The sequence below is a fragment of the Carassius carassius genome, chromosome 1 (assembly GCF_963082965.1).
Source record: "Carassius carassius chromosome 1, fCarCar2.1, whole genome shotgun sequence".
Classification (NCBI taxonomy): Eukaryota; Metazoa; Chordata; class Actinopteri; order Cypriniformes; family Cyprinidae; genus Carassius; species Carassius carassius.
This window is the reverse complement of record NC_081755.1, coordinates 52,759,457-52,820,404: the sequence shown is the minus strand read 5'-3', so window position 1 is coordinate 52,820,404 and position 60,948 is coordinate 52,759,457. Positions and strand designations below refer to the sequence as shown.

The 60,948-nt window shown below is 40.9% G+C and overlaps 1 protein-coding gene across 2 annotated transcripts; it reads left to right on the top strand.

The window, feature by feature from the left end:
- The first annotated feature begins 14,367 nt into the window (after positions 1–14,367).
- LOC132160290 (zinc finger protein 271-like) lies at positions 14,368–19,487 on the top strand. Of its 2 annotated transcripts, XM_059570085.1 has the most exons (3): positions 14,368–14,679; positions 15,811–15,849; positions 17,994–19,487. In XM_059570085.1, exons 1-3 carry the CDS (start codon positions 14,517–14,519, stop codon positions 19,388–19,390), a joined length of 1,599 nt encoding a protein of 532 aa, XP_059426068.1. In that variant the 5' UTR covers positions 14,368–14,516; the 3' UTR covers positions 19,391–19,487. The 2 variants fall into 2 exon arrangements, with proteins under 2 accessions (XP_059426068.1, XP_059426087.1); XM_059570104.1 differs by lacking the exon at positions 15,811–15,849.
- The last annotated feature ends 41,461 nt before the right edge of the window (positions 19,488–60,948 follow it).

Here is a 60,948-nt window from a genome sequence, read left to right as displayed (position 1 = left end):
TCTGGATTTTATGTTTCTAAACGAAACATGGCTAGAAGACAGCTGCAATGCAACAGTCCTTAATGAAGCAGCCCCTCCTAACTTCACTTACATGAGTGTTTGCAGGACTGTTAAGAGAGGTGGGGGTGTAGCTGCTCTATTTAAAGATGTCTATCAATGCAAGCAAGTGTCATTTGGTCAGTACTTGTCTTTTGAATATCTAGGGATTGTGCTGAAAGGTGCTCTACGCATTCTGTTTATTATTATTTACAGGCCTCCAAAATACTCTCCAGCCTTTGTTGAAGAGGTCACAGAAATGTTATCAATGATTTCCTCAGAGTTTGACTGTTTTGCTATTGCAGGGGATTTTAATATTCACATAGATAATTCAGAAAACAAAACTACAAAAGAAATTAAAGCAGCAAACAGCGATGAACGGGCCCTCGCACCCGGGCTCACCGGCAGCGAGTGGCTTTAGTAAATAGGTGAACGGTGAGAAATATGCATTTAAACTCATAAATATAAGTAGAATATATCAATGTTTATTCCATATATGTTCCAAACTTCCTGTTGCCAGCAGGTGGCGCTATCATTATAATGGAATATTGGCCTTCAGATGTGTTCAGGGCTGCACTCTTATCGAACATGTGAAGTTTGGGGAAGATCAAACATTTTATGCCTGAGTTACAACAACTTCTCTTGCTGTGGCGAGACATCAAATTTTGTCATTTTTGCCATGGACACGCTCCTTAACAAAAACTCAAGATTGCCACAATTTAACATTACACAGGACTTTAGATTAGACTGACCACAAAAATACATTAATAATTTAATAATACATACGTTTGTCTCAGCGTAAATTATGTCACTTCCTGTTGCCAGCAGGTGGCGCTATGACTATAATTGAATATGGTCATGTAGATCTGTTAAGGGCAGAAGTCTTATCTAACATGCAAAGTTTGGGGCATATTGGACATTGTATGTCTGAGTTACAGCAACTTCCTTTTCCATGGCGAAACATCGAAATTTGTCAGGCCGCCATGGACACTCCCTTTAACGAAATCTCAAGATCTTCCCAATTTAACATCGCAAAGGCCTTTAGATTTAACTGACCAAGTTTGATGCTGATCTGAATAAATCTCTAGGAGGAATTTTGTTAAAGTACAACCCCTGAAAATGCCAAAAACAACACCAATTTTGCAGAGAACATTCTAAATAACTGACTTCCTGTTTGGATTCGGATTTCATACCAAGAGACTTTTTCGTAGATATTGGTGTGTTACATGTGTGTACCGATTTTTGTACATGTACGTGAAACATAGCTTGAGGCGCACTCCATTGAAAGTGTATATGCACTCAGTTGAAAGTGTATAGGTGGCGCTATCGAGCCATTTTGCCACACCCAATGGAATATTGGCCTTCAGATCTGTTCAGGCCAGGACCCTTATCACACATGTGAAGTTTGGGCAAGATCGGACATTTTATGCCTGAGTTATAACATCTTTTATTCCCATGGCGAGACTTTGAATTTTGTCACGGCGCCATGGACACGCCCCTTAACGAAAACTCAAGATCTTCACAATTTAACAGTGCACAGGCCTTTAGATTATACTGACCATAAAAAAGACATTGATGTCAAAAAATTTCTAGGAGTAGTCTGTCGAAGTGTAAAATATGTCACTTCCTGTTGCCTATAGGTGGCGCTATGACTATAACTGAATATGGGCATGTAAATATGTTCAGGTCAGGAGTATTATTAAACATGTGAAGTTTTGGGCACATTGGACATTGTATGTCTGAGTTATAGCAACTTCATTTTTCATGGCGAATCATCGAAATTCGCCAGGCCGCCACGGACACGCCCTTTAACGAAAACTCAAAATCTTCGCAATTTAACATCGCAAAGGCCTTTAGATTAGGCATACCAAGTTTGGTGTTGATCTGAATAAGTTTCTAGGAGGAGTTCGTTAAAATACAACTCATGGAAATGGCAAAAATGACACAAAATTTGCTCATAATATAAAAAATAACCGACTTCCTGTTGGGTTTAGAATTTTGCTCTAAGAGACTTTTTTGTAGGTATTGGAGAGTTACATGTGTGTACCGATTTTCATACATGTACGTGAAACATAGCTCGAGGCGCACACCGTTGAACATGTATAGGTGGCGCTGTCGAGCCATTTTGCCACACCCACTTCTGAAACCCATATCAGATGTACATTTTCTCCGGTTCTGAGGTGTGTGCAGAGTTTCATGACTTTTTGAGTATGTTTAGGCCCTCAAAAATGCGATTCATTTTGGAGAAGAATAATAATAATAATAATAATAATAATTAAAGCTGCAAGCAGCGATGAACGGGCCCTCGCACCCGGGCTCACCGCCAGCGAGTGGCTTTAGTTAATAGGTGAACGGTGAGAAATATGCATTTAAACTCATAAATATAAGTGGAATATATCAATGATTATTCCATATATGTGCCAATCTTTCTGTTGCCAGCAGGTGGCGCTATCATTATAATGTAATATTGGCCTTCAGATGTGTTCAGGCCAGGACTCTTATCGAACATGCGGAGTCTGGGGAAGATCGAACATTTTATGCCTGAGTTACAACAACTTCTCTTGCTGTGGCGAGACATCAAATTTTGTCATGGCGCCATGGACACGCCCTTTAACAAAAATGGAATATCTCCGCAATTTAACATTGCACAGGCCTTTAGATTAGACTGACCACAAAAAAATACATTAATGTCAAAAGATTTCTAGGAGTAGTTTGTCGCAGCGTAAAACATGTCACTTCCTGTTGCCAGCAGGTGGCACTATGACTATAACTGAATATGGGCATGTAGATCTGTTAAGGGCAGAAGTCTTATCTAACATGTGAAGTTTGGGGCAGATTGGACATTGTATGTCTGAGTTACAGCAACTTCCTTTTTCATGGCGAAACATCGAAATTTGCCAGGCCGCCATGGACACGCCCTTTAACAAAACCTCAAGATCTTTGCAATTTAACATCGCAAAGGCCTTTAGATTTAACTGACCAAGTTTGGTGTTGATCTGAATAAATCTCTAGGAGGAGTTTCATAAAGTACAACCCCTGAAAATGGCAAAAACAACGCCAATTTTGCAGAGAAAATTCTAAATAACCGACTTCCTGTTTGGATTCGGATTTCATACCAAGAGACTTTTTTGTAGGTATTGGTGTTCTACATGTGTGTACCGATTTTTGTACATGTACGTGAAACATAGCTTGAGGCGCACTCCGTTGAAAGTGTATAGGTGGCGCTATCGAGCCATTTTGCCACACCCAATGGAATATTGGCCTTCAGATCTGTTCAGGCCAGGACCCTTATCACACATGTGAAGTTTGGGCAAGATCGGACATTTTATGCCTGAGTTATAACATCTTTTATTCCCATGGCGACACATCAAACTTCGTCACGGCGCCATGGACACGCCTTTTAACGAAAACTCAAGATCTTCACAACTAAACATCACACAGGTCTTTAGATTAGACTGACCACAAAAATAACATTGATGTCATAAAATTTCTAGGAGTAGTTTGTCGCAGTGTAAAATATTTCACTTCCTGTTGCCAATAGGTGGCGCTATGACTATAACTGAATATTGGCATGTAGATCTGTTCAGGTCAAGAGTCTTATCCAACATGTGAAGTTTGGGGCAGATTGGACATTGTATGTCTGAGTTACAGCAACTTCCTTTTTCATGGCGAAACATCGAAATTTGTCAGGCCGCCATGGACACGCCCTTTAACAAAACCTCAAGTCCTTCGCAATTTAACATCGCAAAGGGCTTTAGATTACACTGACCAAGTTTGGTGTTGATCTGAATAAATCTCTAGGAGGAGTTCGTTAAAGTACAACCCCTGAAAATGGCAAAAACAACACCAATTTTGCAGGGAAAATTCAAAATAATCGACTTCCTGTTGGGATTAGGATTTCGTACCAAGATACTTTTTTGTAGGTATTGGTGTGTTACATGTGTGTACCAATTGTTGTACATGTACGTGAAACATAGATCGAGGCGCACTCCGTTGAAAGTGTATAGGTGGCGCTATCGAGCCATTTTGCCACACCCGATGGAATATTGGCCTTCAGATCTGTTCAGGCCAGGACTTTTATCAAACATGTGAAGTTTGGGGAAGATCGGACATTTTATGCCTGAGTTATAACATCTTTTATTCCCATGGCGAGACTTTGAATTTTGTCACGGCGCCATGGACACGCCCCTTAACGAAAACTCAAGATCTTCACAACTTAACATCGCACAGGCCTTTAGATTAGACTGACCACAAAAAAGACATTGATGTCATAAAATTTCTAGGAGTAGTTAGTCGCAGTGTAAAATATGTCACTTCCTGTTGCCAATAGGTGGCGCTATGACTATAACTGAATATGGGCATGTCAATCTGTTCAGGTTCGGAGTCTCATCAAACATGTGAAGTTTGGGGCAGATTGGACATTGTATGTCTGAGTTATAGCAACTTCATTTTTCATGGCGAATCATCGAAATTCGCCAGGCCGCCACAGAAGCGCCCTTTAATGAAAACTCAAAATCTTCGCAATTTAACATCGCAAAGGCCTTTAGATTAGGCATACCAACTTTGGTGTTGATCTGAATTAATCTCTAGGAGGAGTTCGTTAAAATACAACGCATGGAAATGACAAAAATGACACAAAATTTGCTCATAAAATTAAAAATAGCCGACTTCCTGTTGGGTTTCGGATTTTGCTCCAAGAGACTTTTTTGTAGGTATTGGACAGATACATGTGTATACCAATTTTCATACATGTACGTGAAACGTAGCTCGAGGCGCACACCGTTGAACGTGCATAGGAGGCGCTGTCGAGCCATTTTGCCACACCCACTTCTGAAACCCATATCAGACGTAAATTTTCGCCAGTTCTGAGGTGTGTGCAAAGTTTCATGACTTTTCGAGCATGTTTAGGCTCATCCATTGTTATTAAGGACATAGCACTATCTGATCACTTCTGTATTTTCTTTGATATTTTGATGTCTGCTACAACTGAATCTAGATCGGTCTCTGTCAGAAGGAGATGCATTAACGAGAACACAAGTGTACTGTTTATGGAGGCTATATCTTTAACACCAAGCATTTCTGCAGACTCTGTTGATACTCTCCTTGATTCATTCAACTCAAAAGTTAAGAATGTTATTGATGATATTGCTCCAATAATAATCAGTAAGAAAACAAACAGACAGAAATCAGTTTGGAGAAGATCAACAGCAGTTCAGACTATGAAAAGACAATGCAGAAAAGCAGAGCGGATGTGGCGGAAGACAAAACTTGAAATTCACTATAGCATCTACAAAGACAGCCTTTTCTGAGAAGATCATCAATATCAGGAAGGCGATTAGCACATCCTCAAGTAATGCAGAGGTCAGACAGATTAGGCCACAATATCAAAAAGATACTATGTCTATTTTTGAAGCAATTGATAGCAAAATTCTGGAAGACATAGTGCAGCACCTAAAATCATCAACCTGCTGTCTTGACACACTTCCCACATCTTTTTTCAAAAGTGTGCTTAACTGCTTAGAAGCAGATCTTTTAGAAGTGGTGAACGCCTCACTTCTTTCTGGGAAATTTCCAAACTCCTTAAAAAATGCAATTGTTAAGCCCCTCCTGAAAAAGAGCAATCTTGATAACACAATTTTGAGCAATTTTAGACCAATATCTAATCTTCCTTTTATAGGTAAAATTATAGAAAAGGTCGTTTTTAATCAGCTGAACAAATACTTAAACTCAAATGGATACCTGGACAATTTTCAATCTGGTTTTCGACCGCATCACAGCACAGAGACAGCACTCTTTAAGATAATAAATGATATTCGCTTAAATTGTGACTCTGGCATACTATATCATAACATACTACTAGAGAGACTGGAAAACTGGGTCAGGCTTTCTGGGATGGTACTCAAATGGTTCAGGTCATACTTAGAAGGGAGAGGCTATTATGTGAGTCTAGGAGAGCATAAGTCTAAATGGACGTCCATGACATGCGGAGTCCCACAAGTGTCAATTCTTGCACCGCTCTTGTTTAGCCTGTATATGCTTCCACTAAGTCAAATAATGAGAAAGAACCAAATTGCCTATCACAGCTATGCTTATGATACCCAGATTTACCTAGCCTTATCTCCAAATGACTACAGCCCAATTGACTCCCTCTACCAATGCATTGATGAAATTAATAGTTGGATGTGCCAGAACTTTCTTCAGTTAAACAAGGAAAAAACTGAAGTCATTGCATTTGGAAACAAAGATGAAGTGTTCAAGGTGAATGCATACCTTAACTCTAGGGGTCAAACAACTAATAATCAAGTCAGGAATCTTGGTGTGATTCTGGAGACAGACCTTAGTTTCAATAGTCATGTCAAAGCAGTAACTAAATCAGCATACTATCATTTAAAAAACATTGCAAGAATTAGATCTTTTGTTTCCACCCAAGACTTGGAGAAACTTGTTCATGCCTTCATCACCAGCAGGGTGTCAAGGCGAGACTGGGACTCAGTTGCAGGTGCTCAAAAAGGTCAGTTTATTAGATTGGTTTTAAATTTCAAAGGACAAAAAATAAAAAAGTTAACAAAAAGCTATCCAGGAACAGGGCAGTCTGGAGCAGATCCAAGGAGCCTCCTGGATGAATTCCACTTGGAAATCCACTGATGCAATGCCCGGATAAGCTGACAGGGCGGCGGGGGGCGCTGTTGAGGCGGCGAACTGGTGGCGCGCTGCGGCGCGGCGAAGAAGAAGAGTGACGGCGATCGGTGATCGCTAGCACGGAAGGCTGGAGAGTAGCGCTGCCTGAAAGCAGGGGGAAGAGGAAAAAAAACAACAAACTAGAGAATGAAAACAAACGGGCACGATCTCTGTGCAGGTTAAACAGGAGATGTGGACAAAACTGAGACATGGACAAGAACACGACGACCCGACAACAGACAGCACACATGAGGAGACTAAATAGAGAAGGAGTGATTATCATGATGCAGAGCAGGTGATGGTGACCAATAACAAGATAATAATGAAACAAGAGGGCGGAGACGGGCACCACGGTGACACAGAAGCACATGGTAAGTGTAAACAACCCCACACACTATTGAAAAACAGACAGATCAGCCCGGGGACGTGACATTACCCCCCTCCCCAGGAGCGCCCCCTGGCGCTCCAGGGAAGGAACCACCACGCTGCCGGTTGAAGTCCTCGATCAGCGACCGATCCAGAATATCCCGAGCCCGAGCAACCTCCTGACAGTGAAGGCTGGGGAACCATCCACTAGACGGGGAAGGGGGGGGGGGGGGGTTAGCAGCAGATGGGTTAAGGCGAGAATGAAACACAGGCTTGACCCGAGAAACATGAAAGACTGGGTGTACCTGACCAAGTATGGGAGGTAACTTGAGCTTTACCGCCACCGGACTCAATACCTTGGTGATCTGATATGGCCCCATGAACCTGGGGGCTAACTTGCGAGAAACCACCCGGAGAGGAAGGTCCTTGGTTGACAGCCATACTCTCTGACCACATACGTAACGGGGAGCAGGAGTATGGTGACGGTCAGCCGCTGCTTTGGTTCGTCTGGAAACCCGAGCCAAGGTTTCCTCAGCCCTCCAGGTGCGGCGACACCTGCGGACGAAGGCTAAGGCAGACGGAACAGCAGCATCGGGCTCCTGTGAGGGGAACATAGGAGGTTGAAAACCAATGGAGCACTGAAATGGAGACATACCTGTGGCCGCCGCTGGCAAGGAGTTATGGGCATATTCAATCCAGGATAACTGTTGGCTCCAGGAACTCGGATTATGGGACGTCAGGCAGCGGAGAGCTTGTTCCAGAACCTGGTTTGCCCGCTCGGACTGCCCATTGGTCTGATGGTGAAAACCTGACGACAGACTCGTAGAGGCCCCGATCTGTTGACAGAACTCCTTCCAGAACCGGGAGACAAACTGTGGCCCCCTATCAGAAACCACGTCTACCGGAAGGCCATGAATCCGGAAGATGTGGTCAACCACTACTTGAGCTGTCTCCTTAGCTGAAGGCAGTTTGGGAAGGGGGATGAAATGGGCTGCTTTAGAAAAGCGATCAACCACCGTCAATACTACGGTGTTACCCCTCGATGGTGGAAGACCAGTGACAAAGTCAAGGGCTATGTGTGACCAGGGGCGGGAGGGGATGGGTAATGGGTGTAGCAGACCAACAGGAGGCTGATTCGAACTCTTGTTCTGGGCGCAAATTGGGCAGGCAAACACAAACTGCCTGACGTCCTGGGCCATGGATGGCCACCAAAATCGCTGGCGGATAGCAGCCAGAGATCTCCGAACCCCAGGATGACAGACTAACTTGGATGAATGCCCCCACCGGAGGACTTCAGGGCGTAGCACAGCTGGCACGAAGAGCCTACCCTCCGGGCACCCCCTTGGTACCTCTCTCTCTCGTATGGCTTCCAGCACTCTCCTCTCCACGTCCCAGGAGAGGGACCCCACCACAATTTCTTTAGGGACAATGGTTTCAGTTGATGAACCGGTTCTCTTAATATCACTGTAAAGACGGGAGAGGGCATCAGGTTTTACATTCTTGGAGCCTGGGCGATACGAGAGAGAGAAGTTGAACCGACCAAAGAAGAGTGCCCATCGAGCCTGGCGTGAACTCACCCTCTTGGCCGAACGGACGTATTCCAAATTCTTATGGTCCGTCCAAACCAAGAAGGGCTGCGCTGACCCCTCCAACCAGTGACGCCACTCACCCAAGGCCAGTCTGACCGCCAACAGCTCCCGGTTCCCTACGTCATAATTCCGTTCTGCTGGGCTCAGGCGGTGAGAGTAGTAGGCACAGGGATGTACCTTCCCATCTCTGGGGGATCTCTGAGAAAGGACCGCACCTACTCCAATCTCAGAAGCATCCACCTCCACAATAAACTGACGTTCAGGGTCTGGAAATGAAAGAACAGAAGCAGAAATGAATCGGGACTTCAGGTCATTAAAGGCCTCCTGAGCCTTCAAATTCCACCTAAACGGTACCTTAGTGGAGGTAAGAGCTGTCAAGGTTGCAGCAACCTGACTAAAGTTTCTGATGAAGCGCCTGTAGAAGTTGGCAAATCCCAGAAACCGCTGCAGTGCCTTGCGTGAGTCTGGAGGTGGCCACTCGGTTACGGCCCTTACCTTAGCGGGATCGGCTTTGATTCCCTCCGCCGAAATGATATAGCCCAGGAAGGGAACTGACTTGGAGTGGAAAACGCACTTCTCAGCTTTAACATATAGCTGGTTCTCCAGCAGCCGTTGTAGCACCTGGCGCACGTGTTGGGTGTGTACCTGAAGTGAAGGAGAAAAAATGAGAATGTCATCAAGGTACACAAAGACAAACCTGTTAACCATGTCTCGCAACACGTCATTAACCAGGGCCTGGAAGACAGCTGGGGCATTTGTCAGGCCAAAGGGTAGCACCCGGTACTCATAATGTCCCGAAGGAGTGTTGAATGCTGTCTTCCACTCATCCCCCTCTCGAATCCGAACCAGGTGATAAGCATTACGGAGGTCCAACTTACTGAAGACCTTGGCTCCCTGCAAGAGTTCAAAGGCAGACGACATTAAGGGCAGGGGGTACCTATTCTTAATGGTAATGTCATTCAAACCTCTGTAATCAATACAAGGGCGCAAGGAGCCATCCTTCTTTTTAACAAAGAAAAATCCTGCGCCAGCAGGAGACGAGGAGGGACGGATGAGACCGGCATCAAGGGACTCACGAATATATTTGTCCATAGCCTCTCTTTCTGGACCTGACAGGGAATATAATCGACCCCTGGGCGGAGAAGTGCCTGGGAGGAGGTTGATGGCACAATCATAAGGCCGGTGAGGAGGCAGGGACACAGCCCGGGACTTGCTGAAGACCTGCCGCAGATCGCAGTACTCCTCCGGCACCCCGGACAGATCAGCATCATCCACCTGCACAACAGGAAACACAGCACCAGGAAAAGAGGCAGAACCCAAACAAGACTCAAGACAAGACTGCTTCCAAGACAAAACTGAGTTTCTGGCCCAATCCACATGAGGGCCGTGCTGCACCAACCACGGGTGTCCCAGAACCACGGGAGCACTCGGGGAGTCAAGAAGGTACAGCTCGGTTATCTCATGGTGATTGCCAGAAATGATAAGACTTACAGCAGGGGTGAAGTGAGTGATGGTGGTGATAGGGGAATCATCAAGAGACCAAACAGAGATAGGAGTAGAGAGGGGAATGGCAGGAATTCCCCACTGCTTGGCCAGTGCCGTGTCCATGAAACTGCCACCAGCCCCAGAATCCACCAGGGCCGAACAGGAGTGCGTAGAACCTCCGAACTGGACACCCACGGGAAGTAGTGTGCGGGAAGAGTGGGGGAAATTAAGAGGAGATGTGCCCACCAGGATCCCCCTGGTTACTGATGGGCCCTGGCTTTTAGCGGGCATTTCCCGACGAAGTGTCCGGCCCTCCCACAGTAGAGACATAAGCCCCGGGTGAGTCTCTCTTGCTTCTGCTGGGGAGTGAGACGCAGACGTCCCACCTGCATAGGTTCAGGGTCAGCAAGGGATGGCAGAGGCAGGACCGGGGTGGATTCGCTGGTCATTTCTCCCACCCTCCAAGAAGTACGAGCAGCCAATTGTTGGTGACGAAGGCGAAGGCGGCTCTCAACACGGAGAGCCAAGTCGATCAGATCATCAAAACTACGTGGAAGCTCTTGGGTAGCAATCTTGTCTTGGATCTCCTCGTCAAGACCCGCACGGAACACAGCTCTGCAAGACCCCTCATTCCAGTCACAGGCCGCTGCTAAGGTCTTGAATTCAATGGCAAACTCAGTCACTGAACGGCCTCCTTGCCGTAGCCGTGCCAGCTGGGCTGCCACCTCATCACCCCGAGCAGAACGATCAAATAATTTGACCATCTCCTGTCGAAAGGACTCAAAAGAAGCACAAAAGGGAGCCCGGGCCTCCCATACTGAAGTTCCCCAGTCACGGGCCCTGCCTGTGAGAAGGGTCAAAACATAAGCCACCTTAGTCTCTTCCTGGGCATACCGGCGGGGCTGGAGGGCGAAGACTAGGGAGCACTGAGACAGGAAGGCTCTGCAAGAGTTAGGGTTTCCATCATAGGGAGGTGGGTTGTTGGCATGAGGCTCAGGGTCATGACGGGTAGAGAAAAGGCTAGTGGGGTCCTCCGATCTGGCAGATGTCTGTCTGCGAAGTTCCTGGAGCTGGGCAGTCACCTCCGACAACTTGGCATTAAGGAACTCAACCTCCCGGGACGTGGATGTTAACTGGGAGGCATGCTGGCCCAAGAGAATGCCCTGCTGGGTGACAGCTGATCTGAGGGGATCTGCACCTGCTGAGTCCATGGTGGTTGGGTCGTTCTGTCAAGGCGAGACTGGGACTCTGTTGCAGGTGCTCAAAAAGGTCAGTTTATTAGATTGGTTTTAAATTTCAAAGGACAAAAAATTAAAAATAAAAAAGTTAACAAAAAACTATCCAGGAACAGGGCAGTCTGGAGCAGATCCAAGGAGCCTCCTGGACGAATTCCACTTGGAAATCCACTGATGCAATGCCCGGATAAGCTGACAGGGAGGCGGGGAACTGGTGACACGCTGCGGCGTGGCGAAGAAGAAGAGTGACGGCGATCGGTGATCGCTAGCACGGAAGGCTGGAGAGTAGCGCTGCCTGAAAGCAGGGGGAAGAGGAAAAAAAAAACAACAAACTAGAGAATGAAAACAAACGGGCACGATCTCTGTGCAGGCTAAACAGGAGATGTGGACAAAACTGAGACATGGACGAGAACACGACGACCCGACAACAGACAGCACACATGAGGAGACTAAATAGAGAAGGAGTGATTATCATGATGCAGAGCAGGTGATGGTGACCAATAACAAGATAATAATGAAACAAGAGGGCGGAGACGGGCACCACGGTGACACAGAAGCACATGGTAAGTGTAAACAACCCTACACACTATTGAAAAACAGACAGAACAGCCCGGGGACGTGACACAGGGTGGACTATTGTAATGGGCTCCTCACCGGCCTTCCCAAAAAGACCATTAGACAGCTGCAGCTCATCCAGAACGCTGCTGCCAGGATTCTGACTAGAACCAGAAAATCTGAGCATATCACACCAGTCCTCAGGTCCTTACACTGGCTTCCAGTTACATTTAGGATTGATTTTAAAGTACTTTTACTCGTATATAAGTCACTAAATGACCTAGGACCGAAATATATTGCAGATATGCTCACTGAATATAAACCTAACAGACCACTCAGATCATTAGGATCGAGTCAGTTAGAAATACCAAGGGTACACACAAAACAAGGGGAGTCCTCCTTTAGTTACTATGCCGCCCGCAGTTGGAATCAGCTTCCAGAAGAGATCAGATGTGCTAAAACACTAGTCACATTTAAATCTAGACTTAAAACTCATCTGTTTAGCTGTGCATTTATTGAATGAGCACTGTGCAATGTCCGAACTGATTGCAATATATATTTTCACTGTTTTTTAAATTTCTTTTTATGTAAAATCATTTTCTAACTGTTTTAAACTAATTTTAAATAAGTACAGTTTTAATAATTTTAAAAGTTTTAAAATTGCTTGTTTTATTTTTGTTATTATTTTTCTTCATTATTATTTTACTTTCTTTTATGTAAAGCACTTTGAATTACCATTGTGTATGAAATGTGCTATATAAATAAACTTGCCTTGCCTATATATGTATATACTAGTGTTGGGCGATATGGTCATTTTTCAAATCGTCATATCGTCAGTCCGTGAAATTGACAATACACGATCTTAACGTGCTTGGGTGGAGCAAGAGAGAGACTCTTTTTTTCTGGTGTTTTAAACCACGCAGGTGCGCGCGAGAGAGCCTATGGAATCACCAATAATTTAAAAAATATACTTTAAAACATACTGAAACTAACGTTAAATATAAAAATACTGTATTTAAAACAGCTAAGTTCATATATATAGTCGGACACAACTGTCATATCACTCGTCCTGTGACAAATCTGCCGCATCTGCGCACGGAAGTTAATGTTCGGAAAAATCAATCAACGGTGAAAATCAATAGTAGATTTCATTTAAAGTCCAACAGTTTAACACTAATACCGGGCATAAACGAACACGTTAAATATAAAGTATTTAAAACAGGTAAGTTCATATGTTTGGAGTAAAGTTGAATTGAACTGCTGCATCAGTCATACAGCGCTCTGGACCACGCGCCTCATGACCAGCTCGACGCACCGCCACAGAAACAAGAATGAGATGCGTTCTAACATAACTGTGGCATTAAACTCAGTGAGGGCTCGTTTAAAATAGTGCACATATATAGGCCGTTCAGATTACTTGTTAAAGTGCAATGAAATACCTTATATCTGCAGACGATATACGTCTGTTTGTGGATGGAGACTTTGAAACAGCCAAAACTCTGTATTTTGCATGCATCACATTATAGTGCGGTGTGCATGAAAATAATAAAAAGGCTGCAGAGCGATCTTATGATCCATAGTGGTTCTCACGTAGTCCTTCTAGTGTGTGTTATAATGATCAGTCTTTAAATAGAGGGTCTATGTGAGAACTACTATGGATGCTAAGTTCGCTCTGCCACCTTGTTAGTATTCTGTCTTTACTTTATTTGTAATGCCAAGAAAGAGTTAATCTGTCATGTATGAGAAGAGCACGGTGCCGTGGACCAGCCATTAAATGTGCGGGACACCAACTCCTCGTTTTCTATCTCTTTCATTTCATGGATTTAACGAGTTATCCGAGTCAAAGCAGACAACTTCAGTGACTACAGGCTCTTATCCTCCTGTGCTCGCGCGCTGTGTGTGTGTGTGTGTGTGTGAGAAATGCGGTGCGGAAGTGAAATAGCTGGGCAGTTTTATTTTAATAAGCAGCCTAATAAAAATAATAGTTATTATTATTATAATGTAATACATTAATAGGTAAATGAGCCTAATATCGTCTTATCGACAGAGAAATCTGCTTATGTCGATATCTCTACTATACTATCGTCTATCGGCACAACCCTAGTATATACGTTTTGCTCATTTAGTACTGCCCTTCAGAAGCTATGGAAGATGATTGCATAATTACCCCCCTCCCATCACATCTGGGATCCACTGTGTGTGTGTGTGCACTTCATATAAAACAATGTGTGTGAATTTAAAAAAATGTGCAGAGCAGCACTGTGTTTCTCGTCCAGTTTGTGACCACATTAAGGCTGGAATAGCGTCTTGTTTGAGAGGTGGAATCATCAAAGATGACTTTCAGAAGAAGACACTGTAAGCTAGGCTGGTAGTTTCCACCGATGAGGGTAGAGGGACAGTTCAAGAGCTCACTACTGTAATATAATATAGTAATGTAATGATTTACAAAGAGACAACACTTAATGCCTCTTTGATTTATTGTTTATTTTGGCAAATCTGCTTTTCCACACAGAAATTCATGTTCAGTGAAACTCCTCTGACAACAATCTCACATTCATCAATTCACCAATAAATGCAGGAATATCTCCATCAGTTCTCAAGTGAAGAGGAGCATCAAACCATCCAAGAAGAGATGAAATCTGTAAAGATTGAGTTTATTAAAGAGGAAAGAGAGGAGATGGGAGATCCAGAACCCTGCAGAATCAAACACACTGAAGATACTGAAGAACAAACAGGTTGGTGTTTATTCTTCATTAATGAGGCTGACATTTCTAAAACTTCACACAGATTTATATTTTGTTTGTTGTAATTGGAAAGGCCTTCAGAGCTGCTGAATGATTTTACTGAAACATCAAATAATAAGGGACACTTCCTATAGACTGGCAGGTTTTCCCGCTCCAACAAAATGTATATTAGGTTTAGTCTCAACCATAGACTGTATAAAAACATAGACGTAGTGCCTGTGACCTCACCTGTTGACTCTTGAAGAGCGTTTTGTAGCTCAAAAGCCATAATGGCCACAGAGGAGACACTAACGATCACCCTTCTGAGCGCTAAAATGATAAATGGGACACCCAAAGTTCTTGGGGACTTAAGACCGCAAATGCACATGAAGTGGTCCATTTGAGAAAGACCATCGCCATCTTGGCAGCACGTCACTCCTGGATCATCGAAAATCGCAAAGAGGAGGGAGTTGGTTGCTGAAACCACGTCCACCAAGATCGATGGCAGTGTCAGCAGCGGCAATCCACCTGTCACTCAAGTGGCCACACCCTTACTTTTGCAGAACATTAAGGCTTAATATAATTTAAACTGATGAGTTATAAAAAAAAAAATCACCCCCTCACAGTTGTCATGAAAGGCAAAATTTGCTATATAGACCAAAATTACTATTTTATACTAGGCTGTACACAACTTCTTTGTTGGCTTGGGAGTGGAAGGTTGCAACTTGGTCTCAACACCAAATAGTTAAGATCCAGTCCCGGATGTCAGAAAATATCCAATTTGATTGGTATCTGAACAAATAGTCAGTAGGGTTGTCGATAACCAAAACCCATTAAAAGGGACCTCGAATGAAAATGATGTCATTAATAACTCACTCTCATGTCGTTCCAAACCCGTAAGACCTCCGTTCATCTTTGGAACACAGTTTAAGATATTTTAGATTTAGTCCGAGAGCTCTCAGTCCCTCCATTGAAAATGTGTGTACGGTCTACTGTCCATGTCCAGAAAGGTAAGAAAAACATCATCAAAGTAGTCCATGTGACATCAGAGGGTCAGTTAGAATATTTTGAAGCATCGAAAATACATTTTGGTCCAAAAATAGCAAAAACTACGACTTTATTCATCATTGTCTTCTCTTCCAGGTCTGAACGGAGGTCTCAGGGGTTTGGAACGACATGAGGGTGAGTCATTAATGACATAATTTTGATTTTTGGGTGAACTATCCCTTTAACATCAAGTCTTGTCTCTTGCCATCAACTGTCCTCTTACCATCAAGCCTCCTATCAACCAAGAAGTTGACCGAGTAAAGCCAGAAAAGAGACTAAGCAAGAGAGATAGTGTGACGATGATAAAAAGGACCAGAGTTTATTGAAAAATCTAGAGCTGAAACAACGAATCGATTTAATCGATTAAAATCGATTTTTAAAATAGTTGTCAACTAATTTAGTCATCGATTCGTTGCTAAATAACTTTTATTTGCCGTAAGCGGCTCATTTCGTGCATATTTCAAATCTGCGGTGACCAAAGTGTGGCAGTAATGAGCCACCGGAGGTTTTACTCAGCCAGTACAACAGGAGAAGTAGCGAATAGCCAATAGCTGGCCTTGTTTTATGTCACGTGCTTCCCGAGCAGCGTCTCTGCAGCCATAGACTATGTCTGCAGCATTCAGCGTGATGTGGGAGTACTTTACATTGAGCCTTTAAAAAAGAAGAGTAACCTGTAAACTCTGCACTACTGCACTGTTTAAGGGGACGTTCACATATCGCGTCTTTTGCGCGATCAAGTTCGTTATTTCCAACACCGCACCGCATCGAGTTAAAAACATTTAAACTTTTCAGAATGCCGCAACCGCACCGCGGGTCATGTGACAAGAACTAACCAATCAGCTTCATCCTTTCCCGTAACAACGTTAAAAGCTCAGTCAAGATGAAAGGAACAGCTGATCATAGTTGTATATGGATTTCCATTTTGAAATAAATTTAGTAGCAGAGCTACTGCAAGCGATTTTTTTGAGCTACAAATCCATTTATCCTTTGCTGAAATTTCCGCGTCTTCAAGGAGAGAGCAAGGAGGTTGCTTAGCAAAGGCAGACGCCTCAGGGGCGCTTCTGCGCGAGCGCTTTGGAAAGAAGGAGAAAGCGGTGCGCCTAGCGTTTTCCACGCGTTTTAGGCACGATATGTGAACGGCCCCTAAGACTTTCATTTGTGTAGATTCTCCAGTACAATGTTGTTTGCAAATGTTTAGTCGTAAAAGCTGATAACATTGCTTTTTAACAGTTAACATTTAAAGCTTTACAAACATGTTCTGTGATCAGTTTGTCGTTTACCAGTTCAAAATCCAGTCGTGCAGCCTAATTATGACTGAATGAGAGAGGTAAATGTAGATATTTGAAATGCACTTTTTTTTCTAAGTATTCACTGCTCTTTTTCACACAGCAGGTTTTTTGTGTGTGTCCTATTTTTTTTCTGGACAACCTTCTGATGGATTTTACTTTAAATTGTGAGTTCCATTCAGGTTTCATGCCATTGGCACTTTTTTTGAAGGATTGTTTACAATTTCACAGCAAAAGCTATAAAGCTGTTTCCCAGTAAATAATAAAATACAATGCACTGCAATTTTATTCTGTTTTATCCTTATTCTTCGTGAAAATATGTTCTGAAAGATTCCTTAATAAGCTTTGTTCAGGATGTTAAACTACTTTAGGAGCTCTAAGGACTGCCATGGTGAAATCTCCATTTGAAATCTCCTTGTGAAATTTGCTAGAGTATGGGTCAGTGTTCTGATTGCAGAAGAGTTCAACAAAAGAATTACTAACACAATAAAACAACTCCAGGTATATTTTTGATGAGGATATGACAGTGCAAAATGGTTAAAATCTCTTAAATCTATGCTGAATGATAAAGACCATTTATTAATAATTTACTTGGGGAAAAAATGGAAAAAACTAAAATATAAGTACATAAACCGATTAATCGATTAATCGTAAAAATAATCGACAGATTAATCGATTATCAAAATAATCGTTAGTTGCAGCCCTAGAAAAATCTTAGTTGTGTGTGTTTCAATCCTCACACTTCATCTGACCAGCACACATCCAACTATAAACAACCCATAAACCTTGAGTTTGTGTAAACATTCCATCTTATCTCTTATTCATTCAGACAAAACAGTTAATGAAACCTAATCATAAGATTAAGCAAACAAACTAAACAAATTTTGCAATGCAATGGTCTACTTTTCGCTGTTATAGCAGGGTTTGATTTTATGTCCTGTCACTTTTTTGTAGTTAATGTCAAATGTACAGTTTTTTCTTTTCTTTTTTCAGGGTTGATTGAAGGTAATGAGGAGAGAGAAGTGAGTGAATCTGAGGAGAAGAAACCTTACAAGTGTTCACACTGTGACAAGAGATTCAGTCGGTCATCAAGTCTGAAAAGACATGAGAGGATTCACACTGGAGAGAAACTGCACACATGTGATCAGTGCGGAAAGAGTTTCACGATAAAAGCAAACCTTACATCACACATGAGAGTTCATACTGGAGAGAAACCATTCACTTGTGATCAGTGCGGAAAGAGTTTCTCACACTCATCAACTCTTAAGTTACACAGGAACATCCACACTAGAGAGAAACTGTACACATGTGATCAATGCGGGAAAACATTTTTGAGGGCTAAAGACCTGAAGAGACACCTGAGAGTTCATACAAAGGAGAAACCACATTCATGTCATTTGTGTGGAAAGAGGTTTTCACATCTACAAAATTTGAAAGAACATGAGAAAATACATACTGGTGTGAGAGATTATGTGTGCTTTGAGTGTGAAAAGACCTTTACTACAGCAAACTGTTTAAAACACCATGAGAAGATTCACACTGGAGAGAAACCTCATAAGTGTTCACACTGTGACAAGAGATTCAGTGTGTCAGGAACTCTGAAAACACATGAGATGATCCACACTGGAGAGAAACCTTACAAGTGTTTACACTGTGACAAGAGATTCAGACTGTCATCAAGTCTGAAACTACATGAGAGGATCCACACTGGGGAGAAACCGCACACATGTGATCAGTGCGGGAAGAGTTTTACACTAAAAGGAAGCCTTACATCACACATGAGAGTTCATACTGGAGAGAAACCATTCACTTGTGATCAGTGCGAAAAGAGTTTCTCATGCTCATCAACTCTTAAATCACACATGAACATCCACACTAGAGAGAAACTGTACACATGTGATCAATGCGGGAAAACATTTTTGAGAGCTTCAGAACTGAAGCAGCACCTGAGAGTTCATACAAAGGAGAAGCCACATTCATGTCATTTGTGTGGAAAAAGTTTTTCGTGTCCACAACATTTAAAATTGCATCAGAAAATACATGCTGCTGTGAGAGATTACATGTGCTTTGAATGTGAAAAGACTTTTACTACAGCGGGCCGTTTAAAACTGCATGAGAAGATTCACACTGGAGAGAAACCTTACAAGTGTTCACACTGTGACAAGAGATTCCGTCAGTCAGGAACTCTGAAAACACATGAGAGGATCCACACTGGAGAGAAACCTTACAAGTGTTCACACTGTGACAAGAGATTCAGTGTGTCATCACATCTGAAACTACATGAGAGGATCCACACTGGAGAGAAACCCTATCTCTGCACGACATGTGAGAAGAGTTTCAGTCATTCAGTTTCTCTACACAATCATACAAAAAACTATCATAGTAAGTAGATCATCTTCAGATCTGATGCTGTATCCTCACCAAAAAAAACCTCTTAAATCGATTAACGCGTATACGCATTATGAGTCATTTTCTCCTGATAACCCCAAAAAGTACAGATAAGAGCAATACATAAATCAAATTTGTAAAGGGTCTACTTTTTTTGTATACAGACATAACAACAAAACTTGGTGCATTTATAAAATAAAGATAACAAACAAGGTGTGCTGTCTGCAGCTTTTGTCTGCGCTGATCTTCATTTACAAACAAGTCATTAAAATTGTAAAACTGTAACTCTGTGAATACTCAACGAAGAGAAAGCTTGACATGTCTACTTTTAAGCTGAACAAGTGCTGCCGAAAACAGATATTCTGTGATAAAGTATTCCATATGAAAACAACGCGATGTCCGTTTTTCACGTCTCCCTTTATTATATCTAATGTGACCACGCCCCCCCAGCTGAACGCGCTAGTCAGATTCAAACTGGAGCGCGGCTTGAATACACCCACAACAGAAGACAACGCAACCAGACTGTGCTTCAAGTTTTTTTATTTTACTGTTTGCTTCGCGATGAGAGGGATAAGACATAATTCAACCCAAAAAGATGTGATGTGGTTGAGGATTTGAGATTTGGATTTCCTCAGTAAAAAGGATGAAGTGCTTTATTCAGCAGAGATCATAAACAAGAGTAAGTCTCTTTTTATTCATTTATATACTTGAACTAGTTTTCACATAATGTGTGAAAATTTTACTAGTTAGAGTTTTTCCAAACTATAATTCCTGACTAAATATATAATCAAGTGAAATATTATGAAGTTTCAATAACAATATACAATAGTATACAATTCAAAAGCTTGATGTAATTAATATAAATGTAGCAAATAAATGTAACTGTAACACTTGTAACAAACAATGCTGTTCTTTCAATTCATCCCCCCTAAAAAAACTGAAAAAAATATTCTCAGCTCTTTTCAATATTAATAATAATGATAATAACAACAATACATTTTTTGTAGAAAATCAGATTGTTAAAAGGAGGAGACTGGAGTAATGATGCAAAAGATTCAGTTTGAAAGTCAGCTTTGATTGTTCCTAATAAACTGTTTAACTGCTCCCCCAAGTGGATATTAAATTATGTTGTGGGATAATTAAATATATTCTAAATAAACTACAAACATAAAATTATATAGATTTATTTTGTCCGCACATTCTTTCTTGTAACTCTTCCCTCTCAGTGGCACAAGCTGACTGAATGGCTCATTATGCAGCTCATTATGCAGCTCATTATGCAGCTCATTATGCAGCTCATTATGCAGGTCTTTGTCTTCTCAGGTGTAAATCACAATGATATTCATGATAGTTGACGCCTACTCGCATATGACTTTTACCAACCAAAAGTGTCTTAGAAAATTTTAATCAATATATTGTTTTCTGTAAGTGAGTAAACAAGATGATTTTCACATAATTTAGAAAGAAAAATTCTAGGCTACAAGCTCCAGTTCTCAAAAATCCCGGGAGCCAATGTTCTGTAAGTGTTTTATGGCCTTATTCAAGTGATTTAACATTTTTAGTTTTTCACTAACCATGCAAAACATTTTTTTTCTCAAAAACACAATCATGTACATACATGCTGCTCACATATTATTATAGCCCAGTTTGTGCTGATTACAGCAAGATTAGACTTTAGCCATTTAGATGTGAAAAAGCACAAATGTCAGGGCATGACAAAACTTCTCCAGGCCCCAAAAATACCCTTAGACTCCAGAGGGTTAATCTACATCTTCATAACCATTAGATTAAACTCAGATTCAGACCAACTCAAAGATGCAGTTTCTTTCCAGATAACAAAGTTACAAAGTTTTATTCCTGTATATAATTTAGTTTCATGATATAAATGATATCATTGTACTTGAGGGTTTCATATTATTTTCATTAATTTAATATTATGTTTAATAAGCATGATTGTAAGAATATCAAAACCTTACCGATACTCATCCATACGTGTAAGTCAGAAGGAGAGAGAGAGCGGAGAAAGAAGTTTTCACTTTTGCATAGCTTGTTTCTGTATTTGTTGATAAAATGTAATTGATTAAATGTTACCTTTTTTATGAATACATTATCTTTACTTTTTATATTTCAACTTTTTATTAACAACTGTTATTGTCTGCTGATTGTATTTGAATCAGGGAAAAGTAATTTTATAATTTTAGTTTCAATATTTAAAAGCCACAAAGTATTATAATTGCTTTTGGGGCTTTTACATTTCTCAGTAAAGCTTTCATTTGCCTAATAAACGTTTTACTCCACACATGACTGACATTGAATGAGTTTGTCTACATTAGCAACCCTTCTCCTAGCTTTAGGCAGTTCGATACTAATATCGATGGTATTAATACCTGCAACCAATCACATACAATATAAATACGATACCCTAACCACCACTCAGGGCTGAGTATTGTTAGTGTTTATCACCATGTTAGCGATAGCTACATTATACCTCCCCTAACAGTCTGAAAGTTGCTGTGGTGACGCCATATCTTAAAAAAACTCATCTCGATCCTTCCACTCTTTCTAACTATCGTCCTATTTCTAATCTACCTTTTATTTTGAAGATCCTTGAGAAAGTTGTACTGGTTCAACTACAATCATACTTATCCGCAAATTCTCTCCATGAAACATTTCAATCTGGTTTTAAAGCTATTTTCACTGAAACTGACTCTGGGAAATCAATGGCCTTAGTCTTGTTAGATTTGAGTTCTGCATTTGACTTAGTTGATCATGAGGTCCTGTTGAGACGTCTGGAGACATCCGTGGGTTTTTGAGGCATTGTCTTACAGTGGTTCCGCTCTTATCTGAACAATAGATGTTTTAGTGTCCGTATTGGTCATCAATCCTCCACTAGTGTACCTCTGAACTGCGGAGTCCCACAGGGATCAATCCTCGGCCCCATATTGTTTATTCTGTATATGTTACCTCTGGCTTCCATCTTTAATAAATATGAAGTATCCTTCCATTTGTATGCCGACGATACTCAGATTTATTTTCCTTTAAAACATACACACAGTGAAAACACACCCAAAGCAGTGGGCATCATTTATGCTGCGGCACCCGGGGAGTAGTTGGGGTTTCAGTGCCTTGCTCAAGTAAGTAAGTAAGTAAGTAAAGTTTATTTCTAAAGCGCTTTTCACAGATAAAATCACAAAGTGCTGTACACAAGAAAAGTAGAACAAAACAATAAAAATGTATATACATAAGTCAAATCAAAGTAACACTACTGAAAAAACCCATCAACCAAAAGCTTTCTTAAATAAACAAGTCTTCAAATCTTTTTTAAAAGAGACAAAAGAGTCTGCCAGACGCAGAGACAGAGGCAGGGCACCTAAGTCGTGGTTTTGCTGGCCCGAGACTGGAACCCACAGCCCTAGGGTTAGGAGTCAAACTCTCTAACCACTAGGCCACGACTTCCCCATCCTGAAGAGGTCATGGAGACGGTCATTGAATCTCCTGTCAAAACTATCTCAGCCTTAGAAGCCAATCATGGACTCTCATCCCTGCAGTGGCGCCCCCAGAAAATGTTAACAGGGGTGGCCAAATGAGGCCACAGTAAATTTTGGGGGTGGCACATTAAAATAAAGAAAAAAAATTAAGGGTTTGCAATATAGACAAAAAGTTATATCTCTGTGAGTTCTAGGATTTAATCGATAACGATAATTACACTATTTTGCTGAGTGTTATTATGCTGATATCTTATTTTTAATTGTGCTGACACCTGATTTTTTTTTTTACCTTTACACCATTGTTTCTAAAAGTGTGCACCATATTTTAGGTCAAATACTTGCATTTGGGCTGTTACCAAGCAAATGCAATCAGTATCAACAAAATTGATCTTTGCAATGCAGATAAAACAGAAGCTGCATCTGAAGTGCCATTTAGATGTTTTTACACACTGTTTAATGCAGCTCCGTGGAACATGGAATACTTTAACCTGCAGTTACAGATGAATAAATAATTTTTTGATATTTTAAAGATAAAACATTGAAAACTGATGTTGGAAATTATTTAAAAAATGAAAACGTTCCATAAAATGTGAAATTAAAACTGCCAATAGGTGGCAGCGAGTCACTGTTAATAAGTGAGTCATTGCGATTGAACCGAATCATTTAAACGGTTGATTCATTCAGGAACGAAACACTTTAATGTTGCTCAGTGACGCAAAACTGTGGCTGCAGCAGGTGCTGCACTTTTTTTTCACTTCTTAAACTATTGTGAATATACATTCTGCATTTAAATTAATAGGACCCACTGCAAATAATCCTAGGGGTGGCCGCAGGGGTGGCCAGAGTTTACACGGCCACCCCTGGCCACCCCTTGGGGGCGCCCCTGCAGCCCTGCCCATTACAGTCACAAAGACCACCTTAGAACTCTTAGTCTGTTCTGTTATGGCCACGGAGGCCAATTATGAGCTATTGTCCTGTCCCAACATGGCCGCAAAGGCTGTTTGTGAATATTGTTGTTACTCAGCCAGTGTTTTTGGGTCTGGTTGACCCATTGCAGTTTTGGATTTTTAATTTAAAACAATCAAATATTAAATGTTAAAATACTCAACAAATGTTTAATTCATCCCAATTTCAAGCAATATAAACTGCATATTTGGTTGATATTTGCCCTTTAAATTAATTAGATCACATTTATATATTAAAGTGCTACAACATTGTGCAGGGGCAGAAGCACAAAAATCCCACATAAATAAACATACCCATACTAATAGCAGTCCCAGACAATAGGAGGACAGAGGGAAGGTACATAGGACCGGAACAACTTGTATGTAATATAAATGTGTAGGGTGGGATGTGGGGGGGGGGGTACAGTGAGCGGTCATTGAGCATTTGTTTTTAGAAATGTTCTTCACAGAAAATGAGCCAAGGCCAATGAGTCTGAGTTTGGAAAAATTAATAATAGTATCATTTTTATTTTGATAAAAAAACACTAAACAAGGGTTAAGATCCAAATTCATGATTTAGAATAACATTGGCTGCATAACTTCATTTTCTATATATTTTAGCAATGCTTTCACCACACTCACAAACTGCCGGAGTTATCTTTAGTACTGACTAGTATGAAATGATACTATCCCCTGAGCTTTCTGCATTAGCACACTCACTGAACACTGTTCTGAGTTTTCACATCCAAGTCATTCTTCTTTATTGGATTTTCCTACACTTCTTTTTAATTTCTGTTTTTTTTTTAATATTATTCATTCATAACTCTATTCTATATTATAATATAATATTCTGAAGCTCCCTGCAACTTTAAATCAAAGCTGTAAAATCAAACAAAGCACGAGCCTTGCAACACAAAGCAAGTTTGATTTACTTCTTGTGAGAGACCCCGAGAGATTCAAAACTAATTTTTGAATTTCGCTGTTAACTTTTTTTAAGTTAGTTTATACATCTGAAATTACACTCACCTAAATGATTATTAGGAACACCACACTAATACTGTGTTTGACCCCGTTTCGTCTTCAGAACTGCCTTAAATCTACGTGGCATTGATTCAACGAGGTGCTGAAAGCATTCTTTAGAAATGTTGGCTCATATTGATAGGATAGCATCTTGCAGTTGATGGAGATTTGTGGGATGCACATCCAGGGCACGAAGCTCCCGTTCCACCACATCCCAAAGATGCTCTATTGGGTTGAGATCTGGTGACTGTGGGGGCCATTTTAGTACAGTGAACTCATTGCCATGTTCAAGAAACCAATTTGAAATGATTCGAGCTTTGTGACATAGTGCATTATCCTGCTGGAAGTAGCCATCAGAGGATGGGTACATGGTGGTCATAAAGGGATGGACATGGTCAGAAACAATGCCCAGGTAGGCCGTGGCATTTAAACGATGCCCAATTGGCACTAAGGGGCCTAAAGTGTGCCAAGAAAACATCCCCCACATCATTACACCACCACCAGCAGCCTGCACAGTGGTAACAAGGCATGATAGATCCATGTTCTCATTCTGTTTATGCCAAATTCTGACTCTACCATCTGAATGTCTCAACAGAAATCATCAGAGACTCATCAGACCAGGCAACATTTTTCCAGTCTTCAACAGTCCAATTTTGGTGAGCTCATGCAAACTGTAGCCTCTTTTTCCTATTTGTAGTGGAGATGAGTGGTACCCGGTGGGGTCTTCTGCTGTTGTAGCCCATCCGGCTCAAGGTTGTGCGTGTTGTGGCTTCACAAATGCTTTGCTGCATACCTCGGTTGTAACGAGTGGTTATTTCAGTCAAAGTTGCTCTTCTATCAGCTTGAATCAGTCGGCCCATTCTCCTCTGACCTCTAGCATCAACAAGGCATTTTCACCCACAGGACTGCCGCATACTGGATGTTTTTCCCTTTTCACACCATTCTTTGTAAACCCTAGAAATGGTTGTGCATGAAAATCCCAGTAACTGAGCAGATTGTGAAATACTCAGACCGGCCCGTCTGGCACCAACAACCATGCCACGCTCAAAATAGCTTAAATCACCTTTCTTTCCCATTCTGACATTCAGTTTGGAGTTCAGGAGATTGTCTTGACCAGGACCAGACCCCAAAATGCATTGAAGCAACTGCCATGTGATTGGTTGATTAGATAATTGCATTAATGACAAATTGAACAGGTGTTCCTAATAATTCTTTAGGTGAGTGTATATTAGAGCCCTGCACGGGCCTCAAATCTAGGCCCGAGCCCGGCCCTGGCCCGAGACGCTCAGGCCCTAGCCCGACCCGTGTCCGACAGCTCATCAGAATTATCAGCCCGAGTCCGACACGAGCCCGTGTTTTTATTTATTTATTTATTTATTTTATTACACAGCAGAAGCCTGCCCTATTTGCAACAATTAAAAAGGGGTCAGTTTTGTGTTATGTTTCTTTTCTTTATCAAGTAATTTAGAAAAATGTTTGGAGCATTTTTTTAAAATGAAGATTTACGTTAATCAGCCGAGCCGACAGCGAGTAGCCTAAAACATATTTAATCAATTAAGCCTCTCAAATTAACGCTAATACTTTACTTGGCTACAATAAAATCCATAGATATAAAACACTTCAAGCATATCACACAGACAGTTAGTTTAATATAAGTTTATTTATTAAACCACAGTGAGTAAAATAAAAAAAAAATTGAAATACTCAGGCTTGCAACAGCGCTCGCAAACGAATTGAGAAATAGCCTACAATCTAAACAAATTAAATTAATTAAAAACAAACTTGCCGGTTATCTTACCTCAAAAATGCACCACTTAACATGTCCATTCTTTTTCCATTATTTTCCAACAGTTAAACGAAAATAAAGTCCAGTCAAATGAAAAGTTAGAACAGTCTCTTACAGAGCATCGTGGAGAAAAAGAATAGCATCCAGAGTGGAAGGTTTTAACCCAGTCCTCTCTTCTATCACTCTTCCCGCTGCGCTGAAGACACGTTCGCTGCTGCTGCTGGCGGGACACTAAACACAGAGCGAGCCAGTCTTGACAGTCTCGTCCAGCACCTTCCATGTTGTGATTGAGGCGCATGTATTGCTGTACTTCATCGTCGTCATCCTCGTCCTGCTCCACAATGTTTTCAAACTCGGCCAGCGCTCTCTTCTTTCCTGCGTGGCCCGCAACAACAGGTGCAGACACAGAAATGCTCGCCGCTGCATGAATCATCATTTTATAATTATTAGTTGGAGAACTAGGCTATGATTAATACATTAATTTAGAGGCCTATAATAGCTACTACTACAATAAGTGGATATAAGTGAAGTATAATCGTGGGTCGCGCTGACGGAAAAGCGTGCGTACGTGCGTGAGACTGTCGTGTCAGTATGTCAGTATAATTATAACGGGTTGAATTATCAGATTATGAAAGTTATGAGGTTATTAAATGTCTATGTTTGTTTTTCTATCGTCGACGTCAACTTCTCTTTTTTTTATTTTTTATTAATGTCTAAAAATATAAATAGAAGGATAACCCAAAAAAGGCCCGAGGCCCGTCCCGCATGTGAGCTATAACGTGAAAATGGGCCGAAGCCCGGCCCTAGGGGCATAAATAAGTCGGGGCCCGTCGGGCTCGGGCTGAAATGCAGGGCTTTAGTGTATATAGTGATAGAGACTTGAACATGTAAGGTCAGATTTTTTTTTTTAAATAGTGCTATCTATTGATACCACAGATAATTTATATAACATGAGCTGTATACATTAATATTTATTTAAAATACATGATTTATAATAACTGTTAAACTAAAATTGCTTGTAATAGATAAATAATAATAATAATATGAATCATAATAATTATCTAAACCTAAAATGACTCAGTAACTATCATTAAAGCCAGACCCTTTTTTTAGCATTAGTGATGAATAAATAAACTGGGGGAGTAACTTTGTGTCATGTGTCACTCTTCTTACATCTGATTGGTCCAGCTTCACTTTGAGATCTCTAACCCAGAACATAACCTGCCCTGGAGCAGGTTAGTCATGGAGTGTAAGTTACTATGGCAATGAATGCCGCTAAAAGCCAAGCCACTTACATGGTACCTAAAACCCAGGATTGGTGCAAACTAGGGCTTGAAAACGGAAAAAATTCAATCAGTTCACTCCGAGCAGAATCGATATTCTCTCTCTCTCTCTCTCTCTCTCTATATATATATATATATATATATATATACACGCTGTAAGGATGAAAGAACATGAGATACTTTGATCTCCTGAGAAACAGACAATACAAACATACACGAGCATCTTCGAGACACTCCACAGAGTGGAGGAGCAGGAGACCTCCTTCCCTTCTGTCCATTTGTTTCATTTTAAATCCCTTCACCCATTCTTCCTTCTACTCAATCTGCTCAAAATGATTACATGAAAATGTCAATGCAAGTGAATTAACACTCATATCTAGTATCGTTGGAAATGTCTCAGTGCAACTGGTACAATGGTCTCAATCTAACAAAGGTAGATTAGAAGATAATACAGATCCGAAGAGTCAGGAGATATCTTGATTACTGTGATGGGAGTGTCCTTTCCCAGGGTCTTCCATGTGAATTACCCTCTATTCTCTTTGGGTCGTAAAACCACCCAGGCTTGGGACCTGAGTTAATGCAAATTCCAATGGTTAGTTCCTGTCTCCATCTCGGGGGATGTTTGTCTTGGTCTGAGGTATTTAAACGATTACAGCGAGAGGATCAGGGCGATTCAGGGTGTGTGTGTTCACTGCTCCGGGTGTGTGTTCACAGTGTGTGTGTGTGTGTGTGTGTGTGTGTGTGTTCACTGCTCCGGGTGTGTGTTCACAGTGTGTGTGTGTTCACTGCTCCGGGTGTGTGTTCACAGTGTGTGTGTGTGTGTGTGTGTTCACTGCTCCGGGTGTGTGTTCACAGTGTGTGTGTGTGTGTGTGTGTGTGTGTGTGTGTGTGTGTGTGTGTGTGTGTTCACTGCTTCGGGTGTGTGTTCACAGTGTGTGTGTGTGTGTGTGTGTGTGTGTGTGTGTTCACTGCTCCGGGTGTGTGTTCACAGTGTGTGTGTGTGTGTGTGTGTTCACTGCTTCGGGTGTGTGTTCACAGTGTGTGTGTGTGTGTGTGTTCACTGCTCCGGGTGTGTGTTCACAGTGTGTGTGTGTGTGTGTGTGTGTGTTCACTGCTTCGGGTGTGTGTTCACAGTGTGTGTGTGTGTGTGTGTTCACTGCTCCGGGTGTGTGTTCACAGTGTGTGTGTGTGTGTGTGTGTGTGTTCACTGCTCCGGGTGTGTGTTCACAGTGTGTGTGTGTGTGTGTGTGTGTGTGTTCACTGCTCCGGGTGTGTGTTCACAGTGTGTGTGTGTGTGTGTGTGTGTGTGTGTTCACTGCTCCAGGTGTGTGTTCACAGTGTGTGTTTGTGTGTGTGTGTGTGTTCACTGCTCCGGGTGTGTGTACACAGTGTGTGTGTGTGTGTGTGTGTGTGTGTGTGTGTGTGTGTGTGTGTGTGTTCACTGCTCCGGGTGTGTGTTCACAGTGTGTGTGTGTGTGTGTGTTCACTGCTCCAGGTGTGTGTTCACAGTGTGTGTGTGTGTTTGTGTGTGTGTGTGTGTGTGTGTGTGTGTGTGTGTGTGTGTGTGTGTGTGTGTGTGTGTGTGTGTGTGTGTTCACTGCTCCGGGTGTGTGTGTGTGTTCACTGCTCCATGTGTGTGTTCACAGTGCGTGTGTGTATGTGTGTGTTCACTGCTCCGGGTGTGTGTTCACAGTGTGTGTGTGTGTGTGTTCAATGCTCCGGGTGTGTGTTCACAGTGTGTGTGTGTGTGTGTGTGTGTGTGTTCACTGCTCTGGGTGTGTGTTCACAGTGTGTGTGTGTGTGTGTGTGTGTGTGTTCACAGTGTGTGTGTGTGTGTGTGTGTTCACTGCTCCGGGTGTGTGTTCACAGTGTGTGTTTGTGTGTGTGTGTTCACTGCTCCGGGTGTGTGTTCACAGTGTGTGTGTGTGTGTGAGTGTTCACTGCTCCGGATGTGTGTTCACAGTGTGTATGTGTGTGTGTGTGTGTGTTCACTGCTCCAGGTGTGTGTTCACAGTGTGTGTGTTCACTGCTCCGGGTGTGTGTTCACAGTTTGTGTGTGTGTGTGTGTGTGTTCACTGCTCCGGGTGTGTGTTCACAGTGTGTGTGTGTGTGTGTGTGTGTGTTCAATGCTCCGGGTGTGTGTTCACAGTGTGTGTGTGTGTCTGTGTGTGTGTGTGTGTGTGTGTGTGTTCACAGTGTGTGTGTGTGTGTGTTCACTGCTCCGGGTATGTATTAACAGTGTGTGTGTGTGTGTGTGTGTGTGTTCAATGCTCCGGGTGTGTGTTCACAGTGTGTGTGTGTGTGTGTTCACTGCTCCGGGTGTGTGTTCACAGTGTGTGTGTGTGTGTGTGTGTGTGTGTGTATTCACTGCTCCGGGTGTGTGTTCACAGTGTGTGTGTGTGTGTGTGTGTGTGTGTGTTCACTGCTCCGGGTGTGTGTTCACAGTGTTTGTGTGTGTGTGTGTGTGTGTGTGTGTGTGTGTGTGTGTGTGTTCACTGCTCCGGGTGTGTGTTCAGTGTGTGTGTGTGTGTTCACTGCTCCGGGTGTGTGTTCACAGTGTGTGTGTGTGTCAATGTCAATGTCAATGTCACCTTTATTTATATAGCGCTTTAAACAAAATACATTGCATCAAAGCAACTGAACAACATTCATTAGGAAAACAGTGTCAATAATGCAAAAATGATAGTTAAAGGCAGTTCATCATTGAATTCAGTGATGTCATCTCTGTTCAGTTAAATAGTGTCTGTGCATTTATTTGCAATCAAGTCAAAGATATCTCTGTAGATGAAGTGACCCCAACTAAGCAAGCAAGAGGCGACAGCGGCAAGGAACCGAAACTCCATCGGTGACAGAATGGAGAAAAAAACTTTGGGAGAAACCAGGCTCAGTTGGGGGGCCAGTTCTCCTCTGACCAGACGAAACCAGTAGATCAATTCCAGGCTGCAGCAAAGTCAGATTGTGCAGAGGAATCATCTGTTTCCTGTGGTCTTGTCCTGGTGCTCCTCTGAGACAAGGTCTTTACAGGGGATCTGTATCTGGGGCTCTAGTTGTCCTGGTCTCCGCTGTCTTTCAGGGATGTAGAGGTCCTTTCTAGGTGCTGATCCACCATCTGGTCTGGATACGTACTGGATCCGGGTGACTGCAGTGACCCTCTGATCTGGACACAGACTGGATCTGGTGGCCACGGTGACCTCGGAACAAGAGAGAAACAGACAAATATTAGCGTAGATGCCATTCTTCTAATGATGTAGCAAGTACATAGGTTGTTATGGGAAGTGTTTCCGGTTCCGGTTTACCCTCCGGTTTAGGGGTGTCGCTGTTGGACAGTGTTTTCTCTACTTCCTGTTGGCCTTCTGTAGCAAATTGTAGCTCCGTGTAGCTGTTTTTATTTTATTTTTTTCTCTAGAATCTTTATCTCTCTGTTTTTTAAAGTGGTAAAATATAACTTAATTCACTCCATATTTCTGATATTATCGATCAATCTTATCAGATTAACTTTGATCGTTCACTTTTATTTTATTTCCGTGAGTGCAGTACACCTGCAAAGCGTTAGCACTCGTTAGCTTGTCATTAGCATTTCATTCGAACCTATCGCTGTTTTCTTTTCTCCTCTCCCTCGCTCCAGTTTTTCACAAGTTCATCAAACAACCGCAGTAAGAATTTTCATCAAGCACGGTGAGTAATGGCTTCTCCTATCATTGTTTCTTGCACCTCTTGCCACATGTACAGTTTATCTATCTCTGTCGCTGATGAGGGATTCACATGTGATAAATGTAGGGAAATAGTTAGGCTGACAGAGAAGATTTCAGAATTAGAGACACGCATCCAAACTTTAATTGAGGACAGTAAGAATGTTAGGGCTCTAGATACGGCTTTGGATGCGTCTAGCTCAGGGATTCCTGTACATTGTTCGGTTCCGGAAACAGAGCCCCAGCAGCAGGGCAACTGGGTGACGGTGAGGCAGCGTAGTCGTGGGTCAAAACAACGCTCTTCTGTTCCGATCAAAACATTAAACAGGTTCTCCCCACTCAGTGATGCACCCACTGAGAAACCTGATGAAAGTGCTCTAGTTATTGGTGATTCTATTGTATGGAACGTGAATATAGAGACACCAGCCACCATAGTCAAATGTTTACCGGGAGCCAGAGCGCCTGACATCTTTGCAAATTTAAAAGTGCTGGCTAATGCTAAACGTAAATACAGTAAGATTGTTATTCATGCCGGCGCTAATGATGTTCGACTTCGCCAGTCGGAGATCACTAAAAATAACATTAAAGAGGTGTGTGAACTTGCAAGCACGATGTCAGACACTGTAATATGCTCTGGTCCCCTCTCTGCTTACCGTGGTGATGAGATGCATAGCAGATTGTCATCACTCAATGGCTGGATGTCTAAGTGGTGCCCACAGAATACACTGTGTCTGTTCCCCGAACTAGAAAATACAAAAAACATCCAAACCAAGTTAAGATTAACAATTTAATTGAGGTTCAACAAATAAAAAACAGAAGCAATATGGATAAACAAATGATAAAGCTTGGCTTATTGAATATCAGATCCCTTTCTACGAAAACACTTTTTGTAAATAATATGATCACTGATCATAATATAGATGTACTCTGTTTGACAGAAACCTGGCTAAAACCTGATGATTACATTATTTTAAATGAGTCCACCCCCCAAGATTACTGTTATAAACATGAGCCGCGTCTAAAAGGCAAAGGTGGAGGTGTTGCTTCAATTTATAACAACGTTTTCAGGATTTCTCAGAGGGCAGGCTACAAGTATAACTCGTTTGAAGTAATGGTACTTCATATAACATTATCCAAAGAAACAAATGTTAATGATAAATCCCCTGTTATGTTTGTACTGGCTACTGTATACAGGCCACCAGGGCACCATACAGACTTTATTAAAGAGCTTGGTGATTTTACATCCGAGTTAGTTCTGGCTGCAGATAAATTTTAATAGTTGGTGATTTTAATATCCATGTTGATAATGAAAACGATGCATTGGGATCAGCATTTATAGACATTCTGAACTCAGGACCTACTCATTGTCGAAATCATATTCTAGATTTAATACTGTCACATGGAATTGATGTTGATGGTGTTGAAATTATTCAGCCAAGTGATGATATCTCAGATCATTATTTAGTTCTTTGCAAAATTCATATAGCCAAAATTGTAAATTCTACTTCTTGTTACAAGTATGGAAGAACCATCACTTCTAACACAAAATACTGCTTTTTAAGTTATCTTCCTGATGTATCCAAATTCCTTAGCATATCCAAAACCTCAGAACAACTTGATGATGTAACAGAAACTATGGACTCTCTCTTTTCTAGCACTTTAAATAAAGTTGCTCCTTTACGCTTAAGGAAGGTTAAGGAAAACAGTTTGACACCATGGTATAATGAGCATACTCGCACCCTAAAGAGAGCAGCCCGAAAAATGGAGCGCAGCTGGAGGAAAACAAAACTAGAGGTATTTCGTATTGCTTGGCGGGAAAGTAACATATCCTACAGAAAAGCATTAAAAACTGCTAGATCCGATTACTTTTCTTCTCTTTTAGAAGAAAACAAACATAACCCCAGGTATTTATTCAATACAGTGGCTAAATTAACGAAAAATAAAGCCTCAACAAATGTTGACATTTCCCAACACCACAGCAGTAATGACTTTATGAACTACTTTACCTCTAAAATCGATACTATTAGAGATAAAATTGCAACCATTCAGCCGTCAGCTACAGTATCACATCAGACAGTGCACTATAGACCCCCTGAGGAACAGTTCCACTCATTCTCTACCATAGGAGAGGAAGAATTGTATAAACTTGTTAAATCATCTAAACCAACAACATGTATGTTAGACCCTATACCATCTAAGCTCCTGAAAGAGGTGCTTCTAGAAGTCATAGATCCTCTTCTGACTATTATTAATTCCTCATTGTCATTAGGACATGTCCCCAAAACCTTCAAACTGGCTGTTATTAAGCCTCTCATCAAAAAACCACAACTTGACCCCAAAGAACTAGTTAATTATAGACCAATCTCGAATCTCCCTTTTCTGTCCAAGATACTAGAAAAGGTAGTATCCACACAATTATATTCCTTCTTAGAGAAAAATGGTATATGTGAGGATTTCCAGTCAGGATTTAGACTGTATCATAGTACTGAGACTGCTCTTCTTAGAGTTACAAATGATCTGCTCTTATCATCTGATCGTGGGTGTATCTCTCTATTAGTTTTATTGGATCTTAGTGCTGCGTTTGACACAATTGACCACAACATTCTTTTGCATAGACTTGAATACTTTGTTGGCATCAGTGGAAGTGCATTAGCATGGTTTAAATCGTACTTATATGACCGCCATCAGTTTGTAGCAGTGAATGAAGATGTATCCTATCGATCACAAGTGCAGTATGGAGTACCTCAAGGCTCAGTACTAGGGCCGCTACTCTTCACGCTTTATATGTTACCCTTGGGAGATATCATCAGGAAACATGGTGTTAGCTTTCACTATTATGCTGATGATAGTCAGCTCTATATTTCTTCGCAGCCCGGTGAAACACACCAATTTGAAAAACTAATGGATTGCATAGTCGATATAAAAAGCTGGATGACGAGTAATTTCTTACTGCTAAATTCTGAAAAAACAGAGGTGTTAATTATAGGACCTAAAACTCTGCTTGTAATAACCTAGAACACTGTCTAAGACTTGATGGTTGCTCTGTCAATTCTTCGTCATCAGTTAGGAACCTAGGTGTGCTATTTGATCGCAATCTTTCCTTAGAAAGCCACGTTTCTAGCATTTGTAAAACTGCATTTTTCCATCTCAAAAATATATCTAAATTACGGCCTATGCTCTCAATGTCAAATGCAGAAATGTTAATCCATGCATTTATGACCTCAAGGTTAGATTATTGTAATGCTTTATTGGGTGGTTGTTCTGCACGCTTAGTAAACAAACTACAGCTAGTCCAAAATGCAGCAGCAAGAGTTCTTACTAGAACCAGGAAGTATGACCATATTAGCCCGGTCCTGTCAACACTGCACTGGCTCCCTATCAAGCATCGCATAGATTGTAAAATATTGCTTATTACTTATAAAGCCCTGAATGGTTTAGCACCTCAGTATTTGAATGAGCTCCTTTTACATTATAATCCTCTACGTCCGCTACGTTCTCAAAACTCAGGCAATGTGATAATACCTAGAATATCAAAATCAACTGCAGGCGGCAGATCCTTTTCCTATTTGGCGCCCAAACTCTGGAATAACCTACCTAACATTGTTCGGGGGCAGACACACTCTTGCAGTTTAAATCTAGATTAAAGACCCATCTCTTTAACCTGGCATACACATAACATACTAATATGCTTTTATTATCCAAATCCGTTAAAGGATTTTTAGGCTGCATTTATTAGGTAAACCGGAACCGGAAACACTTCCCATAACAACCTATGTACTTGCTACATCATTAGAAGAATGGCATCTACGCTAATATTTGTCTGTTTCTCTCTTGTTCCGAGGTCACCGTGGCCACCAGATCCAGTCTGTGTCCAGATCAGAGGGTCACTGCAGTCACCCGGATCCAGTACGTATCCAGACCAGATGGTGGATCAGCACCTAGAAAGGACCTCTACATCCCTGAAAGACAGCGGAGACCAGGACAACTAGAGCCCCAGATACAGATCCCCTGTAAAGACCTTGTCTCAGAGGAGCACCAGGACAAGACCACAGGAAACAGATGATTCTTCTGCACAATCTGACTTTGCTGCAGCCTGGAATTGAACTACTGGTTTCGTCTGGTCAGAGGAGAACTGACCCCCCAACTGAGCCTGGTTTCTCCCAAGGTTTTTTTCTCCATTCTGTCACCGATGGAGTTTCGGTTCCTTGCCGCTGTCGCCTCTGGCTTGCTTAGTTGGGGACACTTCATCTACAGCGATATCGTTGACTTGATTGCAAATAAATGCACAGACACTATTTAACTGAACAGAGATGACATAACTGAATCCAATGATGAACTGCCTTTAACTATCATTTTTGCATTATTGACACTGTTTTCCTAATGAATGTTGTTCAGTTGCTTTGACGCAATGTATTTTGTTTAAAGCGCTATATAAATAAAGGTGACATTGACATTGACCTAATTAATGCAGCCTAAAAATCCTTTAACGGATTTGGATAATAAAAGCATATTAGTATGTTATGTGTATGCCAGGTTAAAGAGATGGGTCTTTAATCTAGATTTAAAGTGCAAGAGTGTGTCTGCCTCCCAAACAATGTTAGGTAGGTCATTCCAGAGTTTGGGCGCCAAATAGGAAAAGGATCTGCCGCCTGCAGTTGATTTTGATATTCTAGGTATTATCAAATTGCCTGAGTTTTGAGAACGTAGCGGACGTAGAGGATTATAATGTAAAAGGAGCTCATTCAAATACTGAGGTGCTAAACCATTCAGGGCTTTATAAGTAATAAGCAATATTTTAAAATCTATGCGATGCTTGATAGGGAGCCAGTGCAGTGTTGACAGGACCGGGCTAATATGGTCATACTTCCTGGTTCTAGTAAGAACTCTTGCTGCTGCATTTTGGACTAGCTGTAGTTTGTTTACTAAGCGTGCAGAACAACCACCCAATAAAGCATTACAATAATCTAACCTTGAGGTCATAAATGCATGGATTAACATTTCTGCATTTGACATTGAGAGCATAGGCCATAATTTAGATATATTTTTGAGATGGAAAAATGCAGTTTTACAAATGCTAGAAACGTGGCTTTCTAAGGAAAGATTGCGATCAAGTAGCACACCTAGGTTCCTAACTGATGACGAAGAATTAACAGAGCAACCATCAAGTCTTAGACAGTGTTCTAGGTTATTACAAGCAGAGTTTTTAGGTCCTATAATTAACACCTCTGTTTTTTCAGAATTTAGCATGAGGAAATTACTCGTCATCCAGTTTTTTATATCGACTATGCAATCAATTAGTTTTTCAAATTGGTGTGTTTCACCGGGCTGCGAAGAAATATAGAGCTGACTATCATCAGCATAACAGTGAAAGCTAACACCATGTTTCCTGATGATATCTCCCAAGGGTAACATATAAAGCGTGAAGAGTAGCGGCCCTAGTACTGAGCCTTGAGGTACTCCATACTGCACTTGTGATCGATAGGATACATCTTCATTCACTGCTACGAACTGATGGCGGTCATATAAGTACGATTTAAACCATGCTAATGCACTTCCACTGATGCCAACAAAGTATTCAAGTCTATGCAAAAGAATGTTGTGGTCAATTGTGTCAAACGCAGCACTAAGATCCAATAAAACTAATAGAGAGATACACCCACGATCAGATGATAAGAGCAGATCATTTGTAACTCTAAGAAGAGCAGTCTCAGTACTATGATACGGTCTAAATCCTGACTGGAAATCCTCACATATACCATTTTTCTCTAAGAAGGAATATAATTGTGTGGATACCACCTTTTCTAGTATCTTGGACAGAAAAGGGAGATTCGAGATTGGTCTATAATTAACTAGTTCTTTGGGGTCAAGTTGTGGTTTTTTGATGAGAGGCTTAATAACAGCCAGTTTGAAGGTTTTGGGGACATGTCCTAATGACAATGAGGAATTAATAATAGTCAGAAGAGGATCTATGACTTCTGGAAGCACCTCTTTCAGGAGCTTAGATGGTATAGGGTCTAACATACATGTTGTTGGTTTAGATGATTTAACAAGTTTATACAATTCTTCCTCTCCTATGGTAGAGAATGAGTGGAACTGTTCCTCAGAGGGTCTATAGTGCACTGTCTGATGTGATACTGTAGCTGAATGGTTGCAATTTTATCTCTAATAGTATCGATTTTAGAAGTAAAGTAGTTCATAAACTCATTACTGCTGTGGTGTTGGGAAATGTCAACACTTGTTGAGGCTTTATTTTTCGTTAATTTAGCCACTGTATTGAATAAATACCTGGGGTTATGTTTGTTTTCTTCTAAAAGAGAAGAAAAGTAATCGGATCTAGCAGTTTTTAATGCTTTTCTGTAGGATATGTTACTTTCCCGCCAAGCAATACGAAATACCTCTAGTTTTGTTTTCCTCCAGCTGCGCTCCATTTTTCGGGCTGCTCTCTTTAGGGTGCGAGTATGCTCATTATACCATGGTGTCAAACTGTTTTCCTTAACCTTCCTTAAGCGTAAAGGAGCAACTTTATTTAAAGTGCTAGAAAAGAGAGAGTCCATAGTTTCTGTTACATCATCAAGTTGTTCTGAGGTTTTGGATATGCTAAGGAATTTGGATACATCAGGAAGATAACTTAAAAAGCAGTCTTTTGTGTTAGAAGTGATGGTTCTTCCATACTTGTAACAAGAAGTAGAATTTACAATTTTGGCTATATGAATTTTGCAAAGAACTAAATAATGATCTGAGATATCATCACTTGGCTGAATAATTTCAACACCATCAACATCAATTCCATGTGACAGTATTAAATCTAGAGTATGATTTCGACAATGAGTAGGTCCTGAAACGTGTTGTCTAACACCAATAGAGTTCAGAATGTCTATAAATGCTGATCCCAATGCAACATTTTCATTATCAACATGGATATTAAAATCACCAACTATTAAAACTTTATCTGCAGCCAGAACTAACTCGGATGTAAAATCACCAAGCTCTTTAATAAAGTCTGTATGGTGCCCTGGTGGCCTGTATACAGTAGCCAGTACAAACATAACAGGGGATTTATCATTAACATTTGTTTCTTTGGATAATGTTATATGAAGTACCATTACTTCAAACGAGTTATACTTGTAGCCTGCCCTCTGAGAAATCCTGAAAACGTTGTTATAAATTGAAGCAACACCTCCACCTTTGCCTTTTAGACTTGGGGGGCGGACTCATTTAAAATAATGTAATCATCAGGTTTTAGCCAGGTTTCTGTCAAACAGAGTACATCTATATTATGATCAGTGATCATATTATTTACAAAAAGTGTTTTCGTAGAAAGGGATCTGATATTCAATAAGCCAAACTTTATCATTTGTTTATCCATATTGCTTCTGTTTTTTATTTGTTGAACCTCAATTAAATTGTTAATCTTAACTTGGTTTGGACGTTTTTTGTATTTTCTAGTTCGGGGAACAGACACAGTCTCTATAGTGTGATATCTAGGTGAAAGAGTCTCTATGTGCTGAGAATTAACTGACCTCTGTGACAGGAGGCAGCTAGCAGACGGTCGGTTTAGCCAGTCTGTCTGCTTCCTGACCTGGGCCCCAGTTAGTCAAGTATAAACACTAAGACTATTTGCCATATTTCTAGAGAGAAGAGTGGCGCCACCCAAGGAGGGATGAAGACCATCTCTTTTAATCAGGTCAGGTCTGCCCCAAAAGCTCGTCCAATTGTCTATGAAACCTATGTTATTCTGTGGGCACCACTTAGACATCCAGCCATTGAGTGATGACAATCTGCTATGCATCTCATCACCACGGTAAGCAGAGAGGGGACCAGAGCATATTACAGTGTCTGACATCGTGCTTGCAAGTTCACACACCTCTTTAATGTTATTTTTAGTGATCTCCGACTGGCGAAGTCGAACATCATTAGCGCCGGCATGAATAACAATCTTACTGTATTTACGTTTAGCATTAGCCAGCACTTTTAAATTTGCCAAGATGTCAGGCGCTCTGGCTCCCGGTAAACATTTGACTATGGTGGCTGGTGTCTCTATATTCACGTTCCGTACAATAGAATCACCAATAACTAGAGCACTTTCATCAGGTTTCTCAGTGGGTGCATCACTGAGTGGGGAAAACCTATTTAATGTTATGATCGGAACAGAAGAGCGGTGTTTTGACCCACGACTACGCTGCCTCACCGTCACCCAGTTGCCCTGCTGCTGGGGCTCTGTTTCCGGAACCGAACAATGTACAGGAATCCCTGAGCTAGACGCATCCAAAGCCGTATCTAGAGCCCTAACATTTTTACTGTCCTCAATTAAAGTTTGGATGCGTGTCTCTAATTCTGAAATCTTCTCTGTCAGCCTAACTATTTCCCTGCATTTATCACATGTGAATCCCTCATCAGCGACAGAGATAGATAAACTGTACATGTGGCAAGAGGTGCAAGAAACAATGATAGGAGAAGCCATTACTCACCGTGCTTGATGAAAATTCTTACTGCGGTTGCTTGATGAACTTGTGAAAAACTGGAGCGAGGGAGAGGAGAAAAGAAAACAGCGACAGGTTCGAATGAAAACGCTTTTTGTGTGTGTGTGTGTGTGTGTGTGTGTTCAATGCTCCGGGTGTGTGTTCACAGTGTGTGTGTGTGTGTGTTCACTGCTCCGGGTGTGTGTTCACAGTGTGTGTGTGTGTGTGTGTGTGTTCAATGCTCCGGGTGTGTGTTCACAGTGTGTGTGTGTGTGTGTGTGTTCACTGCTCCGGGTGTGTGTTCACAGTGTGTGTGTGTGTGTGTGTTCACTGCTCCGGGTGTGTGTTCACAGTGTGTGTGTGTGTGTGTGTGTGTGTGTGTGTGTGTGTGTTCACTGCTCCGGGTGTGCACTTGGATGGTTAAATGCAGAGCACCAATTCTGAGTATGTTACCATACTTGGCAAATGTCACGACTTTCACATTTTTAAAAAAAACAAAAATGGTATAATAATAAACCTAACATTACATAATTTTAAATTGAAGCATTACATTGAAACTTTAAAAGATCTAAGAAATAAGAATGTATATAATTTTTTATCCTTTTCTGATAAACCCCCTGTAGTTTTTTCCCTTCTTTCTCTTTTTTTTCAGTTTGTTCCTTTGATGCTATTATGAACTATTGTAAAGTATAATAGTTGAAAACACTGTGATTCTCGCTATACTGTATGTATGTTGTGTTACTGCTCTTATTTCTTTGTGTTCCTGTAGCTCAGTTGGTAGAGTATTGCGCATTGTGAGTGTAATGTAATTATTTAGTGAGTCTCGCGTCCCGTTAGATCAGATGGAGGGGCCGGGGTTTGATCGAGACGCGCTGACGTCACTCTACAGCAGCGCTCGTGAAGATCACTCGGTGTGCGCATTTTTGTGAATCCAATATAACTTCTTCTGAGGTCAAAGATGCCCTGTTAAGAATGAAAAAAGGGAAAGCACCAGGTATAGACGGGTTGACAGTAGAATTTTACTTACATTTTTGGGAACTGATCAAAATACCTCTTTATAATATGTATAATGAATGTATTAACAGTGGTGAAATGACTAATACTATGAAACAAGGTATAATTTCATTAATTGCTAAACCAGATAAAGATCCAAATTTGATAGAAAATTGGAGACCAATCTCTTTTCTAACAATTGATTATAAATTAATTACTTTAGTATTTGCTAACAGATTACGAGAAGGTTTAAATATTATTATTAGTGAACAGAGGTGGGTAGAGTACCCAAAAACTGTACTCAAGTAAAAGTAAAAGTACTTCTAGAAATATTTACTCAAGTAAAAGTAAAATTACTAGTCTTGAATAGTTACTTGAGTAAGAGTAAAAGAGTATCGGATAAAAAATCTACTCAAGTAGTTAGTTACTAGTTACTTTGGGTCATATATACTGAGCCTATTTTTATTTAGATATATAGATAAAATGTATGTAATGTGTGTGTGTGTATAAATGTATATATTTCATCAGCCTTTACTCCAATTTATTTAATTTATTATAAAAGCTTGTCTGTTTACTTAAGTAACAGATATAGGTGTCATGCCATAACATATTTTTAATACGACTGACTTTATATTAAATGTGAATTTAACATTGAAAGTTAATGTGATATAAATATTGCTACTAATCTTTCATTGTTCAGAAAGAGAGCAAATAACATTTACATTATTAAAGATCATTTTCACTGACAGTCTAGATTTCAATCACTCTCAGAAACTCCCATTAAAATCACTGAAACTGCTAACACTGTGAAATCAATATCTTAATTAAAGATTCGTACACACATCTGCACTTTGTTGTTTCTGACGAGAGAATTCGCCAGAAAGAGGTATTCCATCAGTGAGAGTGAAGGAAGCACCGGTGAGTCATTTTAGCGATGACTCATCGGAACACCTCTGATTGGCCAATGCTTTAATAAGCTCAAAAGAATCATGTGTGATTGGTTATAATGCGCAGTGCTGTAAAAACACATCTATCTCTGGCTCAGCGCCAGCAAGCGATCACAGATCTGAATTTAGCAGCTGATGATATGACTTGCTGAACGTACTCACACCGGTATGATTGTATTCAAATTAATAAAATCTTAATCAGCTATTTTTTGTCTTTTAGAAGCTGCATTCAACTTGACTCCCCTCTGTAATAAGCCACACACGTACAACAAACTAATGTCACAGTGGTATCACGTTGTGGACAACACGTTTCAGGACCTACTCATTGTCGAAATCATACTCTAGATTTAATACTGTCACATGGAATTGATGTTGATGGTGTTGAAATTATTCAGCCAAGTGATGATATCTCAGATCATTATTTAGTTCTGTGCAAACTTCATATAGCCAAAATTGTAAATCCTTCTTCTTGTTACAAGTATGGAAGAACCATCACTTCTAACACAAAAGACTGCTTTTTAAGCTATCTTCCTGATGTATCCAAATTCCTTAGCATATCCAAAACCTCAGAACTTGATGATGTAACAGAAACTATGGACTCTCTCTTTTCTAGCACTTTAAATACAATTGCTCCTTTACGCTTAAGGAAGGTTAAGGAAAACAGTTTGACACCATGGTATAATGAGCATACTCGCACCATAAAGAGAGCAGCCCGAAAAATGGAGCGCAGCTGGAGGAAAACAAAACTAGAGGTATTTCATATTGCTTGGCGGGAAAGTAACATATCCTACAGAAAAGCATTAAAAACTGCTAGATCCGATTACTTTTCTTCTCTTTTAGAAGAAAACAAACATAACCCCAGGTATTTATTCAATACAGTGGCTAAATTAACGAAAAATAAAGCCTCAAAGTGTTGACATTTCCCAACATCACAGCAGTAATGACTTTATGAACTATTTTACTTCTAAAATCCATACTATTAGTGATAAAATTGCAACCATTCAGCTGTCAGATACAGTATCACATCAGACAGTGCACTATAGACCCCCTGAGGAACAGTTATACTCATTCTCTACCATAGGAGAGGAAGAATTGTATAAACTTGTTAAATCATCTAAACCAACAACATGTATGTTAGACCCTATACCATCTAAGCTCCTAAAAGAGGTGCTTCCAGAAGTCATAGATCCTCTTCTGACTATTATTAGTTCCTCATTGTCATTAGGATATGTCCCCAAAACCTTCAAACAGGCTGTTATTAAGCCTCTCATCAAAAGAAACACAGCTTGACCCCAAAGAACTAGTTAATTATAGACCAATCTCAAATCTCCCTTTTCTGTCCAAGATACTAGAAAAGGTGGTATCCTCACAATTATATTCCTTCTTAGAGAAAAATTGGTATATGTGAGGATTTCCAGTCAGGATTTAGACCGTATCATAGTACTTAGACTGCTCTCCTTAGAGTTACAAATGATCTGCTCTTATCATCTGATCGTGGGTGTATCTCTCTATTAGTTTTATTGGATCTTAGTGCTGCGTTTGACACAATTGACCACAACATTCTTTTGCATAGACTTGAACACTTTGTTGGCATCAGTGGAAGTGCATTAGCATGGTTTAAATCGTACTTATATGACCGCCATCAGTTCGTAGCAGTGAATGAAGATGTATCCCATCGATCACAAGTGCAGTATGGAGTACCTCAAGGCTCAGTACTAGGGCCGCTACTCTTCACGCTTTATATGTTACCCTTGGGAGATATCATCCGGAAACATGGTGTTAGCTTTCACTGTTATGCTGATGATACTCAACTCTATATTTCTTCGCAGCCCGGTGAAACACACCAATTTGAAAAACTAATGGATTGCATAGTCGATATAAAAAACTGGATGACAAGTAATTTCTTACTGCTAAATTCTGAAAAAACAGAAGTGTTAATTATAGGACCTAAAAACTACGCTTGTAATAACCTAGAACACTGTCTAAGACTTGATGGTTGCTCTGTCAATTCTTCGTCATCAGTTAGGAACCTAGGTGTGCTATTTGATCGCAATCTTTCCTTAGAAAGCCACGTTTCTAGCATTTGTAAAACTGCATTTTTCCATCTCAAAAATATATCTAAATTACGGCCTATGCTCTTAATGTCAAATGCAGAAATGTTAATCCATGCTTTTATGACCTCAAGGTTAGATTATTGTAATGCTTTATTGGGTGGTTGTTCTGCACGCTTAGTAAACAAACTACAGCTAGTCCAAAATGCAGCAGCAAGAGTTCTTACTAGAACCAGGAAGTATGACCATATTAGCCCGGTCCTGTCAACACTGCACTGGCTCCCTATCAAGCATCGTATAGATTTTAAAATATTGCTTATAACCTATAAAGCCCTGAATGGTTTAGCACCTCAGTATTTGAATGAGCTCCTTTTACATTATAATCCTCTACGTCCGCTACGTTCTCAAAACTCAGGCAATTTGATAATACCTAGAATATCAAAATCAACTGCGGGCGGCAGATCCTTTTCCTATTTGGCGCCTAAACTCTGGAATAACCTACCTAACATTGTTCGGAAGGCAGACACACTCTTGCAGTTTAAATCTAGATTAAGACCCATCTCTTTAACCTGGCATACACATAACATACTAATATGCTTTTATTATCCAAATCCGTTAAAGGATTTTTAGGCTGCATTAATTAGGTAAACCGGAACCGGAAACACTTCCCATAACAACCTATGTACTTGCTACATCATTAGAAGAATGGCATCTACGTTAATATTTGTCTGTTTCTCTTTTGTTCCGAGGTCACCGTGGCCACCAGATCCAGTCTGTGTCCAGATCAGAGGGTCACTGCAGTCACCCGGATCCAGTATGTATCCAGACCAGATGGTGGATCAGCACCTAGAAAGGACCTCTACATCCCTGAAAGACAGCGGAGACCAGGACAACTAGAGCCCCAGATATAGATCCCCTGTAAAGACCTTGTCTCAGAGGAGCACCAGGACAAGACCACAGGAAACAGATGATTCTTCTGCACAATCTGACTTTGCTGCAGCTTGGAATTGAACTACTGGTTTCTAGGGGATCTGTATCTGGGGCTCTAGTTGTCCTGGTCTCCGCTGTCTTTCCGGGTGACTGCAGTGACCCTCTAATCTGGACACAGACTGGATCTGGTGGCCACGGTGACCTCGGAACAAGAGAGAAACAGACAAATATTAGCGTAGATGCCATTATTCTAATGATGTAGCAAGTACATAGGGTGTTATGGGAAGTGTTTCCGGTTCCGGTTTACCTAATTAATGCAGCCTAAAAATCCTTTAATGGATTTGGATATTAAAAGCATATTAGTAAATTATGTGTATGCCAGGTTAAAGAGATGGGTCTTTAATCTAGATTTAAACTGCAAAAGTGTGTCTGCCTCCCGAACAATGTTAGGTAGGTTATTCCAGAGTTTAGGCGCCAAATAGGAAAAGGATCTGCTGCCCGCAGTTGATTTTGATATTCTAGGTATTATCAAATTGCCTGAGTTTTGAGAACGTAGCGGACGTAGAGGATTATAATGTAAAAGGAGCTCATTCAAATACTGAGGCGCTAAACCATTCAGGGCTTTATAAGTAATAAGCAATATTTTAAAATCTACACGATGTTTGATAGGGAGCCAGTGCAGTGTTGACAGGACCGGGCTAATATGGTCATACTTCCTGGTTCTAGTAAGAACTCTTGCTGCTGCATTTTGGACTAGCTGTAGTTTGTTTACTAAGCGTGCAGAACAACCACCCAATAAAGCATTACAATAATCTAACCTTGAGGTCATAAATGCATGGATTAACATTTCTGCATTTGACATTGAGAGCATAGGCCGTAATTTAGATATATTTTTGAGATGGAAAATGCAGTTTTACAAATGCTAGAAACGTGGCTTTCTAAGGAAAGATTGCGATCAAATAGCACACCTAGGTTCCTAACTGATGACGAAGAATTGACAGAGCAACAATCAAGTCTTAGACAGTGTTCTAGGTTATTACAAGCAGAGTTTTTAGGTCCTATAATTAACACCTCTGTTTTTTTCAGAATTTAGCAGTAAGAAATTACTCGGTAATCCAGTTTTTTATATCGACTATGCAATCCATTAGTTTTTCAAATTGGTGTGTTTCACCGGGCTGCGAAGAAATATAGAGCTGAGTATCATCAGCATAACAGTGAAAGCTAACACCATGTTTCCTGATGATATCTCCCAAGGGTAACATATAAAGCATGAAGAGTAGCGGCCCTAGTACTGAGCCTTGAGGTACTCCATACTGCACTTGTGATCAATAGGCTACATCTTCATTCACTGCTACGAACTGATGGCGGTCATATAAGTACGATTTAAACCATGCTAATGCACTTCCACTGATGCCAACAAAGTGTTCAAGTCTATGCAAAAGAATGTTGTGGTCAATTGTGTCAAACGCAGCACTAAGATCCAATAAAACTAATAGAGAGATACACACACGATCAGATGATAAGAGCAGATCATTTGTAACTCTAAGGAGAGCAGTCTCAGTACTATGATACGGTCTAAATCCAGACTGGAAATCGTCACATATACCATTTTTCTCTAAGAAGGAATATAATTGTGAGGATACCACCTTTTCTAGTATCTTGGACAGAAAAGGGAGATTCGAGATTTGTCTATAATTAACTAGTTCTTTGGGGTCAAGTTGTGGTTTTTTGATGAGACGCTTAATAACAGCCAGTTTGAAGGTTTTGGGGACATATCCTAATGACAATGAGGAATTAATAATAGTCAGAAGAAGATCTATGACTTCTGGAAGCACCTCTTTTAGGAGCTTAGATGGTATAGGGTCTAACATACATGTTGTTGGTTTAGATGATTTAACAAGTTTATACAATTCTTCCTCTACTATAGTAGCGAATGAGTGGAACTGTTACTCGGGGGGTCTATAGTGCACTGTCTGATGTGATACTGTAGCTGACGGCTGAATGGTTGCAATTTTATCTCTAATAGTATCGATTTTAGAAGTAAAGTAGTTCATAAAGTCATTACTGCTGTGGTGTTGGGAAATGTCAACACTTGTTGAGGCTTTATTTTTCGTTAATTTAGCCACTGTATTGAATTAATACCTGGGGTTATGTTTGTTTTCTTCTAAAAGAGAAGAAAAATAATCGGATCTAGAAGTTTTTAATGCTTTTCTGTATGATATGTTACTTTCCCGCCAAGCAATACGAAATACCTCTAGTTTTGTTTTCCTCCAGCTGCGCTCCATTTTTCGGGCTGCTCTCTTTAGGGTGCGAGTATGCACATTATACCATGGTGTCAAACTGTTTTCCTTAACCTTCCTTAACCGTAAAGGAGCAACTTTATTTAAAGTGCTAGAAAAGAGAGAGTCCATAGTTTCTGTTACATCATCAAGTTGTTCTGAGGTTTTGGATATGCTAAGGAATTTGGATACATCAGGAAGATAACTTAAAAACAGTCTTTTGTGGTAGAAGTGATGGTTCTTCCATACTTGTAACAAGAAGTAGAATTTACAATTTTGGCTATATGAAGTTTGCACAGAACTAAATAATGATCTGAGATATCATCACTTGGCTGAATAATTTCAACACCATCAACATCAATTCCATGTGAAAGTATTAAATCTAGAGTATGATTTCGACAATGAGTAGGTCCTGAAACGTGTTGTCTAACACCAATAGAGTTCAGAATGTCTATAAATGCTGATCCCAATGCATCGTTTTCATTATCAACATGGATATTAAAATCACCAACTATTAAAACTTTATCTGCAGCCAGAACTAACTCGGATGTAAAATCACCACACTCTTTAATAAAGTCTGTATGGTGCCCTGGTGGCCTGTATACAGTAGCCAGTACAAACATAACAGGGGATTTATCATTAACATTTGTTTCTCTGGATAATGTTAAATGAAGCACCATTACTTCAAACGAGTTATACTTGAAGCCTGCCCTCTGAGAAATCCTGAAAACGTTGTTATAAATTGAAGCAACACCTCCACCTTTGCCTTTTAGACGCAGCTCATGTTTATAACAGTGATCTTGGGGGTGGACTCATTTAAAATAATGTATTCATCAGGTTTTAGCCAGGTTTCTGTCAAACAGAGTACATCTATATTATGATCAGTGATCATATTATTTACAAAAAGTGTTTTCGTAGAAAGGGATCTGATATTCAATAAGCAAAGCTTTATCATTTGTTTATCCATATTGCTTCTGTTTTTTATTTGTTGAACCTCAATTAAATTGTTAATCTTAACTTGGTTTGGACGATTTTTGTATTTTCTAGATCGGGGAACAGACACAGTCTCTAAAGTGTGATATCTAGGTGAAAGAGTCTCTATGTGCTGAGAATTAACTGACCTCTGTGACGTGAGGCAGCTAGCAGATGGTCGGTTTAGCCAGTCTGTCTGCTTCCTGACCTGGGCCCCAGTTAGTCAAGTATAAACACTAAGACTATTTGCCATATTTCTAGAGAGAAGAGTGGCGCCACCCCAGGAGGGATGAAGACCATCTCTTTTAAACAGGTCAGGTCTGCCCCAAAAGCTCGTCCGATTGTCTATGAAACCTATGTTATTCTGTGGACACCAATTAGACATCCAGCCATTGAGTGATGACAATCTGCTATGCATCTCGTCACCACGGTAAGCATGGAGGGGACCAGAGCATATTACAGTGTCTGACATCGTGCTTGCAAGTTCACACACCTCTTTTGATGTTATTTTTAGTGATCTCAGACTGGCGAAGTCGAACATCATTAGCGTCGGCATGAACAACTATCTTACTGTGTTTACATTTAGCATTAGCCAGCACTTTTAAATTTGCCAAGATGTCGGGTGCTCTGGCTCCCGGTAAACATTTGACTATGGTGGCTGGTGTCTCTATATTCACGTTCCGTACAATAGAATCACCAATAACTTGAGCACTTTCATCAGGTTTCTCAGTGGGTGCATCACTGAGTGGGGAGAACCTGTTTAATGTTTTGATCGAAACAGAAGAGCGATGTTTTGACCCACGACTACGCTGCCTCACCGTCACCCAGTTGCACTGCTACAGGGGCTCTGTTTCCGGAACCGAACAATGTACAGGAATCCCTGAGCTAGACGCATCCAAAGCTGTATCTAGAGCCCTAACATTCTTACTGTCCTCAATTAAAGTTTGGATGCCTGTCTATAATTCTGAAATCTTCTCTGTCAGCCTAACTATTTCCCTGCATTTATCACATGTGAATCCCTCATCAGCGACAGAGATAGATAAACTGTACATGTGGCAAGAGGTGCAAGTAACAATAACCGGAGAAGCCATTACTCACCGTGCTTGATGAAATATTCTTACCTTGGTTGTTTGATGAACTTGTGAAAAACTTGAGAGAGGAGAGGAGAAAAGAAAAACAGCGATAGGTTCGAATGAAAACGCTAATGACAAGCTAACGAGTGCTAACGCTTTGCAGGTGTACTGCACTCACGGATATAAAATAAAAGTGAACGATCAAAGTTAATTTGATAAGACTGATCGATAATTTCAGAAATATGGTGTGAATTAAGTTATATTTTACCACTTTAAAAAACAGAGAGTGATAGTAAGATAAAGAAAGAGTTCTAATGTCCATTGTGTATACGCGCATACATAAACGAAGCTATAAACCAGACACGTAAGAACTTTTCCAATAAAATAAAGAAGGAAAACACAAACACGAACGCTCTAAAACTTCCACGCCAAACTTTCACACACTCACTCCCACTGCCGGTCGCAGCGTGCGCATGCGCGGTTTGACCTTCAACCGCTGGTGCAGAGCAATGTGCGGGGAGCACTCCAGATGTTATTGTTGCATATGCTGTGGTTACGACTTCACTTGCTCTGTTGTTTCCCCTTGACTCCCATGTATTACAGACTTGTGTATGGATCGATTTATGTATTAACTAATTTTCGCCATGAAATTTAGCCATATACGCTGGTATGGCTTAATAAGTAAATAAACCAACAATCAGCAAAACATCTCCATGTTTGCTAATAATTCTCTATAGCTACTTCTAAATTCCAGATGCCCATTCACTGTCCCTCACATCATTCAAAACTAAAGGAGTGAAACGTCTTGAGTGTTCTCTAGTCTTCGCTCATGCAGACCAGCCGATCTCCCTTCCCTCCAATTCTATTTCCAAATCTTCTATTCATTCTCTCCCTCCCAACCTCCCTCCTTCCCTCCCTCCCTGCATCTTGCAACACACCCCACTCACAAACATCCTTTCATCCCAACATCCTTTTTTCCACCCTAACTTCAGCTGTTTACAGGAATATGGCCTTGTGTCTCTAATTGTCTCTAACAAAGCTGACATTAACTGTGTCATAATGTTGTTACTTCTGCTCAGATAGCTATTAAAACCACAGCTAACACCACCATCACTACGGTGGCACCTCATCATACAGCTACAACAGCACCACCACAGCAGCGCCTCAGGTGAACGGGCCTGCAGCTGAAAACAGCACCACCACAGCAGTGCCTCAGGTGGACCGATCATACAGCTAACAACAGCACCACCACAGCAGTGCCTCAGGTGGACGATCATACAGCTAACAACAGCACCACCACAGCAGCACCTCAGGTGGACGATCATAAAGCTAACAACAGCACCACCACGGCAGCGCCTCAGGTGGAGGAGCCTGCAGCTAACAACAGCACCGCTTACCTATTCAGGCTAGATCTGTCAGTGCGCATGCGCAGTCTTAAGCGCATATTTAAGATCGCTGACTGTTTCTATAGCAACCGGGACACTTCTAATGGCAGCTGCAGTGACGCACTCACTTAATGATCGGCTCATTCATTCGGAAGGCGGAGCTTCCTGCGATTGAGTGACCTTATTGAGCATTGCATATTCTTTAGTGTTTGCTCACGCAGACCAGCCGGTGCATCTTGCAACACACCCCACTCACAAACATCCCTTCTTTTTTCACACTACCTTCAGCCGTTTACTCCAATACGGCCCTAGCATCTCTAATATTTCTCAACAGCTATTCAGGAAGTTTTAGAATTTAAGAGGTTTTATTGCATTTGCTATACTTGTATTTTAATTGTTCGACTCGGAAATAGCATAGATGCTGATCTGGCATTAAATGTAAAAAAATATTACTCAATAGCTTCTTATTTTTCCCTCTCTATACCTCCTAATCGCACTTTCCCCCCTCCAATATCCCCTCATCCTTGACACCCCCCTTCCCCACTCAAAGACATTCTTTCATCCCAACATCCATTCTTCCATCCTTCCTTCAGCCATTTCAGGGCCGATTCTCATCTAACTGCAGGCTCCTTCACACCTGCACATTCTGTGATGGAGCTCATGTGAGAAATTGCTGCCCTACGACATCAGCAGACTGACTTGCAAAGCACCTTTGTACTCCTATCAAGAAGCCTTCGGAATTCAGTTCCCACAACCCACAGTCAAGAGCAGTCTCCACAGCATAATGAAACATATCCCATAATCATAATCATAACAGCCATCCTTTGGGAGTTCAATGGTCCAAATCTACTCATCCACTCAGACAATGCAGTAGAATTTGAAACCATAAACAAGGGACGATTATGTTTGGCAGTTATGCAATTCATGCATAGGCTCACTTAATCTACTCAACAACAATTCCTCCTCCGAGCAACTCCTATACCAAGACTCCTCAAACTCGTAACCGACTCTTTGTCTCATTTCCCATTTCAGAAGTAAGACTTTGCTCCGGAATAAACATGCATACCCCGCCGGTCATACCACAGATTAAACACCAAACAGGCTTCCCAAGAAGCCATTCTTAATTGCCTTGCTCCAAGCATGATCTCCAGGATACCTCTCTGGATGGAACGGTCTCAAAGCTTCCTTTCCCATCAACCGACCCGCTGCCCATTTACAACCTAATAGCATAGGCTCATTCCTTCCTCAGATCCCCACATGCATTTCAATCCTACTTGCAAGGTATCAACTATTCCTATGAATAACCACAGGCTTAGATTGCCCAGCTTCTCTCATTCTTACACATTCATACTTCTAAAGGCTTACGAAAACAAGAACCTGTGTTAACCATCAATCGCCTGAACTATTCAGCCTCTGCATCCTCTCCATATGATCAGGCATTCTGAGCTCACACTTAACTCAGCTCTTCCCAACTTTGGGGGTCCTCATTGTCTGGCTTTAATATATGCTAGAGATGGTACGCCCACCTTGAGTCTCCCTGAGCCATCAATTCAAGATGCCCTGATCAACCTGGACATCATCCCATTCCTTCGACCCCTTCATCCTCTTTCTACTCTTCCCCAGTTTCATAGCTTGTTTGTGGTGTGGTCCTAGCTATTGAAATGGAGTTAATTGATATTAACTAAAGATCGGGAGCAGGGCCACACCCCAAACAATCACCTGACTTCTAAAACCTCAATATATAGCGGGTCACCTCATACTGCTCTGCTAGTCTCGTTCTCTCGAACCCACCCTTCCCTCCCTTTCTCATCCCTAACCCTAACCCTAACCCTAACCTGATGATTACATTATTTTAAATGAGTCCACCCCCCAAGATTACTGTTATAAACATGAGCCACGTCTAAAAGGCAAAGGTGGAGGTGTTGAAAGTGAAAGTGAAAGTGAAGTGACATTCAGCCAAGTATGGTGACCCATACTCGGAATTTGTGCTCTGCGTTTAACCCATCCAAAGTGCACACACACAGAGCAGTGAACACACACACACACTGTGAGCACACACCCGGAGCAGTGGGCAGCCATTTATGCTGCGGCGCCCGGGGAGCAGTTGGGGGTTCGATGCCTTGCTCAAGGGCACCTAAGTCATGTTATTGAAGGTGAAGAGAGAACTGTACATGCACTCCCCCCACCCACAATTCCTGCTGGCCCGGGACTCGAACTCACAACCTTTCGATTGGGAGTCCGACTCTCTAGCCATTAGGCCACGACTTCCCCGGTGACTTGCTTCAATTTATAACAACGTTTTCAGGATTTCTCAGAGGGCAGGCTACAAGTATAACTCGTTTGAAGTAATGGTACTTCATATAACATTATCCAAAGAAACAAATGTTAATGATAAATCCCCTGTTATGTTTGTACTGGCTACTGTATACAGGCCACCAGGGCACCATACAGACTTTATTAAAGAGTTTGGTGATCTTACATCCGAGTTAGTTCTGGCTGCAGATAATGTTTTAATAGTTGGTGATTTTAATATCCATGTTGATAATGAAAACGATGCATTGGGATCAGCATTTATAGACATTCTGGACTCTATTGGTGTTAGACAACACGTTTCAGGACCTACTCATTGTCGAAATCATACTCTAGATTTAATACTGTCACATGGAATTGATGTTGATGGTGTTGAAATTATTCAGCCAAGTGATGATATCTCAGATCAATATTTAGTTCTTTGCAAAATTCATATAGCCAAAATTGTAAATTCTACTTCTTGTTACAAGTATGGAAGAACCATCACTTCTAACACAAAAGACTGCTTTTTAAGTTATCTTCCTGATGTATCCAAATTCCTTAGCATATCCAAAACCTCAGAACAACTTGATGATGTAACAGAAACTATGGAATCTCTCTTTTCTAGCACTTTAAATAAAGTTGCTCCTTTACGCTTAAGGAAGGTTAAGGAAAACAGTTTGACACCATGGTATAATGAGCATACTCGCACCCTAAAGAGAGCAGCCCGAAAAATGGAGCGCAGCTGGAGGAAAACAAAACTAGAGGTATTTCGTATTGCTTGGCGGGAAAGTAACATATCCTACAGAAAAGCATTAAAAACTGCTAGATCCGATTACTTTTCTTCTCTTTTATTCAATACAGTGGCTAAATTAACGAAAAATAAAGCCTCAACAAGTGTTGACATTTCCCAACACCACAGCAGTAATGACTTTATGAAATACTTTACTTCTAAAATCGATACTATTAGAGATAAAATTGCAACCATTCAGCCGTCAGCTACAGTATCACATCAGACAGTGCACTATAGACCCCCTGAGGAACAGTTCCACTCATTCTCTACCATAGGAGAGGAAGAATTGTATAAACTTGTTAAATCATCTAAACCAACAACATGTATGTTAGACCCTATACCATCTAAGCTCCTGAAATAGGTGCTTCCAGAAGTCATAGATCCTCTTCTGACTATTATTAATTCCTCATTGTCATTAGGACATGTCCCCAAAACCTTCAAACTGGCTGTTATTAAGCCTCTCATCAAAAAACCACAACTTGACCCCAAAGAACTATTTAATTATAGACCAATCTCGAATCTCCCTTTTCTGTCCAAGATACTAGAAAAGGTGGTATCCACACAATTATATTCCTTCTTAGAGAAAAATGGTATATGTGAGGATTTCCAGTCAGGATTTAGACCGTATCATAGTACTGAGACTGCTCTTCTTAGAGTTACAAATGATCTGCTCTTATCATCTGATCGTGGGTGTATCTCTCTATTAGTTTTATTGGATCTTAGTGCTGCGTTTGACACAATTGACCACAACATTCTTTTGCATAGACTTGAATACTTTGTTGGCATCAGTGGAAGTGCATTAGCATGGTTTAAATCGTACTTATATGACTGCCATCAGTTCGTAGCAGTGAATGAAGATGTATCCCATCGATCACAAGTGCAGTATGGAGTACCTCAAGGCTCAGTACTAGGGCCGCTACTCTTCACGCTTTATATGTTACCCTTGGGAGATATCATCAGGAAACATGGTGTTAGCTTTCACTGTTATGCTGATGATACTCAGCTCTATATTTCTTCGCAGCCCGGTGAAACACACCAATTTGAAAAACTAATGGATTGCATAGTCGATATAAAAAACTGGATGACGAGTAATTTCTTACTGCTAAATTCTGAAAAAACAGAGGTGTTAATTATAGGACCTAAAAACTCTGCTTGTAATAACCTAGAACACTGTCTAAGACTTGATGGTTGCTCTGTCAATTCTTCGTCATCAGTTAGGAACCTAGGTGTGCTATTTGATCGCAATCTTTCCTTAGAAAGCCACGTTTCTAGCATTTGTAAAACTGCATTTTTCCATCTCAAAAATATATCTAAATTACGGCCTATGCTCTCAATGTCAAATGCAGAAATGTTAATCCATGCATTTATGACCTCAAGGTTAGATTATTGTCATGCTTTATTGGGTGGTTGTTCTGCACGCTTAGTAAACAAACTACAGCTAGTCCAAAATGCAGCAGCAAGACTTCTTACTAGAACCAGGAAGTATGACCATATTAGCCCGGTCCTGTCAACACTGCACTGGCTCCCTATCAAGCATCGCATAGATTTTAAAATATTGCTTATTACTTATAAAGCCCTGAACGGTTTAGCACCTCAGTATTTGAATGAGCTCCTTTTACATTATAATCCTCTACGTCCGCTACGTTCTCAAAACTCAGGCAATTTGATAATACCTAGAATATCAAAATCAACTGCAGGCGGCAGATCCTTTTCCTATTTGGCGCCCAAACTCTGGAATAACCTACCTAACATTGTTCGGGAGGCAGACACAATCTTGCAGTTTAAATCTAGATTAAAGACCCATCTCTTTAACCTGGCATACACATAACATACTAATATGCTTTTATTATCCAAATCCGTTAAAGGATTTTTAGGCTGCATTAATTAGGTAAACCGGAACCGGAAACACTTCCCATAACAACCTATGTACTTGCTACATCATTAGAAGAATGGCATCTACGCTAATATTTGTCTGTTTCTCTCTTGTTCCGAGGTCACCGTGGCCACCAGATCCAGTCTGTGTCCAGATCAGAGGGTCACTGCAGTCACCCGGATCCAGTACGTATCCAGACCAGATGGTGGATCAGCACCTAGAAAGGACCTCTACATCCCTGAAAGACAGCGGAGACCAGGACAACTAGAGCCCCAGATACAGATCCCCTGTAAAGACCTTGTCTCAGAGGAGCACCAGGACAAGACCACAGGAAACAGATGATTCTTCTGCACAATCTGACTTTGCTGCAGCCTGGAATTGAAATACTGGTTTTGTCTGGTCAGAGGAGAACTGGCCCCCCAACTGAGCCTGGTTTCTCCCAAGGTTTTTTTCTCCATTCTGTCACCAATGGAGTTTCGGTTCCTTGCCGCTGTCGCCTCTGGCTTGCTTATTTGGGGACACTTCATCTACAGCGATATCGTTGACTTGATTGCAAATAAATGCACAGACACTATTTAACTGAACAGAGATGACATAACTGAATCCAATGATGAACTGCCTTTAACTATCATTTTTGCATTATTGACACTGTTTTCCTAATGAATGTTGTTCAGTTGCTTTGACGCAATGTATTTTGTTTAAAGCGCTATATAAATAAAGGTGACATTGACATTGACATCCATTCAGCTAACCTTATCCCACTTTATATTTCTATCAGGTTGTATCAAGGGGTCCTCATTGTCTGGCCTAAATATATGTTAGAGATGGTACCCCCACCCTGAGTCTCCCTGAGCCATCAATTCAAGATGCCCTGATCAACCTGACCATCATCCCATTCCCTTGACCCCTCAATCTCATTCCCTCAACCCCTTCATCCTCTTTCTACTCTTCCCCAGTTTCATAGCTTGTTTGTGGCATGGTCCTAGCTAGTGATTTGGGAATAAACGTTCAACAATATGAACACATGCCCAAAAATTACATTAGTTGCTTTTTTGTGATAGGCTTTGGAATCTTTTGAATTGTCTCTTTTTGTTTTTCAGATAAAGATTTGCCATTTTTATTGATGATGTCCTAAAAATGTAACCTCCCTTTTTACGAACTGCAGTTTTGACAAACTGGCTTATGAACCTCAGCAGCCAAAAGTTTTAAAAGTATCAGTATCTTTTTTACATTTTCTTTATATTTTTAACAGGGAAAATAGGTGTACGCACAGGTGGATGCTCACAATTACTCCAGCTGATCTTAATGATTCAAAAACTGGTGTTTACAGGGTCTGTAATCAGACTTTGGAGTGACTTGAACTGGTTCCAAATTTTTAACCAGTCCCAAGTCAAATTTAGATGAAGCCCAAAGTGTTTTAGGGACTCCTTTGAGAACTGGTTCTGTCTCTACTTCCTCTTCTGAAAGAAAATAGTGTGTTGTTGTCATTGCGTCATCAATCACAAAGACTGTGCGTACAGTTTAACAGCAAAATAGGTGTTATGTACATTCGGATGCAGACAGTGTTGGATTGTATTCAACATTTTCCTCTGCTGTCTCCACCCAATTCACATGAAAAAAAAATATATATTTTTACATATAATCCAATGTCTTCCAAACAATATAAGTGCTGAGCAATGGAAATCAGAAAATGACATTATTCAGAATTAGGTGAAACTGTCTTTTGCAGCGTTGACAAGCTTTTCACATAATTCATCATCTTTCCGTTTACACTGGCAAATATACAAAATGCAATTGTTTGAATTTGGCGCTGGACCACTTTCCAGTTTCACATTAAATCTCTTTCTAACAGATTTGGAAGGCAGTTTTATGACAGTATTAAACAATGCTTAGACTTCCGGTTTAAGGGCTAATGGAGTAGACGTGTCATCTCTTGCTCCCGTATCTTTCAGTTTAACCCAACATTTTAAGCCAATTTTATCGTTTATTTAGTTTCAAAACTGAACTAAATATACTACGCACGCTGTAACTCTGTCTAAACATGACTTCTAAATCGGCTAAGCAGAGCAAAAAAGAAACGAAAACGGACTCTGTAGATGACACTGCTAGCGAGCTTAACATGGCAGCGATGGTCAAACTCCTGGAACAACATCGCCAGGCCTTATCGACCGAATTCAAAACAACCATCTTGACGCTCGAAGAGAAGATTGATCGCATTCATGCCACACTCTCGGACCACACACATAAAATTGCCTCGCTCGAATCGAGTACCAACGATCTGGACGAACAGGTGCGGGTGCTGGAAACGACCTGCGCCACAATGTTCTGTTCGACTGTTTTCAGGTTAAACTATATAATTTTACAATTATAGGGCCAACTCTTATATGTGCATATGCATGCAGAGACTAGGCATTTATTTATCTAGACATTTATTTATCCTAAGGTTTATTTTTCTTTATACTGTTGTATTGCAAAATCACATCGGTTGCCTCATAGCTGGCAACTTCACCTTAAAAACTATTACTATTATTATTTATTTTGGCATTGCTCTTCCCTTTTGTACTTTTATGCTATGAAAAAAGTTGCATAAAGTTATGTTCTAAACCTCAAGTTCAAGTTTTATAGGGCTTACTACTGGAACGGGAATGAGATCCAGAAGGATAAAACCAGTAGCGGAAGTCGAGACTAAGTGCTCAGGCAAGTTAATTGTTAAAGGTGGGTGGGGGGTGGTTAGTTGCGGGGTGGGGGGGGGTGTTGGCTATATTGGTCTCCTTTACCTTTTTTTTTTTTTTTTTTCTCCTATGTGGATCCAGAATGCTTTCGGCCAGTTCAATGCGATTCTGTTTCGTTAAACTCACAGAATGGTTAATACCATAATGTTAAATGATGGAAACCTGCACTTAGTGTCATGGAACACCAAGGGGATGAACAGTGCCGTCAAAGCTAGTAAGATTTTAGCGCATTTACGGGATCTCAAGGCAGATATTATGTTTCTACAAGAAACTCACTTACGAACGGTAGATATACTGCGTATTAAGAGATCATGGATGGGTCACCTGTTTCATTCCAAATTCTCTCAGAGAGCTCGCGGGGCTGCTATCATTATCCATAAAAGAGTTATGTTTGAACACACTGATACTATTATAGATCCAAATGGCCGTTTTGTTATGGTCTCGGGCAAACTCCAAAACATACCAGTAATTTTAGCTTCCATTTATGCCCCCAACTGGGACAATATTGAGTTTTTCGTAAAGTTTTTTTCAAGCTTACCCAAAGTAGATGAACATCATATAATTATTGGAGGGGATTTTAACTTGGTTCAAGACGTATCCATGGACAGGTCTTCCTCTAAACAGTCTACTCTAACAAAATCAGCTAACGTGGTGCTAAACAACGCCTCTCAACTGGGACTCTCTGACCCTTCGAGGTTTAAAAACCCTCAAGGCAAGGCTTTTTCATTCTTTTCTCATGTTCACCATACATTTTCTAGAATTGATTTCTTTTTGGTAGATAATAAATTGTTACACTGTATTTCCTCGTGCACTTATCATGCATTAGTGGTCTCTGATCATGCCCCAGTATCTATTGACGTAACTAACAGAACGCCGCCCCCACCCTGGAGATTCAACTCCTCCGGGTTATCAGATAGCGCATTCAAAGATTTCCTTTCCTCACAGATTAAGTTTTACTTTGAACTCAATCAGACTCAAGATGTTAGCAGTCATACCTTGTGGGAGGCTTTCAAAGCATTCATTCGCGGCCAGGTAATTTCATATTCCTCACAAGTAAGGAAAGCCAAAAAACTTAGACTATCCGCAATAGCTGACGAACTGTCTAAGTTAGATGTCTCTTATGCCGCTTCCCCTTCACCTGTCCTCTATGCTAAAAGAGTTCAATTACATTCAGAATTCAACCTTCAGTTGACCGATTTAATAGAGAGACAGCTTAGGCAATGTAGACAGCATTTTTTTGAGCATGGAGACAAGGCTGTCAAGCTCTTGGCCTATCAGGCTCGATCAGCTAGCACTTTAAGATGGATTTCTGGTATCAGATCCCCAACGGGTGAATTAGTTACGGAACCAGCTGAAATTAACCTGGTTTTCTCAGACTATTATGCTAGACTGTACACTTCAGAAAGCCCTCCCAATAATACTACAAATTTAGATCTTCTCAACTCGCTTGAATATCCCACAATTGATGAAAACACTGCTAAGAATCTAGGCAACCCAATTACAGAATTAGAGATACAGGTAGCAATTAATTCCATGAAACCGGGAAAATATCCTGGCCCCGATGGCTTTACAGTTGAGTTCTATAAAGCTTTTGCTTCCCTTTTAGTTCCTACTTTAGAATTGCTTTTCAATGACTCTTTTAAGGTGGGCTGCCTTCCTCCTACTCTATCCGAGGCCTCTATTTCTTTGCTCCTTAAAAAGGATAAAGATCCTATTTCATGCGGTAGTTATAGACCAATATCACTTCTGAACGTAGATTTTAAAATTCTGGCTAAAGTTTTATCTTCTCGCCTTGAACGTGTATTACCATGTTTAATTTTCCATGACCAGACAGGCTTCACCCCAGGAAGACACTCTTTTTTTTTAACACTAGAAGGCTTCTCAACATTCTCTTTTCCCGCCCATCTGACTTACCCAAAATTATTGTGTCTCTGGATGCTGAGAAGGCCTTCGACAGGGTGGAATGGGGTTATTTGTTTTTTATTTTGGAAAAGTTTGGGTTTGATTCTAATTTTATCTCCTGGATCCGACTCCTTTACTCTTCCCCTATGGCATCTGTTCATACTAATGGCATACGATCACCCTATTTCTCGCTTCAGCGTGGGACGCGGCAAGGATGCCCCCTTTCTCCCTTAATTTTTAATCTAGCCATAGAAACTTTAGCTATCTGGCTCCGTAGCCACAATGGCTTTGAGGGAATTTCTCGTCATGGTTTAGTTCACAAACTCTCTCTTTATGCTGACGACCTTTTATTATATGTCTCAAACCCTGCTGCCTCCCTACCCCCAGTTTTGGATATCTTAGACAAATTCGGTCAACTATCTGGCTACAAGATAAATGTACAAAAAAGTGAAGTTTTTCTGGTTAACTCTGAAGCTAAAAAACTTCCACGATCACTCTTACCCTTCAAGATTGCGCCTGATGGTTTCAAATACTTGGGGGTCCTCTTTACAAATTCATATAATAATCTATTTGCAAAAAATTTTCAACCGCTTGTGGACAAATCAAAGCTTGATATGTGTAGGTGGGCCTCTCTACCTCTATCCCTTGTAGGTCGAATTAACTTGGTCAAAA

Coding starts and splice junctions, on each gene's coding strand:
- LOC132160290 (XM_059570085.1), top strand. CDS start 14,517: ATGCAGGAATATCTCCATCAGTTCTCAAGTGAAGAGGAGCATCAAACC. Junction 14,680..15,810: donor AGATACTGAAGAACAAACAG/GTTGGTGTTTAT, acceptor CTTCTCTTCCAG/GTCTGAACGGAGGTCTCAGG. Junction 15,850..17,993: donor GGGTTTGGAACGACATGAGG/GTGAGTCATTAA, acceptor TTCTTTTTTCAG/GGTTGATTGAAGGTAATGAG.